The sequence below is a fragment of the Hemitrygon akajei genome, chromosome 10, assembly GCF_048418815.1.
Source record: "Hemitrygon akajei chromosome 10, sHemAka1.3, whole genome shotgun sequence".
NCBI lineage: Eukaryota > Metazoa > Chordata > Chondrichthyes > Myliobatiformes > Dasyatidae > Hemitrygon > Hemitrygon akajei.
The window spans coordinates 18,555,613-18,627,701 of record NC_133133.1 but is presented as its reverse complement, the minus strand read 5'-3'; the positions used below and the strand labels follow the sequence as shown (position 1 = coordinate 18,627,701).

At 41.9% G+C, this 72,089-nt stretch overlaps 2 protein-coding genes across 3 annotated transcripts; both read left to right on the top strand.

Annotated features, from left to right (window-relative positions):
• The first annotated feature begins 9,083 nt into the window (after positions 1-9,083).
• LOC140734188 (ankyrin repeat domain-containing protein 46) lies at positions 9,084-20,143 on the top strand. Of its 2 annotated transcripts, XM_073057837.1 has the most exons (4): positions 9,085-9,453; positions 16,299-16,457; positions 18,710-18,769; positions 19,202-20,143. In XM_073057837.1, the coding sequence occupies exons 1-4, from the start codon at positions 9,143-9,145 to the stop codon at positions 19,416-19,418; spliced, it is 747 nt and encodes a 248-aa protein (XP_072913938.1). In that variant the 5' UTR covers positions 9,085-9,142; the 3' UTR covers positions 19,419-20,143. The 2 variants fall into 2 exon arrangements, with proteins under 2 accessions (XP_072913939.1, XP_072913938.1); XM_073057838.1 differs by lacking the exon at positions 18,710-18,769 and having other exon boundaries at positions 9,084-9,453.
• An 8,911-nt stretch (positions 20,144-29,054) lies between these two features.
• On the top strand, positions 29,055-65,883 carry tmem185 (transmembrane protein 185). Its single transcript, XM_073057834.1, has 7 exons — positions 29,055-29,204; positions 50,543-50,719; positions 53,649-53,856; positions 55,322-55,405; positions 57,048-57,224; positions 58,411-58,534; positions 64,452-65,883. Exons 1-7 carry the CDS (start codon positions 29,167-29,169, stop codon positions 64,694-64,696), a joined length of 1,053 nt encoding a protein of 350 aa, XP_072913935.1. The 5' UTR covers positions 29,055-29,166; the 3' UTR covers positions 64,697-65,883.
• The last annotated feature ends 6,206 nt before the right edge of the window (positions 65,884-72,089 follow it).

The following is a 72,089-nucleotide window of genomic DNA, read 5'->3' as shown; positions in this document are numbered from 1 at the left end:
GCAGAGCGAGGACCTGCCATATCCCAGCTACTGGCAGGACACTGAGGTGTGATCCTGAACAAGCAGACAAGTAGTGGGCGGTTGTGTGAAGTCACCAGCCAACCCAGTTGTCCTCACCCCCCCCCACTCACCCACTACCCCTGCATTCTCCCATCATCCTGGCCACTGACTGGCACCCTCAGGTTTCCTTGACTCTGGAGAGAGCCGCATTTTTAATACTGCATTCAGCTGTAGTTGCCCCATTGTAGGAAGGACGTGGATGTTTCGGAGAGGGCGTAAAAGAGATTTAACAGGATGCTGCCTGGTTTAGATGGCACGTTGGATTAGAGAGAGTGGAAAAAATTAGGTTGGTTTCTCTGGAGCGGAGAAAGCCGAGGGAGATCCGATTGTGATTTAAAAGATTGTGAGAGGCATAGATGGACAGCCAGTATTTTAATCCCCACAGGTGAAATATCTAATATGAGAGGGCATTCATTGAAGGTGAGAGGGGGGTAAGTTCAAAAGAGTTGAGTGAGCAAGATTTTTAACACAGAGAGTGGTGGGCGCATAGAATGTACTGCCAAGGCTGGTCGTGGAGGCAAATACAAAAGACAAGTTCAAAGGGCTCTTAGGTAGGTACATAAACGTGCAGAGAATGGATGGATATGGACGTTATGTAGACAGAAGAAATTAGTTTAGTTAGCCATTTAATTACTACTTTAATTAGTTTGGCATAACATTGTGGGTCAAAGCACAGACATGCAGCTAACTAAGTACACCAATTTATTTGGTCTGAAATTCACTATGTACCTTCATCTCCGAGGATGGTCACCTTGTTGTGGTGGAGAGCCTTGTGAGTTCCTGAGATCTCAAGTACAATGCCGCCTGGACCGTAGCTCCTGGCAGGGTCACCCATGGCGGGAAGGTTCCAGTCAAAGAGAGATTCAGCCAAGACCTCAAAAATGGAGCTGGCAAAGATGAAGACACGTCATAACAGGAGTGAAAGCAGAGGAAGGCTGGAGCAGTGAAGGGTCCCTAGTTGTCTTGCATTCCATGCTCCTGGGCCGTGTGGTGGCTGCCCGTGCATCATCCACCCCACGTTAAACAAAGTCACGCACTGGCATTCTCCATTAAGGGAATAAAGGAGAACATCATTCTCAACTCGAGTGTTTGCATTACATACCAGGATTTTAACATTTTCAACAAAGGAGATCATTTTCAAGAGGTTAAACTTGTATTCCCTCTAACTACATACATAGAAAATGTAATTATAGTTGTTGGGTGAAGGAGTGGAGATTGATCTCTACCAAAGGAGGTGTAAGGTGCTCCTTCTCTCCACTAACCTGCAGGTCACCCATGGGCAAGGTGTATCACCTTCTTTGCCGCTCAGTCAGGGTCACATGAAGCCATGGGAGCAGGTGGTGGATGGTCGTACGAGCAGCCGGTGCAAATCACAAGTCCTGGTTATGCGACCATTGATGCCAGGCAGACAATCTCTGAAGAGTAGGCTGGGGTCACCCGTCTTGTAAAGACCCTGCCCAGAAGAAGTCAATGGCAAACCAATTCTGTGAAAAATTAGCCGAACAATCACAGTCAAAGACCATGATCGCCTACATCATACAACATGGCATATAATGACGACAAGTACCATAGCAATTGAACATTTAGAGATTCAAATCCACTGCAATTTTCTACTCGGAAAAACTAGGATAACTCATATTCTCCCCATATGAAATTAAAGTACATACACCATGCCAGCTTTGAATCATTTTAAACTCTTGTGATTTGATTTGAAATTAATTTTGAATTAACTTACATCAGTTTTGACTTGCAGCAGATGTCTAGCTTATAACACAAGTAGAAAACAACAGGGATGCAACTAATTTCAGATGGTCTAATTGACTTGATGTAACTTAATAATTACATCCTTTGTAACGGGGATTACACGGGAATGATGAGTATTGTACCATGTGCATGTATGTGCACATCAGCTTAGTTGTTACACTCCAGAAAAAAATGATTGCTTCAATTGCGAAAAGCTATTATTCATTAAAATAAACATAACACACTCGAATTAATACTTTAGGTGTCATGTATCCTTATCAGCTAATTGTGTTAACATTATCCTTACCTCTAAGACAGAAGTTTGTATGTTTTAATGCAATTTGAACACTTGTAGTTTTGCAGTTCTGTTCAACATGACTTGCAGGCTGCTGGAAGAATAATATCACTTTGATAATTCATATAGTGCTAACAGAAGTAAAATAACTGGCAAAAATGGTTTTCTATCATTCTGTGCCATTATACATTATAAAATAAATAAAATATAGTAAATTGCAAAAAATCAAAGCTGGAAATATTTTCCTTTGGATAAATAATTTTTTTGTTTGCTAGTTCAACTGATGTTAACAAAATACACCAGAATTTCTGTTGCTATTTCAACTGGTGTGGATAACCACACTCACCACATCTCTGAACTGATTCTACCAAACTACAGACTCACTTTCAATGACTCTTTACAATTTATATGCTCAGTATTATTATCATTTTTTATTTGCATAATTTATCTTCTTTTACTCATTGATTATTTGTCAATCTTTGTTCATGTATAGTTTTTCTTCATTTTCCTGTAAATCAAAGAAAATGAATTTCAAGGCAGTATATGGTAACATATAGTATATATACTTTGATAATAATTTTTTCTTTGATTTTGCTGGGAGCATCAATCGTCAGAAGACAAAACTTGGTGATTATTAGAACATGCAACGCAGCACAGTGTGGCATAGGATGTCTGTGCCAATTACAATGCCAATCTGTATTAATCTCATCTATCTCCACATGGTCTAAGTTTCTTGTTACTTCCCTACCTGTTCAAGTGCCTCTTAAACGCTGCTGTGGTATCTGCTTGTACCACTAGGTTCTGGGCACCCACCACTCACTATAACTTATTTCCTCTCACCGTCAAGCTATGCCCTCTAGTGTTTGACATTTCCACTCTGGAAAAAAATTATCAAACTGCCAAACTGCTTCACTATTCACAACTCTTCCAGTTTCTGTGTCACCTACTAACTTACTATTAGAATTGGGATTGGTTAGCTATTGTCACATGTACTGAGGTACAGTGAGAAGCTTGTCTTGCACACTTCATGTGGATCAAATCTTTACACAGTACACCGAGGTAGTACAAAATAAAGCAATAGCAGAACGCAGAATAAAGTGTAACGGCTACAGAGAAAGTGCAATGCACGTAGAACAAGAGTTCCCAACCTTTCTCATGCCATGAACCAATACCATCGAGCAAGGAGTCTATGGACCACAGGTTGGGAACCTCTGATATAAACAATAAGGTACAAGAACAAAGCCTAGTAGATTGTGAGATATGGGGTTGAGAGGATGAACAGTTTTAAGTTCCTCAGCATAAACATCACGGAGTATCTCTCGTGGTTTGTACATATCGGCTGTGTGGTGAAAAAAGCACAACAGCGCTTGTTTCACCTCAGACGGTTGAAGAAGTTTGGTATGAGTCCCCAGATCCTAAGAACTTTCTACAGGGACACAATTGAGAGCATCCTGACTGGCTGCATCACTGACTGGTATGGGAACTGTACTTCCCTCAATCGCAGGACTCTAAAGCCAAGCACATCTGTAGATGTGAACTTCCCACTATTCAGGACATTTACAAAAACAGGTGTGTAAAAAGGGGCCGAAGGATCATTGGAGACCAAAGTCACCCCAGCCACAAACTGTTCCAGCTGCTACCATCTGGGAAATGGTACCACAGCATAAAAGCCAGGACCAACAGGCTCCAGGACAGCTTCTTCCACCAGACCATCAGACTGATTAATTCATGCTGACACAACGGTATTTCTATGTTATATTGACTGTCCTGTTATACATACTATTTATTATAAATTACTATAAATTGTATATTGTACATTTAGATGGAGACATAACATAAAGGTTTTTACTCCTCGTGTATATGAAGGATGTAAATAATAAAGTCAATTCAATTCAATTCAACAGCAGAGTAGAAACTGTCTTTGGGCCCAGTGGTATGTACATCTAGGCTTTTGTACCTTCTGCCAAATGGGGGAGAGGAGAGAGAGAATATCCAGGGGTCTTTACACTGTCTGCTTTACTGAGGCAGCAAAAAGTATAGTTAGAATCCATGGAGAAGAGGCTTCCATAACGTCTCCATAATGTGCTGAGTTATGCCCACAACTCCCTTGTGGTCACGGACAGAGCAGTTACCATACCAAGCTGTTATGCACCCAGATAGCTGCTTTGATAAAACTTGGTAGGAGTCGACGGGGTCATGCCAAATTTCTTTAGCCTCCTGAAGAAGCAGAGGCATTGGTGAGTTTTCTTGGCCGTGTGTGGTGTCTACGTGGTTGTACAAGGAGAAGTTACTGATAATGTTTACTTCTGGTAACTGGAAACTCTCAACCTCAACACCATTGATGAAGACAGGAACATGTTCAATGTCCCCCCCCCCTTCCTGAAGTCAACAACCAGCTCTTTTGTTTTGCTGACATTGAAGGAATGGTTGTTGCTAAGATCCCATGTTACTAAACTCTCATCTCCTTCCTGATCCACCAAAATTTTGTTAAAGTCTCTCTCTCTCTCTCTCTCTCTCTCTCACACACACACACACACACATGTCTCAATATCAGAAACAACAATTCTGATTCTTGCAGAACACCATTGGTCAAAGTAACACCCTTTCACTACTACTGTCTTCTGGAGCCAAGCCAATTTTGAATCCAGCCTGCCAAGTCTCCATGGATCCCATGTGCCTTATTCTTCTTGATCAGGCTTGTCATGAGCTACCTTGTCAAATGCTTTACCAAAGTCCATGTATACAATATCGACCACCCCACCCTCATCATTCCTCTTTGCCACTTTCTTGAAAAGCTCAGTCTATGGTAAGACATGATCTTACCCACACAAAACCATACTGACTATCCTCATAAGTCCATGTTTTTCCAGATACAAGTAGGTCCTACCCTGCAAAATGTCCAATAACTTATTGGCAATGGAATAGGAGGATGGGAAGGAAAATGTGTTTATGGAATGAATTGCTTAGATCTAGAATGCACAAGCTGCTGGTGAAATGAGATTCAAAAATGAAAAAACACTTAATTAAACAAAAAAAAACAGGGCAACAAGACAAGACTAATTGGATCACTCTGTATGGAGCATCTGGTGTGGAAAATTTAACAGCCCACAAAAAGGGCTGGATACAGCCTAGTTCATCACAGGAAAATCTGTCCCAACAACTGAGTACATCAACAATGAGCAGTGCCACAAGAAACAGTATCCATCATCAAAGACCCCGACCATCCAGGCTATGCTCTCTTCTTGCTGCTATCATTGGAAAGAAGTTACAGGAGCCTTAGGTCCCACACCACCAGGTTTAGGTACAGTTATTACCCTTCAACCATCAGGCTCCTGGATTGGCAAGGATAACCTCACTCACCTCAACACTGAACTGATCCCACAACCTATGGACTCACTTTCAAAGACTCTACAACTCATGTTCTCAATATTATTTATTTGTTTATATTTGCACATTGGTTGCTTATCAGCCTTTGTTTATGAGTGGTTTTTCATTGATTCTTCTGTGTCTCTTAGTCCTACTGTGAAGCCCGCAAGAAACTGAATCTCCTGGTTCTATATGATGACACATAGATACTTCGATAATAAATTTACTTTGATCTTTGAAGACATGGCCTTACCCACACAAAGTAATGCAGATTATCCCTCATGAGTCTATGTTTTTCCAGATGCAAGCAGATCCTAACCCTAAGGACTTTCTCCAATAATTTATTTGCAAAAGAACTAAAGGAAGGGAAGGAAAACACTTTTATCTAGTGAATTGTTTTGATTTACAATGCACAAGAATGATGCTGAAAGTAGATTCAAAAATAACTTGCAAAATAGAAATACACACAATGAAACAAAAATTACAAGGCAATGAGACAAAACCTTTGTCACAAACTAACTGGAGCACTCTGTTAAGGAGAAACTGCAGCAACTATTGGTTGAATGACTTATTTCTGTGTTGTGAGTGCCTTTGCATGGAGATACAAGAAACTGCAGATGCTGGAATCTGGAACAAGAAAAACAAACTGCTGGGGGAGCTCAGGGAATGAGCAATAACTATGGGGAGGGGAGGGAAGGAATTGTGGAAACCCTGAAACCCTGCATCATGACATAATGGAGGGTGGAGGGGGGGGGCAGAGTGAGAAAGAGGCTGGCAGGCAGAAGTTGGAATTATGTGGAGGAAGATGATGGGCAGGTGGAGCTGGTGGCAGAGGAACCATCGCGTCAGGAAACGGGGGCTAGTGGGGAAAGGTAGAGAAAGGTCAAGAAAGAGAAAAGTCAGGTGCAGATGGAGCCAGGTATGGGGAAGGGAAGCTGCAGAAGAGGCAGAGGAGTGAGAAAGGAGCACAAGGAATCTGGGTTACCTGAAGTTGGGCAATTTCAATGTTCATTTCATTAGATTATGGGTTACCCCGGCAGAATCTATTTTTCCAGTTTGCATTTGACCTCATCTTGCCAGGTGAGAAGGGCAAGGAAGAACAGGTTGGTCAGGACTGAGAAGGGGAACTGAAATGGCATGCAGCAGGAAAGTCAGGACAGTCATGTGGATAGAGTGTAAAATGGTAGCCCAGTGCATGCTTGGCCTTGCTGATGCAGAGGAGGCCAATTGAGAGCACCTAGTTCAGAAGGTGAGGTTGGAGGAGGTACGTGCAACTTTTTGTCTGACCTGCATTGGCTGTTTGGGTCTGTAGAAGGTGGCGAGGAAGGAAGTACAGGAAGCATTGCATCTTCTAGGGTTTTAGGAGAGAGTGCCAGGAGATGGGAAGGGGTGGGTGGGTGAAGATGAGTGAACACTTTTGGCTGGGCGGGATACAACCCATTGGTATGAACACTGAAGTTTTCTACTTCAGGCAGCCCACATCTGGGCTGTTTTCTCATCTTCACCCATTTCCCCCATCTCCCTCCTCTATCTTTCTATCACTTTGGCTCCCCTTTCACCTCTTTATACTGTAAAATGCACCTGTTTAAATATCTTAGATTGACTTTAATCCTGGCATGATGCATTTTGGGAAGTCAAATATGGGTAGAAGAATACACAGTAAATTGTAGGGCTCTAAGAAATGTTGGCGAACAAAGAGGTCTTGGGTTTCAAGTCTATAGATCCCCAAAAGTGGAAACAAAGGTATATGTAATGGTGAAGAAATGCTTTCACAGGCCAGGACATAGAATATAATAGTTCATTGCAACTTTACAAAACCGGCTATTCGCTTGGAGTATTGTGTGTAGTTCTGGTTGCTGTATTATAGTAAGGTTGTATTTGCACTGGAGAGAGTGTAGAAGAGATTGAAGATAGTGCCTGGATTGGAGGACTTCAGTTGTGCAGAGAAATTAGATAAGCTGGGGTATCTCTGGAGGAAGGAGGCTGAAGAGTGACCTGATAGTAATGATGGCTTTGTGCCTTTCATAAAACATCAGTTCTGAATGCTATTTACTTACTTTTGTTGATTGCACTATCTTTTTTCTCTCTCTCTCTGTGCATTAGGTGTTTGACAATTCTTTTCAATGGGTTCTTTTGGGGTCTCTTTGTTTTGTGGCTGCCTGTAAGGAAACAAATCTCAAAATTGTATAATGTATACATACTTTGATAATAAATGTACCTTGAACGTTGATAGAAATATATAAAATTGTTAAACATAGATAGGATAGGTAGTCAGATTAATTTTCCCAGGATAGGGCTATCAAAAACAAGAGGTGTAGGGTCCAGGTGTGAAGAAGGATTTTTAGAGGGCAGCTAAAGGTTATACTTCTTATGTGCAGAGATTAGATGATATCAAGATCTTGATGCCAGATCAGGTGGTGGAGTAAGATACAATCAATATTAAGAGATATTTAAACAAGTACTTCAATGGACAAGGCATCAGAGGATAAAGTCCTATATTTATTACAATAAAAAAAACCAATGCTAATACTATTTTGTGTTTTGAGTATACTTTGTGATGCACCATCAATAACTCTCAGAGACGGGAGGCAAACGATAGGCTTTTATTAGCTGCAAACGTGACCACAACATCTTGAAGACTGAGGGAGGAACAGTACCTCCAATCGCCTTTATACAGGGGTCTGTGGGAGGAGCCACAGGAGCAGTCAGCAGAGGGGTATGTCCAGACAGGTATACACGTAGATTACCACACTTTGGATAGGAAAAAAACAAGAAGCAGCAGCCCATTAATTATTATGAAATAATAAATTGCTATAAACACTTAACAGGCCAGGCAGTGTTTGTGTGAGAGAAAAGCACAATTTCAGACAGATGTTTCATTAATTTCCAACAATGGTCTCTGATGCACCATCAATAACTCTGAGACGTGGGTTAAGGTGGGCTTTTATTGGCTGGAAGAAAGCACAGCACAAGCAGCAAGTGACCATCACACGACATCCTGGAGACTGAGGAAGGGTCTCTCTCTCTCTCTCTCTCTCTCTCTCACTCTGTCTCTCTCTGTTTTGTTTTACGGCGGTTGGCACCCAGCTTAATGGTGCATTACCGCCACCTCCTGTTCCGGAGTGTGCGATGGACTCACATTCTAAATCCCTTCACCCAATCGCATACCCTAATTTACACTTTATCCTCCCCATCCCAGTACCCTATTTCTGTTTATCCATCATATCCTATTAAAAAAAAACCCTGTACCCTTAAGAAAGCTAAAAATACCCTGACCTGTGTTCTCTCACCCATGCCCAGCAACCCTTTTAATGTGAATTCCTGCACCCCCAATTCCCTTAGATTAATTCTCATCATCTCTCTCTGTATCCCATACTTCCTGCAACTCTGAGGAAGGGTCTGTGGCCCCAATCGCCTTTATACTGGGGTCTGTGGGAGAGCAGTCAGCGGGGGGCGTCTCCAGACGGGTATATGTAGTTCTCCACAGTCACCTAGTAGGTAGTTCATGAGTTTTGGTTTCTTGCTCTCGCCTTAGTTGGTTGCCACGGGTGATGTACTGAGCGTGCGCATTGTGGGCGGCGTACTGAGCTTGCGCGTTGCGGACGGCGTACTGAGCTTGCGCGTTGCGGGCGGCGTACTGAGCTTGCGCGTTGCGGGTAGCAAGGGAGGGGAGCGACCATGTCGTATGTTTTCATCAACGATTCGAGCCAGACCGGAGTGCCGCTGCTTCAGGCCTGCATCGACGGCGATGTCGCCTACGCCAAGCGACTGCTGGAGAGCGGCTTCGACCCCAACATTCGCGACGCCCGAGGTCGCAGTGGCTTGCATGTGGCCGCCGCCCGGGGCAACGTCGACATCTGCCGCCTGCTGCACAAGTTCGGCGCCGACCTGCTCGCCACCGACTACCAGGGCAATACGGCGCTGCACCTGTGTGGCCACGTCGACTCCATTCAGTTCCTGGTGTCCAACGGCCTCAAGATCGATATCTGGTGGGTGCCTGTGGGCTGAGCTGTGCCCATCGGGCTGGCCCGGCACCTGGGCAGCTCACTGGGAGGCCATTCATCCCCTTCCCACCCTTCTGTGCCTCCGCTGACCACTGTCATAACCCTACCCAACTCCTCTCTTCCCTCTGTTCTGTTACTCTTTGTGGAGGCTTGCTGTACTGAAATTGGCTGCTTGGTTTTTGGACATATAATTATGACTGCATTACTGGTTGCAAAGTGCTTTGGGCCATTCTAAAAGGATGTAAAATGTAACTGATGTTGCATTAGTACAATTGACCTTCAGCCTAAACCAGCTTTTTGCTAATGAGAATTTCACTATGTGCAAAAATTGATATAGAAATGGGGTATGTTTAGCCCCTTATTCATGTTGTCAACTTTTATCACCTGGCCTTTTAGCTCAGTGTAATGCTGCTGTACTGATTCTAGTTCCCTTGATTCTCCTTCACTCCAAATGTCAAAATTCTAAATGCTTCCTGAATACAATTCCTTCAGCTTTCTCTATTGATTTGAAATTAATCACAGAAAATGCTTGAAATATTCTACAAATGCCTGATTTACTGAGAGGAAAAAGAAATAACTTTTCAGGTTGATTGTATTGCTACTGGCCCCATCTTACTTTCCAATAGGAATTTGGCCAATCCAGTGCCTTATGTCCACTTTTTTTGTCCAATATTGCTGAATGCACGTGATAGTTTATATAATAAATAAATTTTAGCCAGAGGGTGGTGAATCTGTAGAATTCGTTGCCACCGGTGGCAATGTAGGCCAGGTCATTGGGTGTATTTAAGGCAGAGGTTGATAGAATCTTGATTGGTCAGGTCATGAAGGGATATGGTGAGAAGGCAGGAGATTGGGGCTGAGAGTGAAATGAAATGGCAGAGCACACTTGATGGGCCCAGTGGCTAAATTCTGCTCCTATATCTTATGGTCTAAATCTCATGTCTTGAATGTATCCTGGAACTTGGCATCTAAGTAGAATGTGCCAGAGGTTTTCAGATTTATCAGTAAAACTATGTGTTAAGTATTAGAAACATAGGAAATAGGTGCAGGAGTAGGCCCTTCGGCCCTTTGAGCCTGCACCGCCATTCAGTATGATCATCTCTCATCTCAGTCCTAAAAGGCTTCCCCTTTATCCTTAAACTGTGACCCCCTTGTTCTTATTGTATAAGATTTCATTCTAATTCAACCTTTTTAAAGTGAACTGTTGCGAATATCCCAGTAGACTGCTGTAAACCAGTGCAACGCACACACAATGCTGGAGAAACTCAGCAGGTCAGACAGCATCCACGGAAATGAAATAAACAGTTGCATTTTGAACCAAGACCCTTCCTCAGAACTGGAAAAGAAGGGGGAAGATGACAGAATAAAAAGGTGGGGGAAGGGAAAGAGGCAAGCTGGAAGTTGATTGGTGAATCCAGGTGGTAGGAGAGATAAAGGTCTGGAGAGGAGGGAATCTGATAGGAGAGGAGTGGACCAGAGGAAAAAGGGAAGGAAGAGGGGACCCAGGGGGAGATGATAGGCAAGTGAGAAGAGGTAAAAGGCCAGAGTGGAGAATAGAAGTAAAAGCTATAAGCCAGTATTTTTACAAGTACAAATTGACAGCAACTGTGAATTTGCCTTTCAGTATAGTGTGTCTTTTTATATACTTGAACTAAAATTTCAACAGGTTATTTTATATTGTTCTAGTTTGTAGTAATGTCTTCCCCACACCGTTTATTTACAAATTTGTCATTCAGAAATGTGTGAAAAGGAGCAGGTTGGTTATTTTTTTCTCAAGGACGGAGATGGTGGTTACTGACCGTCATTAGAGATCTATCAGTGGCGATGTGGACAAGTGGCTAATATCCTCAGTTTTGTAGATTAAGTTGTTGATGTACTGTCAAAATACCATTTGAAATTATTTGACCATAAACTATCCATAACCATAGAGTGCATTATGCTATAATTTTAGTGACTTGCAGTGATGTACATGGCTCTGCATAGCCTCATAAACACAAGAGATCTTGCAGATGCTGGATATCCAGAGCAACACACATAAGATGCTGGAGTAATCCTGCAAGTCAAGCAACATCCAGGGAGAAGAATAAACCATTGATATTTCAAGCTGTGACCCTTCCTGATGAATGGTCTCGGCCTGACTGTTTATTCCTCTTCATAGATGCTACCTGACTTGCTGAGTTCTTCCAGCACTTTTTGTGTGTTGCTATTCATGGCCTCAACTGAAAATGTTGGCCTGGTTAGTATAGCAGAGCTATTAGATTTTTTTAGATGCATACCTTTTAGTGCAGCAGCTTTTGTGGCTGTGCTGGATATTCTGGCCACAGTTCAGGCACCACACCCTTTTTCATTTACCAAGAGGTGAAATGGAAATAGTTAATGTTCTCCTTCCATAAATACTGCCTGACCTGATGAATGTTTTCAGCACATTAATTTTATTTTAAATATAAATGTAAATTAAACACTGGCTTATAGTGCTGATGAAGGTTCTCAACCTAAACGTTGATTCTTCACTTTCCACTGTAGATGCAACCTGACCTGCTGATTTCCTCCAATATCTTGTGTGATACAGATAACATGCTAGGACACCCTGAGCAGTTCACATCAAAATGAATGTTGTAGGATTAAACTTTGTACGGCATTTAACATTTTATTGTGAAGGTTGTAAATCTAGTACTTTCATGTGCAGAGAGTTGTGAGTTCCAAATTCTAGAGTATTAATGACAAGCAATACAGAGTTGGCAGATGTGGAAGTGCATTCTGATTTCAGCCTCTTTTTTTAAAATTTGTGTTTTCCAATAATCAGTGGGAGTCTTTTTTTAACATTTGTACTGGAAAAGCATCAGGCCTGTATGACTCCATGACTGACTTAAAACCAGGTAGAAAAGAACTTGGATGCTGAACTCAAACATTGTTTTTTTTTTCAAGTTTGTTACTTTTTACAGTTTCCAGTAGGCCTGAAAGGGTTAACATATGAGGAACATTTGATGGCTCTGGGCCTGTACTCGCTGGAGTTTGGAAGAATGAGTGGGGAATCTCATTGAAAACTATTGAATATTGAAAGGCCTTGATGGAGTGGACATGGAGAAGATGTTTTCTATAATGAGGAGAGTCTAGGGCCAGAGGGCACAGCCTCAGAATAGAACAGTAAAGAAGCATTTCTTCAGCCAGAGAGTGGTGAATCTGTGGAATATATTGCCAAAGACAGCTGTGGAGGCTACATCTAAAGCAGAGCTTGATATATTCTTGGTTAGTTAGTGTGTCACAGGTTTCAGGGCAGAAGCAAGAGAATGGGGTTGAGAGGGATAATAAATCAGTCATGATGGAATGGTGAAGCAGACTTGATGGACCAAAAGGTCTAATTCTGGTTCAGTGTTTTATGAAAATAAAAAAAAACCCCTGCAGATTCTGGATATCCATTTTAAAAGCAAAATGCTGGAAACACTCGGCAGGCAAGGCAACAACTGCAGAAAGGGAAAGAGTTAATATTTCTGGTCAAAGTCTCTTCACCATCCAGTAGACACTGCAGGATTGGTGTAATGTTTAAGAATTGATACATTATATGGTTGTATTTAAGCACACAAACCCATCAATTGAATTGAAAATAATCTATTAACCTAGGATAAAAATAATCTTGCAGACTGTATCTCCTCTAATTGAACTTGAAGAAGGAACAGATTTTGTCTATAAAATGCATAAACTTCTCTGATATGAAGACTTTCAAGATTCTTTTGACTTATGGTTGCTAATCTCCTTTGTGGAAATTCAGGTGAATTCTTGGCATGAATTAAAGGTCAGTAAATTACTCTTTAATTATTGGTTCTGATCGTTGAATGTATTTTATGAAAACAGACTCGTTGAAACTAATTTGTGTTTTTTTTTGCTGTTTTTTTTCCTGCAGATTCTTGCATCTGCAGTTTCTTGGGTCCTATTTGTTTTCTCTCATATTTCATGTCCAATAGCCTGAATTCCAATTGCGTGTCTGAATTTACCATGGTATCCCATTCTCTTACTCAATCCCAGTATAATTAATGTGGTTTGATTCACAGAGAAACGAGTGATCTGTGCAGTTAAAATTCTCATACTTTCTGCTACTCTAACTTTGACACTTCAGCTAAAAATGCATACTAGCAAACTGTGCTGCAGCCTCTTACTATTTTGATTTCCTTAGAGAATATAACGTGGCACCTCTGATCTGACAGCACTATATGGTTCTGAATTTTGTTGTTGTTGAACAGTTTTTAATATTAGTGAGAGTGACAGAGACCAAGGATCCAATCTCTCAACATCTGTAAATTGGAAATGCACAGACTAAGTCAGTATTATTCTAGGAATAAGTGTATGTTCATTTTCTAGGTAGGCAAATGGAAGCTGTTTTTTATTCAAATCTTCAGCTTAATATTGAATTGAGGTAAAAATTCAGTGGCAATAAAATAATTCCAAATTGGTTTGTATCATACCATAATTTTTATGAAACATCCTCGGTTAATGGTAAAGGTGCTTGATATAAAAAAATGTTGACAACCCTTGGTATAAGTTAACAACTGTTAGTGCATTTCTTATTCTAATAAGAGAAATTGTGGGGGGGAAAAAACATTTTTAGGAAAAGTAAGGCAATACAATTTGATTTGAATCCCTTTGCCTTAACTATTTCCTGCCTCGCTCTTCTGTTTGTAACACATTAATTCAAACAAGTTAAATTCAAACCTCAGAAACAATATTTCTGCCCCCCCTTGACCAACTATTGTTCTTTACCTTCACACATTGATTCAGTAACTTTTCCCTAATTGCAGTTACTCCTGTTGATAGCTGGGTGCAGTGGAAAAGCTGACATTTTGTGATGTGCAGTGTTTTGATTGGAACAGCTGTCCTTCCGTACTTGGCCTGTGGAACTGCAATGCATTATCATCAGTTTTAGACTGAATTTGGTTCCTAGTTGTTAGTTTCGATTCTTGCATTTATTTAGTGCCTCTTTTGGGTAAGTGCTTGTCATTTTTAAAAATATATCTTTTATTTCTCTTCTGTTACTGGTCTGTGGTTAGAAAAAGACCTGTAGGCCACCCCAAAGTGTTGCACAACCAAATGACATATTTTCAAAATGCGGTTGCCATTTTTGAAAATACAGCAGCCAATTTGTATGAGCAAGCTTTCACAAACACCAAAGAGGTAATGACTGAGTTTGTTTTAGTTGATTGAAGAGAGAAATATTGACCATGTTATCATTGTTCAGAACAGTGCTGTAGGATTTGTGCATCTGGGTGGGTAAACAATTCCTTGTTGCAACATCTTTTAACCTTTTCAGGCACAAGGTTGAAAGAAAAGTGGAGGGTTATGTGAAAGGGAGGGGTTAGATTGATCTTGGAATAAGTTAAAAGGTTGGCACAACATTGTAGGCTGAACATTGCATACTATGCTGTACCTTTCTATGTTGCCTTACCACATCATGAAAGAAGATCTTTGGGACTATTGAGGCTGTGGTGGCTCACAGAACTATCCATCCTCCCACCAATTGTCCCTGCAATCTATTCTACATTCCTGTCAATGCTTTCCTTTCCCAGTTTTACCAGTCACCTATAATGGCGGCCAAACAGCCTGTATGTCCCAAGGGCAAAATCCAGAGGAAGCCCATGTGGTTACAGGGGCAACAAGGAAATTTCAAAAATACAGCACCTGCAGTCAGGATTAAACCTGGGTCGCTGGAGCCATGAAACTATGCCGCAGCACCACTCCCTTGTTACTGCATAGGGAATGTCTGCCTCAGTTTTTGTGTTCCAGTCCTTGGCAAGGAATCTAAATCTACCACTTGATTCAGCATAGGGATTGACAGAGCTGAGGGTAGTCTGCTGAGTGTGTTAGTTTACACGATTCTATCTTTTGTAGATGTGGCTGCAAGTATGCATAATCATTTTTTAAAATAAAGCAATTTTATTTTGATGTGAAAAACACTATAATGATGAGAGCATAGAACAAACAATAAAGAGAGGCCCACATTTCGATTGGTATCTTGTCTTGAATACTGTTCCTGTTCTCAGTGGCACTGTCAGTTCCATAACTGAAGATCAAATTCAAGTTTATTGTAATTTAACTGTACACGTGTATATAGCTAAATGAAACAATATTCCTCTGGGACCAGGGTTCAAAACTGTGTGTGTGTGTGTGTGCGTCACAGAAAATAAAATGTTAACTCAATAACATTAATAGATAATTTCAAAAGATACTTATGGTTATGTTTTAGGATAATATAACCCAAAGTTCTTCATTTCCTCTTAATTATTTTATAATGAAGTAAAGCACATTTTGTAATCATTTGGTGACTTATTTTAAACTTTTTTTTACTGGTATGACTTAGGAATGTGTTTCTTCATAAGAAATATGACTTGATGGTTACCTCCTTTAAAATAATACTCTTAAGTATTTGTCTATACTTGGCTTGTCCATGAGAGGTAAAATTGTATTGTAATCTTTCTTTAATGGATACTCATGGGAAAACTTTAATACCTGCCTTTTGATTTAGGTCTGAAAACTCTATATTTGCTTTTTGTTAAAATTTTATAGCTCTGGCTGAATAGCAGCAACTTCAGATTATTTTTGAACTGAGAGGCTTTGCCTGTGTTTTTGAGGTTGTAATATTCTAATGGAGGTGAACTAAAATTTAATTGGCCCTTTTGTTCATTGTAAGTCTGTTTCGTTGTCTTATTTGATACCCAAGATTAAGCCAATATTTTTTGTGTCTTGTTTAAAAATGTATAAGTAACAAGTGATGGGAGCAGTTACTGGAAACAATCAAGTTTTACATGAATACAAATCATTTTTTTCATTTTGTGGTAACTCAGCAACCATCATGGTGCTACACCACTTGTATTGGCAAAACGTAGAGGAGTAAACAAAGATGCAATCAAGTTACTGGAGTCACTGGAGGAGCAGGAGGTGAAAGGATTCAATCGTGGAACTCACTCTAAACTAGAGATCATGCAGACTGCAGAAAATGAGAGGTAAACATGGAATTGTCAGAAAAACCTGGGTTGCATGGGTAATTTTATGGTGTGTATTAAATATCTTTGCATTAATGTTGAGAATACAAACTTTTGCAGAATTAGCCTTTGCCAATATTGTTTTAAGGACCCTTTTCTGTTCACTGTTTTACTAACTTTAATTAAATGGTGTGCAAATGTTTAGGTTTAAGTTGCAAACACCACCATTGAATTTTAGGTTTTTAGTTCTAGTATAAGCGATTTTTGGCCTTCCTACAAGTTTTGACCAAAGCAGCCTTTTAGTTGGTAGTAGCAAAAGGCATCACGTTCACCCTGCTCCTCCCTTATATTCCAGTCCCTAATTGCTGCTTCTCCATCAAGTAAGGCACCTCCTTGACTCTGGCTCAGCTGAGATCATGAATCTGTTTTGTGGTACATGCATTGGTTATGTCATTTTGTAAAGGTATGCTTCAATACCCTGTTTCTTTTATCCATACTATGATTTGAGAATCAAAGGTTCAAGGTTCAAAGAAAATTTATTATTGAAGTTCAATGTCCATTTATTATCAAACTATGTATACTATATATAACTTGAGATTCATCTCCTTACAAAACAAAGAAACACAGCAGAATCTAGTGAAAAGAAGATTGTCAAACACCCAATATGCAGAAAAAATAACAAATTGTGCAAAAGATAAAAGTAAGGAAATAACATTCAGAACTGAAGTTCCGGAAAGTGATTGCACTGCTGCGAAGTCAGTCATCACTGCATCCGATCCAGGAACCCAGTAGTTGCAGACCACAGCCTCAGTTCAGCACAGGGACTAGTGAACCTTACAGAGCAGCGAGCTGAACCGGCCTATACCTTGCCTCCGGCCCTGACACCATGACCTTTTCGATCAGGCCCGGCACTTAAATTGTCCAAACCAGGTTGTCCCTCACTTTCAAACCTGGGCCCTGGTGTTTCAATATGCTCTCGGGCCTCGGCCCCGCTACCTCAATTCGGCCTGTATCCAACTTGTACAATTCGGCCCAGCATTTAAATTAGTTGAACCTTGGGTCTCTCCTTGCTCTCAGGCCCGGAGCATATGGTACGTATAAGTCCCCATATACTACCCTGAGATTTATTTTCTTGAGGCGTTCACTGTAGAACAAAGAAATACAACAAAATCTACGAAAATCAATGAGCAACAGCCACTGTGCAAAAGACTATGCAAATACAAAACAAATAATAAAAAAAAAACAAAAAATAACATGTACGGTATATCATTTAAAATACAGGAGAGACTGCCCTTTTTCAGTTATCATTTGTAAATTAATCCTCAGTGGCTGGTTTAGTTGATTAAAAGAGTGGTTTGCTCTAAGGCATGCTTTAAAGCCCAAGTGTATTGTTTTGATTAAGCAGAGGTAAAACACATTGTGTAGTGGGTTAAAGGAATGTAAAAGAGAATAAAGAAAGTTCAAGGAGGAATTTTTTGTGTGTGATTTAGGAAGTTGAGAGGATCGATAGAGAAGGAATACTCACTGCTGGTAAGAACAAGGGACTAATCTTTGTATCAGAGCCAGTTCATATGGGAGAAAAGTTCAGCAAAATGTAGTAAATGTGTTTATCTTTTCCAGCCAAGGATGATGAGGGATATGCTACTAGCATATGCAGTTTTGACTTCATCTGATTCTTCCTTTATAGGCAAGGTGACTTCATTAACTAGGTTTCTGAAATCATTCAGGTCCATTTATTTATCATATCTACATCAAAACGTACAGTGAAATGTGAAATGTTAACAATGAAAACAACCTAAGAATGTGCTGGGGATAGCCCTTAAGGGTCACCACACATTCTGGCACTAACATATACATAAAGTTATTTTTATGAATTGAATGAATCATTTAAGGAAATTGAGCTTAATTATGGTTAAGTGAGTGGTTAATTTGAAGGTTCTTTCTCCTGTTGGACTATTAGTTTTTGTGGTAGTTGTATAGAGTAAAATCAATGGCTTAATACTGATAATGTTCTAAGATTATTTCCCTGATCACTGCTCACAAAGAAAGCACACATCCATTAAAATACCCCACTCAGCTTGCCCCCACCTCATTAGATTGCCTTTATATGCCAATGCTTGACATCACAACATCTGGTATGCAGATTCTCTATCCTCCATACTAAGATGACCCTGATCTCAGTTGTACATTGTAGGAATATACTGAGTTAAGGATTGATGCTTCCCCAGCAGTAGGGGGGAGCTGTTCCCTAATTACTCTCTTGCCTCTTCTAGTGAGCAGGAGACTCAGAACATCATCCTCAGAGGTTGGGATACAGAACATCAGCCCCTCAGGTAAAGTTGGTGTGTGGTTTGCCAAAAAAATAATTTGAACGTATGTACAAAATAAAAGCTCTTGCATTACTCAGTTGATTTAAAAATTAATCTCTTGATTTCTATATGTACAAGTGACTCTGCATTTCAGACATTAGGGTAACGGAAATATGCCAGAAATTCACAAATTCAAAATTTGAGAATTAAATTGCCTCGTACAGTATTGTGTGAGGAAGACAAAGGTAGATAAATACCCAAATCATTTTTTACTCATATTTTCTAGTCAATGTGCAGATGATGTGGCTTTGCGTTACGGAAAATCGTGTTACAGATTTTACCCCCTGTAATGCAGAGATCACTTGCATTTGCTTCATGACAGCACAACTGATGGTTTAAATTTTACTTGTAATTAACCATATTTTGATATATTGTATGCAAACTTTATTTTTTAAGTGCAATGGAGAGCCACTCACTGCTGAATCCAAATCTGCAGAATACAGAAGGCGTTCTTTCCAGCTTCCGATCCACCTGGCAGGAGTTTGTGGATGATTTGGGCTTCTGGCGGGTTCTACTACTCATTATTGTCATTGCATTGCTGTCTCTTGGCATTGCCTACTACGTCAGTGGCGTTCTGCCCTTTGTGGAAAACCAGCCTGAACTGGTGCATTAAAACCTAAACAGCATCCAGTGTAATGAATTTTGATATTCGTGCTGTCTGAGGTAGCATGTCAGAATGCTAGCAGACTGGCCAGCATCTGATATTGCCATTCCAGTTACTAAAACATTTTACTACCAAAGTTCGGCACTTATAGTCTTGGGATCATTTATAAATCTAGTTGTTTTCACCTTAACTCCAGCTTTTAAAACAAATACTGTTTTTGAAAATTGAATCACTAATGAAGCTTATAAAGTCTTTATCCGTTAGAGTTGATCTAAAATGCAGACTGAAGGCAGTACTTTGAACTGATTTGCTCAAGTTTCAAAATATGTTTTTTCACCTTTTGAACTTGTTTATATAAAAGAGGTGAAAATTTCCGTTGAAACATTTTTGTTTCCTAGGTTTTCTCAAGGAATTATGGCAAAACGTGTACAGACTGAAGAATTTAGCAATGGTGGCTTCATGCTTAAAGATTAACATAGTTATAGAATCGTAGGCCCAGTAGAATGCTCACTTTAATAATCACTGAGTTATTTTAAAGTATTTAGTCCATAGAATGAAATACCCAATGTAGCAACTTATCTTGTTTTGCCAGAGTAGTCGTCTTCAGTATTAGGTTGACTAAGCCTAAATATAAAGCAAAAATTGTGCACTTTTAACTGTAGTATTGTAAATTTTAATTGTATTAATGAAAATTGTTACTTGATGTACTGCAATAAATTTAAGTACCTGAACAATGTGTTGTAATTTATTTGAAGCTGTAAGTAAACTGTACAGCATCCACATTTGTGAAATAGCAAATTAAAATATTAAATAAATATACATGTTATAAGCTGTATGAGAATTCTATGTTTCAGAAACCTGCTGTGGAGATTTGCTGACTATGATAATTATTACGTGAAGGCAGCCTGCAGGTGTAATATTACTATACTCTATAACCTCTTCACAACTTCTCATGCTTTCTAGGCCTGCTGCAGATAGATACACCAAAACATTTCACAAGCTCTTTGATGACAAAAGCTTGTACTGTAAGTAGTGTAGATGGACTCATTAATTACAAACTGTATTTAGATTGGACAAATAGTGGAATGGATTACAGTGTAAGCAACTATGAGATCATTCAATTTGACCCTTACAAAAAAAAAGATGGAACTACTCTCTGTACTTCCTAAATGAGAAAAAACTAGGACCTGTGGAGACCTATTGAAACTTGAGAATTCATGTATTATTAAAATATCATGGAATGATATAGAAAGTAATATAGCATTGACATGTCTGCTGTAGATATTTCAGATCTCAGAAGCACATAAAGAACTGGGATCACTGCTGCCTGGTGTACTGAAGGCATTGTTCCTATTTGAGCAGCCTTGATTCATGCCTTGATCACATCCCAGCAACACTTCCCTTCTTACAGCGTTTTGCCATGGAGCTGCAACATCTCACCACTTCTGTTCCCATTACGTAACTCTTTAACCCTTTCGGTTAAAGCCAAAGTTCTAATTCAACATACAGCATTCTGTGCTCTTGATTGAAATCTATGGCAGGTTCAGTGACTGAAAGGAATTAAAATTTACAATTTATGCCCTACATTGACTGCATTAGTGCTGCTTCATGTACCCATGCTGAGCTTGTCAATTTCATTAACTTTGCCTCCAGCTTTCACCCTGCCCTTAAGTTCACTTGGTCCATTTCTAACACCTTCCTCCCCTTTCAAGACCTCTGGTGACAAACTGTCTAATGAACCTACTGACTCCTGTGAAAATGCCATTCCCTTTTCTCAGTTCCTTCATCTCTGCTGCATCTATTCCAAAGATTAGGCTTTCCTTTCCAGAATGTCAGCAAAGTCCTTCAAAGAACAGGACTTCCCTCCCTTCACCATTGATGCTGCCCTCATCCGCATCTTCTCCATTTCTTGGACATCGCTTCATCTTCCTGCTGCCTTACCAGGGATAGAGATCCTCACGTCCTCACCACCATCCCATGAGTTTCTGCATCCAGCACATCATCCACTACAGCCTCCTTCATCTTCAATGGGATCCTACCACAAAACACATTTTTACCCACTCCCACTTTCTGCAGGGATCCATCATTCCTTTGTTTTTTCGTCCCTCCCCACCCATTTCCCTCTTTGAATTTATCCCTACAAGCAGAAAAAGTGCTGTATCTGTCCACTCACCTACATCCATGGTCCCTAACTGTCCTTCCAGGTGAGGCAACACTTGGAAATCTGTTGGAATTATCTACTGTATCTGGATGTGACCTTTACATTGGTGAGACCCAATATAGATGGGGGATTGCTTTGTTGAACACCTTTGCTCTATCCATAAAAAGGATTGACTTCCTGCCAACCATTTTAATTTCAATCCATGTTCCCATTCCAACATGGTTCTTGGTTTCTCTACTGCCACAACGTGGCCAATCTGAAGTTGGAGGAGCAACACCTCATATTCCGTCTCAACATGATGGCATGAACATTGATTTCTCTAATGTAATTTTCCCTGCCCCCTTTCCTCTTCAGTTCCCCAGTCTGCCCCACCTCTTGCCTCTTCTCACCTGCCTAACACATCCCTGGTGCTCCTCCTCCTCCCCTTTCTCCCATAGTCCACTCTTGTCTCCTATCAGATTCCTTCTCCTGTCCTTTACCTTTTCCACCTATGATCTCCCAGCTTCTCACTTCACCCACCTATCGCTAAGAGCTTGTACTCCTTCCCCTCTCCCACCACCTTATTCTGGCTTTTTCCAAACATTTCCTTTCCAGTCCCAATGAAGGGTCTCAGTCTAAAATGTTGACTGTTTATTCACCTCCATATATGATGCCTGGCCTGTTGAGTTCCTCCAGCTTTGTGTGTGTGTTGTTCTGAAGTTACAGCATCTGTTGAATCTCTTGTGTTTATTCAAAGTCAAAGTAAGAATTTATTATCAGAGTACATACATGTCACCACATACAACCCTGAGATTGTTTTTCTGCGGGCACACTTGGTAAATCTACAGAACGGTAAATGTAAACAGGAACAAACTATAAATGCAGATATAAATAGCAATAAATAATGATCATAAGAGTCCTTAAGTTAGTGTAGTTACCCTTTTTGTTCAGGAGCCTGATGATTGAAGGGTAGAACCTGTTCTTGAACTTGGTGGTGTGAGTTCTGAGGCACCTGGTCCTTCTACCTGATGGCAGGAGTGAGAAAAGTGTATGGCCTTGGTGTTGGGGATCTTTGATGATGGATGCTGCTTTCCTACTGCAACGTTTCATGTAGATGTGCTCAGTGGTTGGAAGGTTTTTATCCGTGATATACTGGGCCAAATCCACTGACTTTTGTCGGATTTTGCACATTGGTGCTCCCTTCCCAGGCCTAAATGCAGCCAGTCAGTACACTTACCTCCACACATCTACAGAGGTCTGCCAAGGGAACTCAGAACAATGTTTTTTAACTTGTTTTCACTGCATAGTTATAAGGCCACAAGTCACTGAATCAGAATTAGGCCACTCAGCCCATTGAGTCTGCTCTGCAAAGCTAATTGAGTAAGTCAATATTTGATCAGTACTTCAATTTCGATCCAAACCAGATGGTATTTGAACTTCATTTTGGCAATGGCCCTTGTGCTGACTTAAAGCAAGTAAAAGCAATAATGTAGTCTCTTCATTATTTTCATTGAACTATGCACTTCAGTAGCTTAAATGTCTTGGCTTCTGCCTAAAGTATCTCTAGCAGAACAATTTGGACAGATTCTGTACTGTATGGAGAAATCGTAAGGCCATTGTAATTAATAAAGCTTTAATCATTAAGAAAAAATGTATGGCTATTTTCTCTAAATACCTGACTCATTAGTTCTAGCACTACCGTCAGTTATTGCTAAGGATGTCAGCCTTCTGCCTCATCTTCAATTTTCCAAGTTCAAAGTACATTTATTATCAAAGTATGCATGCTAAATACAACCTTGAGATTCCTCTTCTTACAGGCAGCCACAAACAAAGAAACCAAATAGAACCCATTAAAAAAATAACTTCAGACACCCACGTGCAGAATAAAAAGCACCCCTATCGGTCAGTAGAACGGAATTTCTGAGATGCTCTTGCTCGTGAACGTGCGACGCGAGCAACGAGGACCACTGCCATCATGACATCCACTGGGACTTGCGTGCGAGTTTAATGCCAGTGAGGCAGAGTTGCGCAGGTCATCAGCCTCCTTCTCTCGTCCTAGTCTATTTGAATGGATCCAGTGGCAAGAGGAGAGTCAAGGCGACTGGAGATAGGTCAGGGTGACCAGGGCGATCTACGTATTTTGCCGTGCTCTTTGCGCTCCGCGACGCGTGCTGGGAAACGCCGTCCTGTCTCTTGAACCAACTGGTGGTTTCCTCCGCGCAGTCCGCGGAATCCGGTCTTCGCATGCTTTGAGTAGACAAGCCCGAAGTCACCGAGGGTTTAAAAAACCCCGATGGCTACTTTCACCTGGTCTGGCCGGTCTGTCGAAGCTTTGGCTGCTGTCGCCAGCAAACCGCTTACTTAGAGCCACAGGTGAGAGTTGACTGCCCGATGAGGACCTGCGTCGGAAGGTACGACAGGTCTTCACACCAGATGTGCTACCCCTCCCTGACACCCCGCAACCCTTGCTAGTAAATAGTAAATTTAGCACAGTCATCCATAGTTCAATTTGTAATTAGATGCTGTCCTTTTGTCGTCAGAGAATTTGCTGACTAGTCCATAAACTTGCAGGGATGCATGAGATAAGAAAGGCAATACTGTATACACATTTGTTTTCCCCTGTTGCTGTTCTCAATTTTTTATTTTGTTCTTTTTTATGTCTTCAGCTCTTCGCAATCTATCCCTTGCTCTTACTTTCTTAAGTGAAGTAACTATTCAAAGGTGTAAGTAATGGATTCAGTTGAAAATACTGATCTTTGTTAACTGCAATGAGGAAGTGAGAACTGACTTTGGACTTTGCAAAGATATGGATGGAATTGAGAAGGGACTTGTAAATCAAATAAGAGAATATTTGATAAGCACACAGGCAGGGCCAGAATAGAAATGAAACTAAATTTGTGGGAAGCAGTGAATCCTCAGGGGAACTGAAAACAACCAGATGACAAAGAGCTGTTTGTTAAAATCTTGCCACTTCCAACTCTTGACAGAAAAGATAACTCCATAGACTTCCATGTACACAGTATATAACAATAAATTTAAAGTTATATGGTGAACAATCAACCAACCCAGCAAAAAAAATCAAAAGCAACATGTTTATATTAAAGTTCAAAGTAAACTTTATCAAAGTATATAAAGTATATACATGGAGGGCTGAAGGGCCTGCACTGTGCTGTAATGTTCTATGGATCTCAACCTCGGGGTCTGTGCAGCTTTGCTGTGGAAAAGGTTCGTCAATCTCGCTTGTGATGGACTTGGATATATCTATTACTTTTTGTAGGATTTTCCGTTTGAGGGCGTTGGTGTTTCCGTACCAGGCCATGTTGCAACTAGTCAATATACTCTCCACCACACATCTATAGAGGTTTGTCAAAGATTTAGATAGCATGCTGAATCTTTGCAGACTTCCAAGGAAGTAGAGGTGCTGCCATGCTTTCCTTGTGAGTTGGATCCAGGACAGATCCTCTGAAACAATAACATTGAGGAATTTGAAGTTGTTGACCCTCTCCACCTCTGATTCCCCAAAGAGAACTCTGGTTTCCTCCTTTTGACATGAATAATCAGATCCTTGGTCTTGCTGACATTGTGTGAGAGGTTGTTGTTTTGACACCACTCAGCCAGATTTTCATTTTCCCTCTAAATGCTGATTTGATTTGCCCAATGACAGCAAACTTGAACATGGCATTGCAGCTGTGCTTAGCCTCACAGTCTAAAGTGAGTAGAGCAGGGCAGCTAAGCACGCAGCCCTGTGGTGCACCTGTGCTGATGGAGATCGCAGAGAAGACGTTGTTCTCAACTGACTGGGGTCTGCAAGTTAGCAAATCGAGGATCCAAATGCACAAGGAGGTATTGAGGCCAAGGTCCTGAAGCTTATTGATTAGTTTTGAAGGGTAATGGTATTGAGTGCCAAGCTGTAGTTGATAAAGAGTGTCCTGACATATGTATCTTTGCTCTCCAGATGTTCCAGGGTTATTCATACCTTTCAACAACTGAAAATATCCCAAGGTTTTGTGCAGTCAATGAGTTATCTATCTTTGAAGCATAGTTATTGCATTAATGTATAAAACTGACTTCCAAATCTGGGCACAAGTACTAATGGGCAATGGGATAATTTGTTCTAGTTATTTTGTCTGAGATAAGCATTGAGAAGGACAACTGGGAAACATTGTCTTTTTGAGAGATCCTTTCTATGAGTAAGTTAAAGCCTCCCATCATTGCTGTGTTATTCCTGTTACATGCAAATTAATTTTCCTGATTTATGCCACACCCTGCTCAGCTTTCCCAGCATTTTTCAGTGTTATTTCAGATAACTTCAAGAATAGAGGAGATCAGGTGACACATTGGAGGGATTGAAGGTGGCATGCCAGTAGAAGTGAGCCAGGCTTACATTTTAGTTAACGGATATATAAAGTATTGTGCAGTTAACCATAGATTTTCTGCAAAAAGAAAGCATTCTCCTTAGGAACCTTACACTTCTCACTAAGACAGCATCACAGCATCTGCTTCCTTAGGAGTCTGTGGAGATTCGGCATGACATCTAAAACTTTGACACACTTCTATAGATGTGTTGACTGGCTGTATCGCCAAAGCCATTAAATGGAAAATCCTACAAACAGTAGTGGATTTACCCTGTACATCACAGGTAAAACCCTCCCAATCATTGAGCACATCTACATGAAATGCTGTTGTAGGAAAGCAGCATCCATCATCAGAGATCCCCACCACCCAGGCCATGCTTTTTTTCTCACTGCTGCCATCAGGCTGCCAAAAGGTACAAATGCCCCGCATTGAACATGTGTGTGTACAGTATTCTCTGTTATTATGCCCAGGAGTGGAAATGGCTACAGAAAAGTGATGGATATAGGCAAAACTCTCTCCACCATTGGGTACAAATTACATGGAGCACTGTCACTAGAAAGCAGCACCCATCATCAAAAACATCCACTATCCAGGCCATGCCAGCTTCTCACTACTGGATTAGGCAGGAAGCCTAAGGTCACACATCACCAGTTTCAGCAACAGTTATTACCCCACAGCCAAAATAAAATTACGAAACTGAAACCATATCCAAAATATATGTTTAATTATTGGATTATCTAATTTTTTCTTTCAACCCTCTCTCATGGATCAAGACTTTCTGATTTGGAAAACAAAGGGTATAATATGTTTTTGTGATTTATTTTTGGATAACTGTTTCATGTCTTTTGAACAATTGTTTAATAAATATAATTTGTCCAGATCCCATTTTCTTAGATACTTATAGATCAGAGATTTTTTAAATATGATGATACCTACATTTCCGATTTCATATCCAACTGATATCATGGAAAATTTTTTAGGCTTAAACCCCTATCAAAATGGTTTAATTGCAATCGTCTATGATATGATTATGAATATACAGCCAGATATATCTGATAAAATTAAAAATGAATGGGAGAAAGAACTTCAACTTTCTTTAGCTTTAGAGAAATGGGAAAATATTTTTCAATTAGTTAATTTTCCTTCTATGTGTGCTAGACATACGTTGATTCACATTAAAGTGGTACATAGGGCTCATATGTCCAAAGATAAATTAGCTCGTTTTTACTCACATGTAAATCCAATTTGTGATAGATGTCACTCTGAGGTAGCCTCTCTGATTCATATGTTTTGGTCTTGCCCTCTTTTGGAAAAATGTTGGAAAGATATTTTTGATACATTCTCTACAGTTTTGCACATTGATTTACAACAATTTTAAATTACTGTTACTGCAATTTTTGGCTTACCAATGATTGATCTGCCCTCTTCAGCTTGGTGGATGATTGCATTTGCTACTTTAATGGCTAGAAGATCTATTTTATTGAATTGGAAAGAGATAAATCCTCCAACTACATCTCAATGATTTCCTCAAACCATATCCCGTTTAAATTTAGAAAAAATTAGAAGTGGTACCTTTGATTCCTCGGTTAAATTTGAAGAAACTTGGAGGCCTTTTATTCAATACTTTCACAGAATGTAATTTGACCTTTTCCCATTCTTTTATATTATTCATTAATTTGAGTAGAGGAGCGGAGTTGATGACATTAATAATTTATTTTTGATGTAATAGAATAGCCCAGCTTGATTTTTTTTTTAGTTTAAGTTTAGTTGTGTTTAGTTTAGTTTATTTTGTTTTTGATTTTTCAATTTGGGTTTTTTTTCCCATCTTTTTATTTTTACCTGTTTATATCTAGGGTTTGGGAGGTCTATTATATGGTGTTACCTATAGTTTTTACTCTTGTGTTAACTGCCAACAATGTAATCTCACTCCCTTTGTACTATTATGACTGTTATCTGTTTTTGAAAAATTCAATAAAAAGATTGAAAAAGTAAGTTATTACCCCACAGCCATCAGGCTTCTGAACCAGCTTGGGTAATGTCACTCACCTCATCTCTGAACTGATTCCACAACCTACAGGAATTCTGTTAACCTACCAAAATCCAATTTTTTGGGATGTTGTTGGAAGCCCACACACTCACGTGGAGAGCATGCCAACTCCTCACAGTACCCCAAGGTCAAGTACCCAGTCTCTGTCACTATGCTCTACTAGCTATGCCACTGAGCTTTTTAACACAAGAATGGGATATGGAGGAATGAGAGAGTTGTGCATCTTTGTAACTCTTTAGCTAGAGAGCTGCAGATGCTGTGTACTGAGGACCGGAGAGGATTTAGGCATTGAGGATTGGGGCCACAGGGTAGAAAAGTGGAAGTCAATCATCAGAATTTACTGAAAACACCAAGGACTGCAATGTTGGAAACCGGAGCAACACAAAGAAAGTTGGGAGAAACTCAGTGGGTCAGGTAGCATCTATGGAAGGAAATGGACAGTTGACCCTTCAGCTGGACTAATGAAGTATCCAGATGAAGGGATTGGACTTGAATTTCACTCCATAGATGCTGCCTGACCTGCTGAGTTCCTCCAGCTTTTTGAGTAATGAGTTAGAACTCGTGTCTGGGATCAGAAAGCACAGCCTCAGAATGGAAGTACACCCCTTCAAAACAGGAGGAATTTCTTTAGCTAGAGGGCGATGAATCTGTGGAATTCATTGCCACAGATGGCTGTGGAGGCCAAATCAAAGGGTACATTGAAAGTAGAGCTTGATAGACTTTTTGATTAATAAGGGCAACGAAGATTATGGAGAGAAGGTAGAAGAACGGGGTCGAGAGCAGGAACAAATAAATAAATCATTCATGATTAAATAGTGGAGCAGACTCGATGGCGCGAATGGCCTAATTCTAATTTATTGAACAGCAGACAAGAGGAAATCTGCAGATGCCAAAAATCCAAACCACACACACAAAATGCAGGAGGAACTGAGCAGGTCAGGTAGCATCTATTGAACAGCAGAGCAGGCGAGGGCCGCTTATATATTTTAAAGGTCGGAAATGAGCCCTTCCAGAGCTTGACCAGGACATTGTTTAGCGCTTTCTTCCTGCATCCATTGGCACCAGGTCGTGAGGATGGAGATGGGGAAGTTTGATTGGCATCTCCCGCACCAGGGGGTGAGGCTGTGGGTAACCCCGCCTACCCAAAGCCGCAGCCGGGGAAGGAGAGGAGGAAGAGCCGGTAGTGGGTCGATTCTTTTGGTTCTCACGCAGCAATGAACCTTCGTGGACTTTTCCAGGACTTTAATCCTAGGTAACGTCCAGTTTCTTCTGAGATACGGGGATTGTCTTCGAGGCGAGGGAGGGAGGGAGGAAGCACCGAGGCCGGTGCTGGCTGGGGAAGGGGAAGGCCTCAACTATGCGACTAAAGCCTCGGAGCCAATTAATGCGGCAGCCCGGGCTGCGCTGCCAGACTTTGTCAGCTCCTTTCCTGCCTGATGCTTGCGGGTTTTCTTGCACTTCATTGGATTAATGCAATCTGGAAAGGAATGATTGACTGCAAATGTTCAGCCATCCAACAGAAAACAGAAGTAAAATGAGAAATACATTGCAGGATTGTACATTTTGCATTTCAGCCAATTCCTGCAACAGAAATTCTGTGCGATCCAGAACTGCAGTCACGCGATTTGTAACGCAGATGAAGTTTTACCTGTCTTTTTAAATGTCGCATTGAGTTTATTAGGATATAATTGGCAAATTTAAGCTTCCAGATTTACGTTTTCCAGTCTACGGTACCCTAGTTAAAGAGGGTATGATTTCCTGATTGCGACCAGGGTAACTTGAATGCAGAGTCAAAGTAAATTTATAATCAAATTGCGTATATGTCAATATTCATTTTCCTGCAGGCATTCACAGTAGAAGAAAGAAATACAATAGAATCAAAACTGCCCACAAACAAGGCCACAGAGATATGGTATATAATTCATATGGCCCATGTAGTATATGTTCTATATTATTTGGTCAATATAATTCATAGACCTAGTTGAAATCTAACCAGAGTAGCTGGGAATTTTAATTTGATTATCTAAATAAATCTGCAACAAATGATTGAAAAACTACCAGATTGTCTTCTGAGAAGCCGTTTGGTTCAATAATGTCCTAGGTTTGGGGTTGGTGGGGGGGAAGGGGGGGGGAACCTAACCTTGTTATATCAGTCGGCAGTCGTGTATTGATGTGGGTTCAGTTTTAACTGCTCTCTCAATAGCCAAGCCAAAATGAGATGAGTGTGGCTGGGTTTTCAATGGTGGGCACGGACACAGTGGGCATTAGAGCCAGTTTCTGTGCTCTGTGACTTCCCAGAGACTGCACTGACTAATAATGAGCTCGTGGGGCTTATACCAATGATCTGTTAACTGAGGGCAGAGTACTACCCATTGAGCCAAGGGTCTTTACAAACTGGTAATAAATGATGCATGTGAATTAATCTTTTAAAATTATACCAGAGTGCTGGCTCTTGCGTTTTTATTCTCTGCCAGTAGACTAGAATGGACATTAAATCTGGGGGCATATACCTAATATTTTTCCCTGTTTTTAATTCAGGATTTTGCTTTTATTTGTGTATGCTATTTATGTGTTTAGCTAATTTCTTTATTCATTAATAAGTGAATCTGTATTGCCCATTCATAATTGCTGAGGAGGTGCTAGTGAGTGGTAGTGTAATGGTTAGCACGTCGCTATTACAGCTCAGGACACTGGAATTTGGCGTTCAGTCCTGGCGCCCTCTGTAAGGAGTTTGTATGTTCGCCCCAGGACGGCATTGGGTTTCCTCTGGGTGCACCGATTTCCTCCCATACTCCAAAGGCATACCAGTTGGTCATTGTAAACTGTCTTGTGGTTAGGGTACTGTTAATCAGTGGGTTGCTGAGCAGTGTGGCTCATTGGGCCGGAAGGGCCTGTTCCATGTTGTATCTCAGTAAATAAACTGTTGCTGAAGCTGCTGTCACATGGTAATTGCGCAGGGGATCAGGGAATTCCAAGATTTGGTGACAGTGGAGGGGCTGTGAAATATTTTGAAATCAGAGTGTATGTTTATTTGGATGAGAACCTGTCGGTGATGGCGTTACATTGTGGCGGCTGCCCTAGCTCTGAGATTCAGCAATGCAGTCGGAATAGCCTGCATAAGGAACTGCAATGTATTTTACAAAGTGGATGTGGAGAGGATATTTGCTATAGTGGGGGGGGGGGGGGAGTTTAAGACCAGAGGGCACAGCCTCAGAATAGAGGGATTAGAGGGATGTCCCTTTAGAAAAGAGATGAGGAATTTCTTTAGACAGAGGGTGGTGAATCTGTGGAATTCATTGCCACAGATGGCTGCGGAGGCCAAGACATTGGGTATATTTAAATTGGAGGTTGATAGATTCTTAATTAATGAGGATGTCAAAGATTATGGGGAGAAGGCAGGAGAATGGGGTTTAGAGGGATAGTCAACCATGATGGAATGGCAGAACAGACTTGATGCAGGAATGGTTTAATTCTGCTCCTGTGTTTTATGATCTTATATGGCACATTTGCAGCCACTGCACCAGTGGTGGAGGAGCTTAGTATTTAGAATGGTGGCTGAGGTGAGTAACACACATACAAAATGGTGGAGGTACTCAGTAATTCAGGCAGTATCTTTTGGTAAGATGGCGGCGTGCATGATTGCAGTGGCCTCTCCAGCTCCTACCAAAGGTGTAATTGTTTATCCTTTACATCTTTTTTTACAATCATTAGACACTGCTGCATATTATGAACGTCAAGTACTGGAGGTCTACCCTATCAGCAAATTGCTTGATAGTGGAGGAGCTGGGCTTGGCGTGGACCGTGTTGCAGCCTGCTGCAGGAAGGCATTGGAGGTCGTGCGCAGTTTAACAAATGGCGCAAATGACTGTCTTGGCTATTTGCGATTGCAAGCTTGGACATTGGTAATGCAGCATATTGCAAGTCCAGGTCACTAGTTCATTGGTAAGACGGATGGTGAGGGAGCTCTGTGGCCTTGGCTGTAGCACAAACCAGACCTTCGTGCTGGGGGGGTCACGTTTTGGAGCCGCCTGGGGAGGAGATGCCGGAGGTCAATGTAGCGCGTATCCATACTGGGTTGGGGCTGGCCTTTCCCAATCGTACTGCCCTCTAGTGTTCGCTTGGTGGAAGACAAGCCGGATTGTGTTCTGTGGCTGCGCTAGCATGTGATTATCAGACTGTCGCTGACAACACCCCATGCACCTTCAACCTACAGGACTTGACACTCGGACTTGGGCTATATTATTATCTTATTGTGACTCAGTGTTTACTGCTGTCATAATTATATGTGCTATATGTGCCTTGTGCTGTGTATGACTGTTGGTACTGTGTTTTGCATTTTGGCCCCAAAGAAACGCTTTTTTCATTTGGCTGTATTCATGGGTGTTCATATATAGTTAAATAACATTTAAACTTGAACTTGGTCTACGGAAAGGAATAAATGGTCAACACTTAACCAGTTAAGGAAGTCCTGATAAAGGGTCTCAGCCTGAAATGCTGTTTGTTCCTCTCCATAGACGCTCCCCTGACCTGTGCATTAGAACCATAGAACATTACAGCACAGAAACAGGCCCTTTGGCCCTTCTTGGCTATGCCGAACCATTTTTCTGCCTAGTCCCACTGACCTGCACCTGGCCCATATCCCTCCATACACCTCTCATCCATGTACCTGTTCAAGTTTTTCTTAAATGTTAAAAGTGAACCCGGATTTACCACTTCATCTGGCAGCTCATTCCACACCCACCACTCTCTGCGTGAAGAAGCCCCCCCCCCCCCAATGTTCCCTTTAAACTTTTCCCCCTTCACCCTTAACCCATGTCCTCTGGTTTTTTTCTCCCCGAGCCTCAGTGGAAAAAGCCTGCTTGCATTCACTCTATCTGCACCCGTCATAATTTTATATACCTCTATCAAATCTCCCCTCATTCTTCTACGCTCCAGGGAATAAAGTCCTAATCTATTCAACCTTTCTCTGTAACTCAGTTTCTCAAGTCCCGGCAACATCCTTGTAAACCTTCTCTGCACTCTTTCAACCGTATTAATATCCTTCCTGTAATTCAGTGAATTAATTAGTTAGTTAATTAATTAATTCTTCCAACATGACGTGTGTTTGTCTCTAGATTTCCAGCATCTGTAGAACCTCTTTTGTTTGTGATGGTTTTGAGCTCGAGTGTTATTGCAGTGGCACATCTAGCAAGGCAGCACGGTAGCATACTGCTATTACAGAGCCAGTAAGCAGGGTTCAACTCTGCCACTGTCTGTGAAGAGTTTGTGTGTTCTCCCTAAGACTAAGTGGGTTTCCTGCAGATGCTTTGGTTTCCTCCCACTTTCCAAAGATGGACAGGTTAGTAGGTGAATTGGTCACATAAGTATAATTGCCAGCACACACTCGTTGGCCCGGGATGGTCTGTGCCATGCTTTATGTCTAAAGATCAAAAACATGGACAGCAAATCGTGCATGTGATGTAAATCTTGTAGATGGTGAAGAGGCTTTGAGAGTCAGAAGATAGGCCATTCACATCAGGATGCCTAGCCTCTGTCCAGTTTGTGTAGCCATGTTATTTATGTGGTTGATCTAGTTAAGTTTCTGATTGTTGGTGACTCCCAGGATATTGATGGTAATGCCATTGACTGTCAGTGGGAAGGGGAAATGCTGCTGAGTGGGATGTGTGATGTCAATGTGACTTCTCAGCCTATGAATGTTTTCCAGGTCTTGCCATGTGCGGACATAATTTTCAAGATTGTTCAATGTCATTTCCAGTACATAAATGTAATGACCTGGGAAAGGTTTCCCTGCTGATGTAATGGTTTCTCTGCTGATGTAATGGTTTCTCTGTAGCGCAGTGTTTGAGTTATGACTAGAGATAACGGGGGCTTTGGAATGTGTGCTGGCCAATGAGGGGAGATTTTTTTTTTCTTTTGGGCCCGAGAGAAGGTTTTGCGATGTTTTGTTTGGCAGAAGATGAAGAGAGAAGATACTAGAACGGGAAAGTTGTAGACTGCAGGAGGGAGTGGACTTGGAATGGGGTTGGGAGTCAATGCCCGGGGAGAAAGTCGATAGAGAATGAACAGACGGGAAAACCTTGAGCTCCAACGTTGTGCATTAGATTGTTTCATGAGAATGGGCTCTTTCTCTTTTTTTTGTTTTCTTTACTAACCCTATAATCAAATTAAGAATTATAAAACTCAGTCATTTTATTGCATGTTGTGTACTGTTTGTTATTTTGTGGTACTGATTTGTAACGGGAACACATCACGCAGCGTCCACCCAAACAAGAATTCTTAAGTTTGGCGGGGCGGAGGCTGTCTTCCCCTAGATTAAGCTGCTAACCGAACCTGAGGGTTACAATTGTGGGGGCTCGTCCGGGATTGATTTTGTTGGATGCTGTGTGACTGCTGTGTTGGAATGCTCCTCTTGCAGGATGTGGGAGGTCAGGGAGACCTCTGGTGTCCCTGAAAACAACACCTGCAAGGTGTATCCAGCTGCAGTTCCTAACAAACAACGTTAGGGAACTGGAGCAGGAACTGGATGACCTCCGGATCATTCAGGAGAATGAGGAGTTTATAGATAGTAGCCACAGGGAGGCAGTTACACCAAAGGAGCAGCGCACAGGTAATTGGGTTACCATCAGGTGAGGGAAGGGGAAAGGGCAGGCAGAGCAGGTCTCCCCTATGGCCATTCCACTCAATAAGTATACTGATTTGGATACTGTTGGGGCGGGGATGGCTTACCTGGGACAAGCTGTGGAAGCTGGATCTCTGGCACTGAGTCTGGTTCTGCAGTGCAGAAGGAAGGGAGGAAGAAGAGGAGAGCGGTAGTGATAGGGGACTCGATAGTTAGCGGTACAGACAGGAGGTTCTGTGGTCACGACAGAGACTCCCGGATGGTTTGTTGCCTCCTGGGTGCCATGGTCAGGGATGTCTCTGATCGCGTGCACAGCATTCTGAAGTGGGAGGGTGAGCACCCAGATGTCATGGTACACGTTGGTACCAATGACGTAGGAAGAAAGAGTGAGGAGGTCCTTAAGAGTGAGTATAGAGAGCTTGGTAGGAAGTTTGAAAAGCAGGACCTTGAGGGTGGTAATCTCAGGATTGCTTCCTGTGCCACGTGCCAGTGAGGGTAAGAATAGGATGCTCTGGAGGATGAACACGTGGCTTAGGAACTGGTGTAGGGGGCAGGGTTTCAGATTTCAGGATCATTGGGACCTCTTCAGGGGCAGGTGGAACCTGTACAAGAGAGACAGGTTACACCTGAACAACAGCGGGACCAATATCCTTGCAGGGAGGTTTGTTAGTGCTATTGGGGGGGGGGGGGGGGTTTTAAACTAGATTTGCAGAGGGATGGGAACCAGAGTGCCAGAGTAGATAGTAGAGCGGGGTTGAAAATAAATGATGTTAAAGGTTCATGCAAAGTCACAAATAGAAAGGTTGTGTGTGGTGGTAATAATCTTCTGAGGTGTGGAGGTGTGTCTTATTTCAATGCGAGGAGTATTGTGGGGAAAGCTGACGAGCTGAGGGCGTGGATTGACATGTGGAATTATGACATTGTAGCCATTAGTGAAACTTGGCTACAGGAGGGGCAGGACTGGCAGCTTAATGTTCCAGGGTTTCGAAGTTTCAGACGTGATAGAGGCAGAGGGATGGTGGGGGTGTGGCATTGCTAGTCAAGGAAAATATTACAGCAGTGCTCAGGCAGGACAGATTAGAGGGCTTGTCTACTGAGGCCATGTGGGTGGAGCTGAGAAACAGGAAAGGTATGACCACATTAATGGGGTTGTATTATAGACCACCCAATAGTCAGCGAGAATTGGAGAAGCAAATCTACAGAGAGATAGCACACAACTGCAGGAAACATAAAGTTGTGATAGTAGGGGATTTTAATTTTCCACATATTGATTGGGACTCCCATACTGTTAAAGGTCTAGACGGGTTAGAGTTTGTAAAATGTGTTCAGGAAAGTTTTCTAAATCAATATATAGAGGTACCGACTAGAGAGGATGCAATATTAGATCTCCTTTTAGGAAACGAGTTAGGACAGGTGATGGAAGTGTGTGTAGGGGAACACTTTGGTTCCAGTGATCATAACGTCATTAGTTTCAACGTGATCATGGATAAAGATAGATCTGGTCCTCGGGTTGAGATTCTAAACTGGAAAAAGGCCAATTTTGAAGAAATGAGGAAGGATCTAAAAAGCGTGGATTGGGACAGGTTGTTCTCTGTCAAAGAAGAAGAGAGAGATGTATGACATGTATAGGAAACAGGGAGCAAATAAGGTACTTGAGGAGAATAAAAAGTGCAAAAAAAACATAAGAAAGAAATCAGGAGAGCTAAAAGAAGACATGAGGTAGCTTTGGCAGTCAAGGTGAAGGATAATCCAAAGAGCTTCTACAGGTATATTAAGAGCAAAATGATAGTAAGGGATAAAGTTGGTCCTCTTGAAGATCAGAGTGGTCGGCTCTGTATGGAACCAAAAGAAATGGGGGAGATCTTAAATGGGTTTTTTGCATCTGTATTTACTAAGGAAACTGGCATGGAGTCAATGGAAATAAGGCAAACAGGTAGTGAGGTCATGGAACTTATACAGATTGAAGAGGAGGAGGTGCTTGATATCTTGAGGCAAATCAGAGTAGATAAATCCCCAGGACCTGACAGGGTATTCCCTCGGACCTTGAAGGAGACTAGTGTTGAAATTGCAGGCGCCTGGCAGATGTATCTACGGGTGAGGTGCCGGAGGATTGGAGGATAGCTCATGTTGCTCCGTTGTTTAAAAAAGGCTCTAAAAGTAATCCGGGAAGTTATAGGCCGGTAAGTTTGACGTCGGTAGTTGGTAAATTATTGGATGGAGTACTAAGAGATAGGATCTACAAGTATTTAGACAGACAGGGACTTATTAGGGAGAGTCAACACGGCTTTGTGCGTGGTAGGTCATGTTTAACAAATCTATTAGAGTTTTTCGAGGAGGTTACAAGGAAAGTGGATGAAGGGAAGGCAGTGGATGTTGTCTACATGGACTTCAGTAAGGCCTTTGACAAGGTCCCGCATGGGAGGTTAGTTAGGAAGATTCAGTTGCTAGGTATACATGGTGAGGTAGTAAATTGGATTAGACATTGGCTCAATGGGAGAAGTCAAAGAGTGGTAGTGGAGGATTGCTTCTCTGAGTGGAGGCCTGTGACTAGTGGTGTGCCACAGGGATCAATGCTGAATCCATTGTTATTTGTCATCTATATCAATGATCTGGATGATAATGTGATAAATTGGATCAGCAAATTTGCTGATGATACAAAGATTGGAGGTGTAGTGGACAGTGAGGAAGGTTTTCAAAGCTTGCAGAGGGATCTGGACCAGCTGGAAAAATGGGCTGAAAAATGGCAGATGGAGTTTAATACAGACAAGTGTGAGGTATTGCACTTTGGAAGGAAAAACCAAGGTAGAACATACAAGATAAATGGTAGGGCACTGAGGAGTGCAGTAGAACAAAGGGATCTAGGAATACAGATACACAATTCCCTAAAAGTGGTGTCACAGGTAGATAGGGAAAAGTTTAAAAGGAACATTGCGGTGGGGGGGGGGGCTTCTTCACACAGAGAGTGGTAGGAGTGTGGAATGAGCTGCCAGATGTGGTGGTAAATGCGGGCTCACTTTTAACATTTAAGAAAAAACTTGGACAGGTACACGGATGAGAGGTGTATGGAGGGATATGGGCCAGGTGCAGGTCAGTGGGACTAGGCAGAAAAATGGTTCGGCATAGCCAAGAAGGGCCAAAAGGCCTGTATCTGTGCTGTAATGTCCAATGGTTCTATGGTACCCTGAGCACTGTACTAGTGGGGTAGATATTCGTACTCCAGATGAATTGTTAATTCACCTGTTAAGTACTGTTAAAGTTGTGATTGTGGGTGGGGATTTGATAAAATGGCGGATGCAGTTCACGTTTTAATGCAGACCAGCACTGACTCACCGGGGCAGGCCAAATCACAAGTCGAGTTTCCCATAGCTGGGGGCGGAGATTTCAAAGGCAGGGTTCTACTGTTTCTGAGGAGTGAGTGGTCGGATTTGGAATGTCTAATTAGTCCTATTCTCCCAGGGAACAGTGAGAATTCTGAGGTAGTATCCGCCCTTACCTCTCTGGCGAATAAATGGAAACATGCCCAGGTCCATAATCCCAGCAATGGTAGGCTCTGCTTATTCTCTGGAATAACACCCACTCCTAAAGGGGAAGAGGAGCATGAGACTTGGACGGAGCAGACCTCTCGGTTGTTAGATGAGTGGAAGTGCTCTGATGACGTAAAGCGACAGAGATTGGCAGAGGGTTTGAGTGGGCAGGCCACTGACATTGTGAGAGCTGTCAGGTTATGATATCCTGTAGCTGCAGCTGTCCATTACACGAAAGCACTGGAAAATGCCTTTGGCACGACAGGAAGCCCAATGGAGCTCATGGCAGAGTTTCGGAACATGCGTCAGGAGAAGGCTAGGGAGAGCTTTCTGGGAACATTGTCCGTGCACCCGGTGTTTTGAGCTGCTTTTGAGAAAGTGTGTTGGCTGCATTGGGCCCGATACCGCCTTTAGACGAGTGACTGTGTGGTTCACCCATTCGAAGTCAATAGTGTTACGGCCCTGAGAAGTAGTGAGAGTGATGGGGACCCCCAAATTTCCTGGTATGCCTGAGGGCGAGGCCGTCTTAGTGGACGCTCCGGAAGACCATGAGGGGGAGCTGGGATTTCCTGCCGGGGTACTGGTGAGACCCGAACTACAGACCTCGGTTGTACAGGCCAGCAAGATGGCAGTGATTATCAGGAACACTACAAAGAGGGAGGTCACCTTCAAGCAGGGTATGCCCCTGGCACATTTGTTCCCGGTGACGGTAATGTCTAGTGCCCCCGTGAGGCACGTTGGGGATGAACTATTGGAAAAGCGGGGGAAAGTCGACCGCTAAGTCATTCAACTTTGGGGACTCCCCAGTTCCTGCAGGTTGGTAGAGAAGATGTTGAAGCTGGAAGGCGTCATTTCCGCTGACGAGTTTGATGTGGGTTGTTCCAAGAGCACGCGTCACATTATCTGGGTGACCGAAGACACCCTGTTCAGAGAGAGGTTGCGGCGACTGGCTCCTGCAGAGCTGGAGGACGTTCAGCAGCATTTGTGTATGTTGAAGGAAGCTGGGATCATCACAGAGTCCCGAAGCCCCTATGCGTCCCCAGTAGTAGTGGCCAGAAAAAAGAATGGGAAGGTACGGATATGTGTGGACTATAGGACTCTGAACAGGCATACCATCCCTGACCAGTATACAGTCCTGAGGATTGAAGACGCACTGGCCTGTCTGAATGGTACGAAGTGGTTCAGTGTGCTGGACTTGAGGAGTGGATATTACCAGATCCCCATGAGGGAGGCTGAGAAAGAGAAGACGGCATTTTTATGTCCCCTGGGATTCTTCCAGTTCGAAAGGATGCCCCAGGGCATATTGGGAACCTTCCAGTAGATCATGGACAAGACACTGGGGGATATGAACTTGCTTGAGGTATTGGTATATCTGGATGACCTCATAGTGTTTGGGTCCACCTTGGAAGAACATGAAGTGAGGGTACTGAAGATGTTGGGCTGCCTGAAATATGAAGGGTTAAAACTTTCCCTGGACAAGTGCCAGTTCTGCAAAATGTCTGTTAGCTAGGTTGGGCACATAGTCTCATGGGATGGAGTAGCTACAGATCTGGCTAAGATAGAGGCGGTGACCACCTGGCTAAGGCTCTAGACTGTGAGCACTCTGCGCTCGCTCCTTGGGTTCTGTGGTTACTGTCAGGTTCGTGAAGGGCTACGTGAAAGTGAGTCACTGTTGAATCAGCTTCTATGTGGTTACCCTCCCTTGGGGAAGAAAGGGAGGGGGTAAAAGGACAGGAGGGTAGAAGTATCTTAGCCCATTGGCGCCCTTTGGACTGAGGTGGGATGTGAAATGTGAAGAGGCCTTTCAGTCACTGAAGGGGCTGCTGACCCAGGTGCCGGTGCTGGCTTTTGCAGACCCCAGCTTGCCGTATGTAGTGCATACCGATGCCAGCCGACGGGCTTGGGGGCGTCCTGTATTGGGATCAGGGCACCAGATTAAGACCCGTTGTGTTTGTCAGCCGGAGTCTATTGCCCTCTGAGGAAAACTATCTCATGCACAAATTAGAGTTTCTGGCATTGAAATGGGCTGTGGTGGATAAGCTGAGTGGCAACCTCTATGGGGCCAAGTTTGAGGTGAGGACAGACAACAATCCCCATACTTATATCCTGGCCTTGACGAAATTGGGTGCCAAGGCCATCAGTGGCTGGCAGTGTTGTCTGCCTATGATTTCAGCCTGAAGTACTGGCCAGGAAGCAGGAACATTGATGCAGCTGCTTTGATCCAACGTGCGCATGAGGGGCTGGACAAGGATGAAGAGTGGGAGAGCGTTCCTGCCCGGGGTGGGGCGGTGAAGTTTGCCATCACAGTGAAGGCAGAAAGAAAGCAGGGGCAGAATTGAGCAGTGGATCAATTGGGAGCTTCTGATGACATCATCCCATAACTTTACTGTAACCTGACCTGTCTAAAGACAAATCAGTTGCTGGAATTGAGTTCTGGGGAAGAGGCAGCTGCTCAGCAAGATGACCCAGGCATTGGTACCATTTGGTCCGTGGTCGAAAAGGGAGACAAGGCCCAGGTGGGGAAGACGAAACACGTCGCGGTGCCCCCATTACTGAGAGAATGACCCCGGTTGGAGTTGTGGATCCAGATCTTTTACCGGGTCATGTCACCCCCAGACCGACCTTGGTATTTCCAGATGGTTCTGCCAGAGAAGTATTGGAGGACTGTGTTGAAGTCACTTCATGTTGATTCTGGACATTTAGGGGTTGAAGAGACCTATGGATTGCTCAGAGACCGGTTTTACTGGCCCCAAATGAAGTCGGAGGTCAAAGAATACTGTAAGTTGTGCATTTGATGCATATGGCAGAAACTGCCTACGCAGGCAGCTCCCTTGTCCCACTTGCAGAGTACGGGGCCTCTGGACCTGGTGTGTATGGATTTCCTGTCAATAGAACCCGATGCCAGCAATACGGCGAATGTCTTAGTCATCATGGACCACTACACCAGATATGCTCAGGCTTTTCCTACCAAGGACCGGAGGGCGTCCACAGTAGCCAAAGTGTTATGGGAGAAGTATTTCATTTATTATGGCCTCCCCGGGTGGATACATAATGATCAGGGACGGGATTTCGAGACAGAGCAGACTCATCTGCGAGTTAATGGGCATGCTTGGAGTTGAGAGCACTCCCTATCATCCGCAGGGTGATCCCCAGCCTGAGAGGTTTAATCGGACCTTGCTAGACACGCTTAGGACCTTGGAGATCAGTTCAGAAGAGCAGGTGGAATCAAAATATTGGACATCTGGTCCACAGTTACAACTGTACATGAAATGAAGTTACCGGGTACTCACCATACTACCCGATGTTTGGGTGCGAGGCGAGGTTGCCTATTGATCTTTATTTTGGGACTGATGAGGGTGACTTATCACTGAAGACTTATCTGAAGTATGTGTCTGATTTGAGAAGAGAGCTGAAAAGGGCTTATGAATTAGCTGGGGTTGCAGCTGCTTAACAGAGTCAAGGAAATAATAACAGGTATGATGAGAAGGTGAGGTTCTCCCAACACCTGCCAGGAGACCGAGTCCTTGTAAGGAATTTGGGGCTACTTTGGAAACATAAATTAGCTGACCGCTGGGCGACTACGCCCTATGTGGTGGAGAGTTGGATGTCAAACCTACCAGTTTTCCGGGTGAAACCAGAGGATGAGAACGGGCCTGTCAATATTCTCCATCGGAACCACCTGTTGCTCCTGGGACAAGAGGGGCAGGTAGACCCAGAGCCTGACTTGGAGTCTACACCTAGTAAGAGGACTCTGTGGAAATGCGGGGCAACTGCAGGGCCAACAGCAGGGGTGGTTAAGCCGGCCTCCACCCCTGAGAGGAATACTGATTCAGAGGAGGAGGATCTGGATGTGTGGTATATGCTGCCTTTTGCTAACTCCCCATTGATTCCCAGCCCTTCTCCCGCTGAGTCAGGGGAAATCGGGATGGGGGGGCTATCTGTGGACAACCTGGGTTGCAGAGGGACCCTGCAAGGGATGAAGCGGGGCTTAGCCAAGAGACAGAGGGGTCCGAGTTGCAGGTGGGCACGAGTGATAGGTTGGGGGAAGCCTCGCCAGTTAGACCAGAAGTATCCTCAGTAGTGTCGGAGCCTGAAGAGTTAGGTGAGGGGGAATGGAGGCCTCAGAGAATTAGGAGACCACTGGATAGGCTGGTCTACGTAACACTGGAGAAACAGAGTGTGGCTGCACCCCAAAACGGTAGTTGTCCACCTGGGTTGGGCTATGTGTTTTCAGGAAGGGTTGGCAAATTATCTCAAAGTCATGAGGACATGACTAAATTTGGTGGGGGAAGAGTGTAACAGCCTGGGAAAGGTTTCCTTGCTGATGTAATGGTTTCTTTGTAGTGTGGTGTTGGGTTAGAGATACCGGGGCTTTGGAATGTGTGCTGGCCAATGAGGGGAGATGTTTTATTTTCTTGTGGACCCGAGAGTAGGTTTCACAGTCTTTTGTTCTGCGGAAGATGGAGAGAGAAGATGCCAGAACGGGGAAGTCGTAGACTGCAGGACAGAGTGGACTTGGAATGGGGTTGGGAGTTGACACCCGAGGAGAAAATCGATGGAGAACGAAAGGATGGGAAAACTGTGAGCTCCAACGTTGTGCATTAGATTGTTTCATGAGAACGCGCCCTTTCTCTTTTTTGTTTTCTTTACTAACCCTATAGTTATTTTAAGAATTATAAAGCTTAGTTGTTTAATTTCATATTGTGTACTGTTTGTTATTTCGTGGTACTGATTTGTAATGGGAACACATCACGCAGCGTCCACCCAAACAAGATTTCTCAAGTTTGACTGGGCTAGAGGCTGTTCCCTTAGATTAAACTGCTAGCCGAATCTAGGGTTACACAAATATAAAGCAGAACAAAATCATTGTTGATCTAGATCTGATGCTATTCAGTCATCGATGGATATCTGCATATTTAACCCTTGATGGAAGGCAAGCCTTGATGAAGGTGGTTAAGCCTTTTGAGGGACTCTGCACCAATGTCTTGGAGCATTTTGTGTGCACCCTATGGCCCCAACAGTGAAGTGTTTTCCATTTGATTCTCATTCACCAGTTACATCATCATCATCATCACCACCACCATCGTTTTGTGCCGTGTCATATGACGTAGGCGATCGCAGTCTCATGACCATGATTGTTCTTGGCAAATTTTTCTACAGAAGTGGTTTGTCATTGCTTTCTGTTGAGTGTCTTTACAAGATGGGTGACCTCAGCCATTATCAATACTCTTCAGAGATTGCAGTGGTCACATAACCAGGATATGTGATATACATCAGTTGCTCATACAACCATCCACCATCTGCTCCCATCCCTTCACGTAACCTTGATTTTGAGGGGAGGGGGTGCTAAGCAGGTGCTACACTTTGCCCAAGGGTGACCTACAGGCTAGTGGAGGAAAGGAGTACCTTACACCTCCTTTGGTAGAGATGTATCTCCACGCCGACACCCAACCAGTTACACCAGGATTCTTTATGCCACAGTAAGTCAACTGTTTCCTTAGTGTCAAGGGTAGTGACTTGAAGCTTGCATCTGGATAGTGGCTCTTTGTCTAGAATGAGATGTTGAGCCCATTAGTCAATGGTCAATTCTATCACTGAACAGGTGGTTGATTTAAAAAAAATTGTTGATGAAACCTTCCACTACTATTATTTGAGAGCATATTGATTGGATAGTAATTAGCTGAATTGTACTTGTCTTTTTTTTGAGCGATTTCCACTTTATTTGCATTGATGGAGGAAGAAGCCCATCTCAATAGATCCCTCAGAGAGAATAGGGTGGTTAAGAAGGTGTATGGTGTATTATCCTTCACTAGTCAGGGTATTCAGTTCAACAGTCACAAGGAATGGTAGTTGAGGTTGATACAATAAGAATATTTATTATAAGAGACTTAGGCAAAGGGATGTAAGAAAAGTGGTAGCTTATAAGCTGTATAGGTTAGAACAGTGGTCCCCAACCTCCGGGCCGCAAAACATGTGCTACTGGGCCGCAAGGAAATGATCTGAGTCAGCTGCACCTTTCCTCATTCCCTGTCACGCCCACTGTTGAACTTGAATGCACGCGAGATCATCAGTCGCCTAAACGCAGTGATACCCTAGTACCAGGGATCACTGGTTGGCCTCTGGTAACTGGTCGCCTTGCACGGCTGGTGAGAAGTGCCGTTGCTACTGGTCTGGATCACGGACAGATGGACGCTGCCTCTAAACCTGTTTAGCACACCGAGTGTTCATGGGGAACCCGGTGCTAAAATATTCGCAGATGACCTAATTTGGGCTCAGGGTTTCGTAAGTAGCAGAGCAGCTACCTTGCTGTGATCTACTGAAAGTCATCCCTCGAACAAAACTTCTGTCGGCCAATGGATTCTACCTACCTATGGATGTGGGGGGGCGGGCACGCGCTCTGTCACACTCCTCGCTCGGTCGGTTGCTCTCTCCGGACTGCGATTGCCGCGGCCCCCGCATGGGGACCTCCGGCCCTTACCTTGTCTTCTCACCCCATCCACGACCAGCCGCACCTGGCCAAGGCTATTATATGTTCATACGAGGAAAGTATGCGCTGTGTGTTTAATGTTAAATTTGTTAGATAGACCCTTTTAGAAATGAAATTGAGTGTATTAGCCACATATAAGTGACATATAGTTGACTTACCACCTATATTCCGGTTGTGATTAACACCCCCGTTGGCCGGTCTGCAAGAATATTGTCAATATTAAACTGGTCTGTGGTGCAAAAAAGGTTGGTGACCCCTGGGTTAGAGTGATAATGGAGTACTTATATTTCAATTGGTACAACATTGTAGGCCAAACGGCTGTATAGCTGTACTGTGTTCTGTGGCGGTATTGTAAATACTGTATATTGGAACATCTCAGCATTATCATTTTTCAAATCTTGATTCAATTGGCATATGCTGCTAATGTGTTGCTTAAAGTTCTAATCCCACATTACAGGAAACATGTAATATCACTGGACAAGTTTCAGAGAAAGATTGAAGAGTTTTTAGAACAGAGAAGGCTTTTATTGTAGTGTATGAAATTGTGATGTCTCCATAGGGTGAACATGAAAGAGCCATTTGCCTTGGCAGACAAGTCAATAACTAGCAAACATAGGTTTAAAATAATAAGATTCAAGGCTGTTTAGTCATTCTTTAGTACACTAGTGTAAAGGGGAACAAAATGATGGTTACTCTGTATCTGATGCAGCATATAAAAATAACTATAAAAGCACAATCAATAGGAATATAAAAGCAATTCTCTAAAACACAGTGTACAAGTAGCACACACAAAATGCTGGAGGAACTCAGGCCAGAGAGCATCTATGGAAAAGAGTAAACAGCTGACGCTTTGGGCTGAGATCCTTTATCAGGACCAAATAACTGTTTGAGTGTGGCTGTATGTATATTAGATTAGCTTATATACATAGACTGATTTGTATACATAAAGTGGTACTAGGTGCAGAAGTATCTAAGTATAGATGACTCTTGACCGGAGATGATATAGCAACAAAGTAACTCTTGGAAAGAGGACATTTTGTATGGAAACACCAACGCACCTGAATGGAAAATCCTACAAAGATTAGCGGATAACAGCACAGTCAATCACGGGTAATGCCCTCCCACCATTATGCACACCTACATAAAGTGTTGTCACAGGAAAGCAGTATCCTTCATCAGGGACCACCATCACCTAGGTCATGCTCTCTTCTCAACATGTACAAACAACTGGAGGAACTCAGCAGGTCGGGCAGCATCCGTGGAAATTAGCAGTCAACGTCAGTCCTGACGAAGGGTCTCGGCCCGAAATGTTGACTGCTCGTTTCCAGGGATGCTGCCCGACCTGCTGAGTTCCTCCAGTATGTTTGTACGTATTGATTTGGCCACAGCATCTGCAGTGTACTTTGTGTTCATGCTCTCTTCTCACTACTACCATCAGGAAGAAGGTCCAGGAGCCTCAGGACTCATACCACCAGGTTCAGGAACGGTTATTATTCCTCAGCCATCAGACTCTTGAATCAGACGGGATAACTTTACTCACCCTATCTTTGAAATGTTCCCACAACCAATGGGCTCCCGTTCAAGAACTGTTCATCGCATTTTCTCGATATTTATTGCTTATTTATTTATTATTATTAATTTCTTTTTGTGTTCGCACAGTCTGTTGTCTTTTGCACACTGGTTGAACGTAAGTTGGTGTGGTCTTTCATTGATTCTGTTATGGTTATTGGATTTATTGAATATGCTCACGAGAAAATGAATCTCAGGGTTGTATTTGGTGACATATATATGTGCTTTGATAATAAATTTACTTTGAATGTTCAAATCCAAGTTGCAATAGAGCGTATAAAAGTAGTAGGACAGTGACTCTCCATGTAGGTATGTGGTGTGGAGTGAGTGCATGGGGGATGAAGGATGCTGAGAGGCTGTGGAGAGAGTGGCTGATCTGGGTGTAGTAGTGGTGAAATGGATTAATGTATAGTGGTGTTGATCATCTTGATGGCTTAGGGGAAGTAACTTTATCAGTCTAATGGTCCCGGTGTGGGTGCTGTGTAGCCTCTTCCCTGATGGGAGTGGGAATCTGCAGTTCATAATGTTACGAACCCCGTAACTGGGTGTCTTACCAGCAAAGATAGGAGTATCCGTTGAAGTCTGATGATACTATTTTTAACAGTATTTATTAGTAAAAATACACAAAAATAATATCAATGCAAATATACAGATAATATACGTCATCAATACTAAACCTAAAAGTGCGGGTATAATAATACTCAATAAGAAATAAGCTCTATCGTTGTCTAGGGGATAATGACTTGTCCGATGGAAATATAAAGTTCAGTTCATTTCATACAGGCTGCAGTAGTTGTTCACTGTGTTGCAATTGTTGGAGAGAGAGAGAGAGAGAGAGAGTAACTTGCCGACTTTCCTTTTACGATCTTGATCCGTCTCCGTCCTTTAGCTAGACAGTTCCATGGAGGACTTGTCACCCAGGCAAGGGTGGACACACACACAAGCCCCCACCGGTTTTGTAACGTCTCTCCTGGTGCGTCTGGGGGGTGTTCCCCAGACCCTACTTTTATCCCCACTCACGGGGTCTCAGATGTCAATCAGGTTGGGATGATGCAATCCCTCAACCGGACCACTCTGGTTGCCCCCTGAGGGGTTTCAATGAATAGTACAGTACTCAATATACAATTCCTTCTCCAAGAGACAATAGCAGTAATCTCTCTTTGTCAATAGGAGACATTCCAACCTGTGCTGTGCCTCTCTCTCATAAATTTGTATGAGCTGTTTATCTCTCTCATTTCCTTTGATAACAGCATCGGAATAGTAGCGATTTGCAATTCTCCAAAGGGGGGTGGGGGGCATTGGCGATTCTGTACCCTTCTGCCCATCAGAGTTGCTCCTCATTCATAACAATAAGCATAGTGGGTGGGATCCTTCATGACATTGCGGACTGATAAGGAGAAAGACTAAAGGCTGATTTATACTTCTGCGTAGTAGCCTATGCCGTAGCCTTCGTAAGTGGCCTGCGCCGTTGTGAGCATTTATACCTGTGCGTTGGTGTGTCTGCATTGCTCTGTAATTCACTGCCAAAACGCTAGTTGGCAGTGGGGTTTTTATGCCCCTGTGTAGAGCTTCTTTGTGCATTTCAAACAATGGCGACTGAGCGCATCATGTTGGAGTTGGAGCTAATAAATGTTGAACAAGGGTTACTTTTATTGAAATTACTGCAACGCAGAAAAGAGAAGACGTCGGAGGAGATGGTGTGTACAGCCATTGAATGGATTGAGGCAGAGTGAGGGTGAGTTTTCTGTGCTTGTCTGGCCATTGAGAAACATGGACGAGGAGATGCATTTCGAATATTTTCGGATGTCGGCAGGTAGATTTGACAATTTGGTTCATCGTCTCCAACCATTTATTTCACATCTGTGTATGCACAGTATGCCTATAGACAGGAGGAAATGTGATGCTACTAAGTGGACCAATCACAGTTGCTGCTGTCTGCGTTACCGCGATGCGCGGTTACATTTTTGTAGAGGTGCGCGTAGGGTAGGGTGTAGGGTACAGCGTAGGTTAAGTGTCTACACCAGGGGTGGGCAAACTTTTTGACTTGTGGGCCACAAAGGGTTCTAAAATTTGACAGGGGGGCCGGACCAGGAGCAGATGGACGGAGTGTTTTGGTAATACACCTCATAAGAGAAAATAAAGTATCATGGGATATGTAGAAAACATGTGCTTTAATTTCAATTGAAAATGAACAAATGCATTACAACAAAATATGTCTTTGAAGTCCCATGGTATTTAGCTATTTATTGAAATGACTTTTAAAACACTGAAAATTAAATGAATAAAATACAGCTTTTTTAATAGTAACAGTTATTATTTTAAAGCACTGAAAATTCTGTTATCCTTCAAGATATTATTATCATCACTCTCCTCCTGACTGTCTTTATTTCAAAAACGGTAGGAGATGCAGGTCTACTTGTCCTGCTCCTTCTTATTCAATTGTCCCATGCCAAAACTCAACAACGACCAGCACAAGGACAGAACAGTGACAGCGCGCCAGTATGCGGAGCGCGTTATTTGATCTGGAGCGCATTTTTTATTTTGAGAACGTACGTGAGTGGTCAAAGAGTAAAGCGCAAATGTGGAATAATACGCTTAACCTCAACAAAGGTCAATGTATATAGAGTGCGTCATCTATTGGGAAAACGACAGAATTGCGGGGAAAAAACGTTAACAAGGTTTATTAATATAATTTCATCAAGTTCTGCGGGCCGGATTAAAAAGCTTAACGGGCCGCATATGGCCCCCGGACCGTAGTTTGCCCATGCCTGGTCTACACCATACCTACAGCGTTCATTTGACACAGAAGTATAAATCAGCCTTTAAAGGGCAACTTCGCTTCATCTTAAGAGTGTTTGGGTTCTCATGGTCATTGTCTTAGTTACAAGGAAATAGAGCATGGAAACAAGCCCTTCAGCAAATTGAGTCTGCACCCACCATCAAACACCCATTTATACTGATTAATTCCACTCTCCACATTATCTGGAACACTGCTTGACGCACAAAATCTTTTCATTTTAGACTGGAAAAGTATGTGATGTGCTGGCACCCAGGTTACTCAGGAGAACTCTTGGCTAGCATGGACACGATAGGCCAAACATTCTCCTTCAGTGCCTTAAGACTGTGATTTTTTTTTTACACACAAATAGGGTAATTCTGTTGATGGTGCATCGTAGGTTCTTGTAACCCTCAATGAAATGTCATGGAACCTTAAGTGGTGAGATTTGTTTATGTACATACAAATAGACACAGGCATATCCTTTGTTTAATTGTTAAGACATTGTTTTATTTCATATTTATCTGTGAAAAGTAGTAGGCAGATGAGGTGGTTTACAAATGCAGGTGATTTCTGGCCCAAGTGTCCTGGATGTGAGATTAAACAATACTGGGCACACTATCATGGCGTCTATCCAAAAATCAGAGGATTTGTCCAAGTGCCATTACAAAGAAGACACAACAGCACCTCTACATTCTTAGAAGTTTACACTAATTTGGCTCATCATCTAAAACTTTGACCAACTTCTATAGATGCACAGTGGGGGGTGTCCCAACTGGTTGCATCACAGCCTGGTATGGAAACACCAATACCCAAGAATGGAAAAACCTACAAAAAGTGGTGGATACAGTCAGTCCGGAACAGGAATAGCCCCTCCCCACCATCGAGGGCATCTATAAGGTGTGCAGCCATAAGAAAGTAGCATCCATCATCAAGGACCCTGAGGCCATGCTCTGTTCTCGCAACTACCACCAGGTAGGTACAGGACCCTTTGATCCCACACCACCAGGTTTAGGAACAGTTATTACCCTACAACCATCAAGCTCTTGAACCAGTGTGGATAACTTCACTCACCCAACACTGAACTGGTTCCCCAACCTATGGACTCACTTTCAAGGACTCTACAACTCATGTTCTCAGCATTATTTATTTACTATTTCTTACTGATTTTTGTATTTGCACAGATTCGTTGTCATTTGCACACTGGTTGATTGTCTTTGTGGTTTTTCATTGAGGGGAAAAGAGGGATGGGGACTCACAGTCTCACACCTGAAGGAACTCCTAGCTATAGAGGCTGCCTGACCTGCTGAGTTCCTCTAGTGTTTGTGTGTATTGCTTTAGATTTCTTGCATCTGCAGAATCCCTTGTGTGTACAATTGTTGAATCCAGCATGTATTGAGTAGAAATTCATTTCCCCGGGTGATTATTGTAACTTTTCTATGTTGTTCATGGCCTCCAAAGTTCATTTGGATTAATTTTCTTTAATTTCTGCTGTTGTACGTTTATTATTCTGCCTAACAAGTTATTGCCTCTTGACAGGAGAAGATTCCATGGGCTGAATGTCTAATTTTGCTCCTATGTCACATTGACTGAGATCTGTTGTGTTCTGTTGCAGCAAATTTCTGATCTATGCCTGCCTGCTACTGTTCTCCATCCTACTGTCGCTGCGCCTGGATGGGGTCATCCTGTGGAGCTTTTGGGCAGTCTTCACTCCTGTCTGGCTATGGAAACTCATGGTGATCATAGGAGCCTCGGTGGGAACCGGGGTGTGGGCACGTAATCCGCAATACAGGTGAGAGATTACTGCTGCAAGATTGAAAATATTGCTCAGTGTTTAACAAAGTAGGTTGAAGGTGTATATTAGAAAAATGCTTAAGTGAGAACATCCGTAGCTTTACTTTTTCCTTCTGTTGTTATTAACTAACATCGCATAGAAAGAGGCCTGCTATCATCCAAAAGCTCTTTTCTCGAAAGTGTTATAGGGCTATTAAACCAATAACTACACATCATTTTAAATGTTTCTTCCCCTGGGAGGCTAATCTGATCAACCATTCTAGTTAGCCCCCTCCCTCACCCTATCTATAACCCTCTGCACAATAGGCACTTTACACTACCTTTTATAATATTGTTTACATTTTAAATGCATGTTTGCGTTTATACCCATTTAATTCCAAATCCATGCTTTAGCCTGTAACTTTTATTAGTTCCCTGTGGGACCTTATTCCTAAGCGGCTGATCTATTCTGCAGAGAAGTTGGGCTTTCAGCCCACCTTATCAAAATAGGGATTCCCAACCTGGGGTCCACAGACCTTTTGCTTAATTGTATTGGTCCATGGCATAAAGAAGGTTGGGAACCCAGATCTGCAGTAATCCTGTTTACCTGTATGAGGGTCAGGTCCTTCGATTTCCTGTACAAGTGTCTATCTAAATATTTCTTAGATGTAGTAATTGTATCTGATTCCACCACCACCTCTGGTTCAAGATTGTTTATTGTCATTCTTTAGTACACAAGTGTAAAGGAGAACAAAATGGTTGTTACTCCTGTTCCGATGCAGCATGAAAATCACAATAAATATAAATATAAAATATAAAAGCAATTCTGTAAAACACAATGTACAAGTAACTGTAAATTGGCAGTGTGCGGGGGGGGGAGGGTTGGTGAAGTGTGCTAAGGGGCTGTAGAGAGGAGTGGCTGATGTATATGTAGTAGTGTGGTGGGTTAACGGGTGGAGGTGTTGATCAGCCTGACAGTTTGGGGGAAGTAACTGTGTTTGATTTTGGTGGTCCGGGCATGCATACTCTGTAGCCTCCTCCTGATCAGAGTAGGACAAACAGTCCAAGAGCAGGGTCAGTGAGATCCTTCATGGCCTTTTTCCAGCATGTTTCTGTGTATATACCCTTGATGGTGGATAGGCTGGTGCCAGCGATGTGTTGGTTAACTGGCCTTTGTGGACCCCTTCTGTCCACTACAGTGCTGCTTCCGTGCCCAGTGCATTCCAGAAATCAGCCACTCTGGGTGTGAGGGAGAGGGAAAATTACCCCTTACATCTCCTTTAGAACTCCAAACCCATGTTCTCTTGTTTTGGATGGTTGAGAAAAGACAGGAAAAAATAAGAGAAGAGATTACAGTTTGATTCAATACTAGAGAGAGCATGTCCTGGAACAAACAAGGACAATATCCATGTTGTAGACGTGATTACACCATTGGGCCATATTATGTACTGCCAACTTGTGGGAAGGAGCAAATTTACAGGAAACTATAAAGATGGGCCAGCCAGAGAAAACTGATATTATGCGACTAACAAACTATAAATTAGTTTACTAATAACAAAGAGGATAAGAATGGGAGAATCATTTGATATGGATTCAGAGAACTTACTTCATTAGTATGTACATCTCTGGTCCAAAAGAATATGTAAGTAAACTAGAGATTGAGGTTCTGGAGTGCAGTGAAAGTACGAATTGAGGTGAGAGGGAAGTTATTTGGAAATGACATAATTTTTCTATAGCTGATGTGTGTAGACATACATCTCTACCAAAGAAGGTGTAAGGCACTCCTTCCCTCTGCTAGCCTGCAAGTCACCCTTGGGCAAAGTGTAGCATCTGTTTAGCCTCTCAATCAGAGTCACATGAAGCCATGGGAGGAGCTGGTACATATCTGAAGTTTGTGGTTATGTGATCACTGATGCCAGACAATCTCTGAAGGGTATTGATGATGACAGGGGTCACCCTTCTGGTAAAGACACTGCCCAGAAGGCAATGGCAAACCACTTCTGTAGAAAAATTTGTCAAGAACAATCATGGTCATGGAGACCATGGTCCTCCATGTCATACAACACAGCAGATAATAACCGAATGTGTGGGTGAGGTATGTAGCATGTATCAATATACAGTTCACTCTGCAATACAATAAATACTTTTATATTCAGTTAGCATCTTAATTTAAAATGTACTTAAGCAAAGGAAAATAAGCAGATGTTTTAAAAGATGTTTATGGTTGGTTTTGTGCTGTGCCTTGGTACATTTTACTACATTAAAAGAAGCATTATATTATTGTTGTAAACCAGCGAATCATATGACATAGATAGAATAATCTGCGCTGGCTCTTTTAAAAGGCTGTTTCAGTTAATTACATTAGGAGGGCTTAGGTTGATCATAAAGTAGATTAACCTCAACTCTGAATTGATTCCACAACCAACGCACACAAAATGTTAGAGGATCTCAGAAGGCCAGGCGCATCTATGGAAAAGAGTATAATCGACATTTTGGGCTGAGACCCTTCATTAGGACCGAGTCGACTGCACTCTTTTCCATGTCGTGCTGCCTGGCCTGCTGAGTTCCTCCAGATTTGGATTTCCAGCATCTGCAGAATTTCTCTTGTTTCTGATTCTAGAACCTATGCTTTCACTTTCAGGGGCTCTACAACTCATTTTCAGTATTACTTTATTATAGTTACACAGTTTGTCTTTTGCACACTGTTGTTAGTGTTTGTGTGCATTTTTTCATTGATTCTATGACATATACTTCATAATAAATGAACTTTGAAAAGATCAGCACAACATTGTGGGCTAATGTTCTACATGTGTCCTACCGCTAAAGTAACAAATCATATTTTTCTCTATTGTTCATTTGTTTACACTAATAAGTATGATGAAATTTTCCGACGACCCACTCGTGTGAAAAACGAAATGCTCCCTAATTAACATTGTATTTTTCTGCAGAGCTGAAGGAGAAACTTGTGTGGAATTTAAAGCAATGCTGATAGCAGTTGGAATCCATCTGTTGCTGTTGATGTTTGAAGTTCTGGTGTGTGACCGGATTGAGCGAGGAAGCCATTACTGGCTGCTTGTCTTCATGCCACTGTTCTTCGTGTCTCCAGTGTCAGTGGCTGCCTGTGTCTGGGGTTTTCGACATGATCGATCTTTGGAGGTAGGTTATATTGCCATGGGAGTCTTGGCCAAGCTAATTCCGAATTGGTCTGTTAGCATTTATCAGGGTTCTGTTCATCATGCCTTGTTGTTTTGGTGTGGTACAATGCCAAATACGGTAAATGGTTACTCTTGAATCATTAGGAGAATTTTACAGTTGGGCACCAAGCAAAAGTTTATTTTATTTAAAGATACAGCACAATAACTGGCCCATCCAGCCCAGTGAGCCTGTGGCACCCAATTGCACCCACGTTACAAATTAACCTCCTAACCCGTGCATCTTTGGAATGTGTGAGGCACCCAAAGCACTTGGAGGAAACCCACATGGTCATGGGAAGAACATACAAACGCCTTAGACAGCGCTGAAAACTGAATCCTGATTGCTGGTGCTGTAATAGCATTGCGATAAACACGATGCTACTGTGCCGCCTCATTGTCATTAATACGTGCATTAGTGTGCCATATCCTGCACTGCAAAATGTTAGAATAAGAAACATTCTGAATTTCTTTCAACCTATTAGTCATCTAACATTAATTATCAATGGAATTGTATAAGCACAGAAACGAACCCCTTCAGCCCCCTCTGCGTATTTAATCTAATCCTATTTACCTAACTCTGTATTCCTTTGTGCCTTCCCATTCCAATTATCTTTTAAATGTTGTCATTGTATCTGCCTCCATCACCACCCCTCCTCTCTCCTCCCTTCTCATCTTAAAGCTATGCCCTCTAGTTGTAGACTGTGTTGCTCTGGGAAAAATATTCTGACTTAACTACGCCTCTTAGAATTTTGTAAATCTCCATAAGATCACCCTTTAGCTTCCCGAGTTTCAGAAGAATAACTCCAGCCTACTGGATTTATCTATAAAACTACAGCCTTCCATTCTGGAGGTTTTGATGAATGTCTTCTAGACTTCCTGTATTGCTACCACATCATTCCTCCATGAACTCTACATAATGGCCCCAAAAGCACTTTAACCAGTGTTTTATACAGCTGTAACATGGCATCCCATCTCTTATACCAAATGCCTTGGCCATCAAGCCAAGCATTTCAGAAGCCCTTTTCACTACCTTTCTCCATCTGTGTCCTCACCTCTAGTGAGCTACGGACTTGCACTCCTTTGTGTTTTTATACATCAGTACTCTTGACATTCCTCTGTATGTCCAACTGGAATTGGAATTTCCAAAGTGAATGTCTTGCATTTGCCTGGATTCAATTGAAATTTGCATAGATAGGTTTCATAGCGCTGAAGGGGGGTCTAACAGTCCTATCAAAAATTAAACAATATAGCTGCTGTTATGAATTAAATCATTAACTTTTAAAGCTTTGTCCTCTTGGGTTAATGCAAATCACATGTCTTCATATATTCACCCTTTTGAGCATGCTAAAGTTTTTATGAATAAATCTGAAAACACATTCTTACTAGTTTTGTCACTTTTTCCCCTTTCTTTTATTTGTGCTGATCAGTTGGAAATCCTGTGTTCTGTGAACATTCTTCAGTTCATATTCATCGCACTGAGGCTGGATGAAATCATAAAGTGGCCTTGGCTGGTAAGTTGCTCTTTATTTGTGGCTGGTCTTTATTTGCTTTGTGATTCTTGTGGTGAGAAAATCTGAGACAAGGGGTGAGAATTAAATAGGGTTTTTAAAAAAGTTGACAAAAAATGGTGGATACAGCCTAGTCTGTCACAGGGAAAGCCCTCCCCATTACATTTATAAGGAATGCTGCCACCAGAAAGCAGCATTCACCCCCTTCATCTAGTCCTCTTCTCGTTTTTACCATCAGGAAGAGGTACAGGAGCCTTGGATTGCCCACCATCAGGTTCAGGAACAGTTATTATTACTCCTCAATCATTAGGCTCCTGAACAAACGTAGATAACTTCACTCACTTCAGTACTGAACTGACTATAAACTCAATTTCAAGTACTCTACAACTCGTGTTGTCGGTATTATTTATTTACATAATTTATTATTTGCACAATTTGTCTCTTATTTTTTGCACATCGGTTGTTTGTCGTTCTTTGTTTATGTATAGCTTTTAAAAATAAATTCTGTTGTATTTCTTTATTTTGTAAATGCCAGCATGGAAATGAATGTCAGTGTTGTATATGGTGACATATTTGTACTATGATAATAAATTTAATTAGAACTTGCTGAACATTTAATTTTTCAAAAGGATTGTAGAAATTTAGAATTTTATTCCCCGACAAGGGGTAGTGGATGTGGCGATAAAGAACTTCAAGACCGAGACTGATAAGTTGGGTTTGTTTGGTAATGGTAGTTAAACTGGGTCAGTGAAGTTAAGGTACAGGTCAGCTGTGATTCATGGAGAAGAACTGGGACTGAATGGGATACTTTAGTTAGTTATATTTTCTGCTTTTAATAATATTGTCTAATTCAAACTTCTTCTCCCTGGTACTTGTGTACTGTATTGGAAAGTTACTGATTGGCCTGTTGTTAGAAATGCACTTCCAGGGGCTGTTGGCTGTCCTCAGACTAAAGCACATGCTGTTTATTGGAACTGGGTGCTTTTCAACAAACAGGTTTTCCTTCAGAAAACAGCTCATAGCTCAGTCACGAAGCTAATATCTCATTGTTTGCTAGGAGGAGAGGAAGGGGGTACAGGAGTCTTAGATCCCACACCATCAGATTCAGGAACAGTTATTACCCCTCAACCATCAGGCTTCTGAATCGGCGTGTGTAACTTTACTCGCTTCAACTCTGCACTGATTCCACAGCCTATGGACTCGCTTTCAAGGATTCTGCAACTTGAGTTTCAATTTTATTTATTTATTTTTGTGTTTGCAGTGTTTGTTGTCTTTTGTACATTGGTTGCTTTTTCCATCTTTGTGTGTAGTTTTTCATTGATTCTATTGTGAATGCTTGCAAGAAAACTCCCAGGGTTGTATATGGTGATGTACTTTGAGAATAAATTTACTTTGAACTTTAAATGTTTTTTTTCAACAGCAAGTGTAACTACTTGTGAGGAAGAGATTCCAGGCAGCCTACAGGCTCTGCAAAACAACATGACCTGTTTCTCCTATTGGATGCATAAAGGCTATTATTGTAACCTTTGGATAAAGTGTTCAGCAGACTGACAATCCAGCTGGCCTGGACTAAGCAAAATATGCAGAGAAGCATTTTGTAGCTGGTAAAACTTCTTTAACCAATCTTTCTGCTGGTTCTTTGTAGGTGGTATGTGTTCCTTTGTGGATTCTGATGTCATTTCTCTGCCTGGTGGTGCTCTACTACATTGTGTGGTCAGTACTTTTCTTGCGGTCTATGGACGTGATAGCTGAACAAAGGCGGACCCATGTTACAATGGCTGTCAGCTGGATGACCATTGTTGTTCCTCTCCTGACCTTTGAGGTACGTAACGATCCTTTGATAATGGAGTCAGTGGGTCCTCCAGATGCTAAATCATCATTGCAGTTTAAAATGTTCAACCAGCTTATTTTCATTGCCGAGCATGTGTTAAATGCTTAGTGGCTGATTTCTTTATTTAAGAATACCAGAATTAAGTGTTTCTTTGCCTCTTTGCTTAATTAATCCAGCATTATAACATTTGGCATGTACGGTACTGTACAAAAGTCTTGGTCACATAGCTAGATGCCTAAGACTTTTGCACAGTCCTGTAGAAATTTTATGTATTGTACGATTTTGCTAAAAAAAAAGAATACTGACATATGTGAGTGATGATAAACCTGATTCTGATATGGGTCACTATTGAGGACTGACTTTGCCTGGTGTCTCAAGGCTAGGTGTGGCTGCACCCATGCCCCTGTGACACTCCCCGTCTGCCACCTGTCCCACACCCCTCCAGCTGGCATTCCACCCTTGCCATTCCCAACATCGTTTGCTTCTGCCGGATGTACACACTCGCTCTCCTCTCTAATGGTGGCGCATACAATTCTGTGCAGAAGTCTTAGGCACCTTTATTTGTGCCTGAGACTTTTGCACAGTACTGTATATACACTTACAAGTAATGATGGCAGTATTAGTCTGGAAGCCATAGACACAAAACACGAGGCCTTAAAAGATTCAAGATTGTTTAATACAATTTCCAACGCAAGTGTAAGGGAGAGCGAAATAATTGTTGCTCTGGATCTTATGCGCGCAAAAGAAACTCAAGAAGATATTCTCAATAAATATAAATACATAAGATAGTTTTAATACATAGATTAATTGTATATCCATAAAGTGATGTTAGGCACAAGTGTTTGTACATAACTCTGACAGGAAGTGATAAAGTGGAGGGGTGGATTAGTGGGTGGAGGTGTTCATCAGCCTTACTGCTTGTGTGTTTGATAAAGTAATTCAGAAAACTAGCCTAAAGTGATATCCATGACTCATTCCTCACATCGCTATGCCATTGTCTGTAAAAGTACAAAGCTCTCCTTCCTGAATTCTGAGAAACTTATAAGAAATGGAAGCATCATTTACAAGCATGGGGAAAACAGTATGAGCCTCTCCTTATCAAACTGCTGAGATATAGGACTTTCCATTGCTGGCAAGATGTCATAGGGAGACTCAAGGTTTTTCTTTCTTTTTCCAGATTCTTTTGGTTCACAAGCTGGATGGTCATAATAATTTCTCCTATATTCCAATTTTCATCCCTCTTTGGCTTTCTCTCATGACATTAATGGCAACAACCTTCGGACAGAAAGGGGGTAATCACTGTAAGTATCTATGTTGTTTTATGGTATCGTCTGTGTTAAATCTTGTTCTGAGCTAGTGATGTTCATTAGAACATAGGAAGTGGAAGCAGGAGTTGGTCATCTGGCCCGTCAAGCCTGCTCCATCATTCAATAAGGTCATGGCTGATCTGGCCGTGGACTCAGCTCTACCTGCCTGCGTTTTTCCCACAATCCTTAATTCCCCTAAAAAAATCTATTTAACTGTGTCTTAAATATTTTAATGAGCTGGAGAGCTCTCTGAGAAAAGCAGTTTCTCTTTATCTCTGTTCTAAATCTATTTCCTTGAGGCTGTATTCCCTAGTTTTTGTCTCCCCTACCAGTGGAAACAACTTTCCTGCCTCTATCTTATCTATCCCTTTTATAATTTTATATATTTCTATAAGATTCTCTTTCATTCTTCTGAATTCCAGACGATTTAGTCTCTCTTTGTAGGCTAACCCTTGTCATCTCTGGAAACAACCTGGTGAACCTCCTCTGCACTGCCTGCAAAACCAGTATATCTTTCCTTAAGTAAGGAAACCAGAACTGTACAAAGTACGCCAGGTATGCCCTCACCAGTACCCTATACAGTTGCAGCATAACCTCCCTGTTCTCAAATTAAATCCTTCCAGCAATAAAGGCCAATGTTCCATTGCTGTCATGATGACCTTTTGCAATTCATGCACAAGCACTCCAGAGTTCATCTGCACAACAATGTGCTGTAATCTTTCACCATTTAAATAATAATTTGGTTTGTAAAGTTATACGCTTCAATTGTTTGCGTGAGTTGTGTTTTTTTCTTTCTCGTGCACATCAGGTGTTGGTCTTTTTTTTTCTTTAATCAAATTCTTTTGGGGTTATCTTTGAGCAAACAAATCTTAAGATTGTATAATTTATACATTGTTTGATAATAAATGTAGTTTCAGTAATCTGATCTATTTTTTTCTCAAGTGCATTTACAGTGTTGTGCTCCATCTGCCAGTCCCTCAACCTGTACATATCTCTCTGCACTCCCTCTGCATGCTATGCACGGTTTGCTTTTCCACTCAAATTAGTATTATCAACAAACCTGGATATGCTACACTCGATCCCCTCTTCCAAATTGTTCATCTTTATTGTGAACAGTTGCAGATCCAGCATTGACCCCTAAATGTTAACCTGCAGGTTGAGTCGGTTGTGAAGAAGACGAATGCAATGTTGGCATTCATTTCTAGAGGTATAGAATATAAGAGCAGGGATGTGATGTTGAGATGTTATAAGGCACTCGTGAGACCACACTTGGAGTATTGTGTGCAGTTTTGGGCTTCTTATTTTAGAAAGGATATACTGACATTGGAGAGGGTTCAGAGAAGATTCACGGGAATGATTCCAGGAATGAAAGGGTTACCATATAAGGGATGTCTGGCAGCTTTTGGGCTGTATTCCCTGGAGTTCAGGAGAATGAGGGGGGACTTCATAGAAACATTCCAGATGTTTAAAAGCCTGAACAGATTAGATATGGCAAAGTTATTTCCCATGGTAGGGATTCTAGGACAAGAGGGCACGACTTCGGGATTGAAGGATGTCCTTTTAGAACTGAGATGCGGAAAAATTACTGTAGTCAGAGGGTGGTAAATCTGTGGAATTTGTTGCCAAGAGCATTTGTGGAGACCAAGTTATTGGTGCATTTAAGGCAGAGATAGATAGGTTCTTGATTAGCCAGGGAATCAAAGGGTATGGGGTGAAAGCAGGGGAGTGGGGATGACAGGATGAAGTGGATCAACCCATGATTGAATGGTGGAGCAGACTCGATGGGCCGAATGGCCTACTTCTGCTCCTAAGTCTTATGGTCTATTACTGCTCATAATATTTTCTCTACAGTAAATAAAATGTGTATGTGCACAGTGTAACTTAGTTTGTGGACAAATTGTTATAATTCAGTTTGAAAGAATTGGATTCAATTTTTGTTGGGATATTGATCCTTTCTCTCCTCCTATCCATATACTTATCTCCTACTGATTTAGGCTTGCACAAGGTTATCTTTTCAAGGCTCTGCCTAATTCTGCTTTGAGTTTATTGGAGGTAAATGTGATTCAGTCCACCACCTAGCTGCTGAACAATGCACACAAAATGTTGGAGGCTTAGCAAGTTGGGTAGCACCTGTGGAGGGGAAGAAAGGGTCCATGTACGGGCAAAGACCCTTCATTGGGACTAGAAAGGCAGAATAAGAAGATAGGGGGAGGGGAAGGAGTACAGGCTGGCAGGTGAAGGAGAAGGTGGGTGGGGAAGGGTGGATGAAGTACAAAGCTGGGAGATGATAGGTGGAAGTGGTAAAGGGGTGAAGAAGAAGGAATCTTACAGGAAAGGACCATGGACCAAGGGAAGGAGAATGGGTACCAGAGGGAGGTGATAGGTGAGGAGAAGAGAAAGGGCAAGAAGGGAATCACAATTTGGAATAGAAAAAGAGAGAAGGGGAAGGGGGAGAAATGACTGGAAGTTAGAGAAGTCGATGTCCATGCCATCATTTGGGAGGCTACCCTAATTACCTATCCAAATTTCTCATGTATGTTGAAATATGATGTGTCACTGCTCCATCCTGACTTTGGCTTCATCATGGCAGTTGAGGAAGCCACAGACTGACAAGTTGGAATGGGAGTAGGAAGTAGAATTTTAAAAATGAAGCCATTGGGAAATCCTGCCTTTTGTGGTGGACAGAATGATGTAGTCCCCCAATTTATGTCAGGTCTCACCAATGTAGAGAAGGCTGTACTAGGACCACCTGATACAGTAGGCGACCCTGACAAAATCACAGGTGAAGTGTCACCTCACCTGGAAGGACCGTTTGGTGGTGAGGGAGGAGGTGTAGCACTTGTCCTGCTTGACCAAGTTGCTTTTCGTTAATGGTTAGACTGAAAGAAACATCATCATCTGGAAATGACCTTTAAGGAGGCAGAATGAGAATAAGGCAGTAACTTTACTCAGAGTTGAAACAAAGGAATCTTAAAGCATCAGTTTGAGCTTTAGTTTTGTATCGAACCAATAGTGTAATTAAAATTGGTTTTCAGAAGGCTGATTAGGTTGAAATTTAAAGAATTTTGGAAGAGGTTTTCTTAAAGAAACTTCTAATTGCATTCTTCCTAACCAGTTTAATCTTATAAAAAGAGTTGTTTGGGGTATTAAAAACAAGATGCTGAAGAATTAGTTTGAGGAAATGTCATAGAAATGAAGTATTACTACATCCTGCCTGATCTACCATTATTTTCTGTTACAGCATAGAAACAGGCTCTTTGACCCATGTAGTCTGTCAAACTGTTAATCTGTCTATATCCTATTGACCTGTACCCAGACCACAGCCTTCCATACCCCTCCTATCAAGTACCTATCCAAATCTCACAAATGTTTAAATCGATCCCACACCCACCACTTACACTGGCAGCTTGTTCCACACTCTCACCATCCTGAGTGAAGAAGTTCCCCTTAATCCCTGACCTCTAGTACTAGTCCCACCCAACCTCAGTGGAAAAAGCCTGCTTATAGTTACCCTATCTAAGCCCCTCATAATTTTGTATACCTGTATCAAATTTACCCCTAATTCTCCTAATCTATAGGGAATAAGGTCCTAGCCTATTCAACTTTTTCCTGTAGCTCAAATCCTCAAATCTCAGCAACATCGTCGTAAATTTTCTCTGCACTCTTTCAACTTTATTGATATGTTTCCTGTAGTAAGTGACCAGAACACAAAGCTTCAAATTAGGCATCACCAACGTCTTCTAACATCCTGTACTCAGAAGTTTGATTTATTAAGGCAATGACCCTATCTACTTGTGATACTTCTTCCAAGCAATTTTAGATCTGCTTTTCCATACCTCTCTGTTCTACTGCACTCCTCAGTGCCCTACACCTAAGCGTGTTAATCCAACCTTGTTTTGTCCTCCCAAGGTGCAACATCTCACACTTGTCTGCTTTAAGCTACATCTGCCATTTATCACCCCCCATTTTTCCCACTGGCCCAGATTCCACTGCAAGCTTTGATAGCCTTCCTCTTTGTCCATTATGTTTCCAATCTTGGTGTCATCTGCAAATTTGATGATCCAGTTTACCACATTATCATCTAGATCATTGATACAGATGACAGACAACCACAGACCCAGCACCAGTCCCTGGGGCACTCTCACAGGCCTCCAGTTGGATAGGCATCTATTTATTACCACACTCTGCCTTCTCCTGCGAAGCCAATGTCTATCAATTTCTACTTCAAAGTCAAGTTTCTAACTCATCCTAAATGCCAAGTGAATGAACCTCCTTGACCATGGGGGATCTTGTCAAGGGCTTTGCTAACGTTATTTCAAATTCATTAGCCATTTCCTTTTCAGAGAAAGGAAGATGTAAGAGTGGTGTATTTTCAGTTAAGATTGTTTTGCTTATCCTTGTAGTTGTACTTCAGGTTTAGATTCATTTATTTATCACACATACATTGGAACATACAGTGAAATGCAGCATGCCCACAATGTTCAGCACAACACAAGCAATGAAACAACAGCTTTATTACTGTTTTCAGGGTTGATATTGTAACCAAAAAAGCTGTTTCTAAGATTCTGGTAGTTATTCGGGACAGTACCAGTGTTCCAGGATCAGTACGTATGAATTGAACTCAACTCTCCATTAATAGTTTCCTGCTTTGAGATTACCATAAGGCGTAGCAGAATTGTGCCGTTTGACCCTTTAAGTCTGCTCCGTCATTCCATCATGGCTGATTTATTATCCCTCTCAACCCCATTCTCCCACATTCTCCCTATAATCTTTCATACCCTCACTAATAAAGAACCTATCAAACTTTGTTTAAATACCCCCAATGACTAGGCCTCTACAGTCATCTGTGGCAATAAATTCCACTGATTCACCACCCTCTGGCTAAAGAAATTCCTCCACATCTTTATTCTGAGGCTCGTTACCTGGGTGAGCTGAACAGCTGTATCACAAGGGAAATAGTTCACTTGCACAAGTAAAAAGTTCACATAAAATGCTGGAGGAACTCAGCAGGTCAGACAGCATCTATGTGTGTTTTGGGCCAAGATCCTTCATCAGGACCAAAACATTGGTCTCAGTCCGAAATGTCAATTGTTTATTCCTTTCCATAGATGCTGCCTGAGTTTCTCCAGTATTTTGTGTGCTGCTCTGGATTTCCAGGATCTGTATAATCTCCTAAGTTTACAAGTTAGAAGTGACTCCTTTCCTCTGAAGAATACTTGGGATCAGGGCACCTCACTGACTTACTGCCATGATCTATTCTGATGCTGGCACTTGGGTAACAAAAGGGCTCAAAACCTCAATTTTTTTTTTAATTGAATGTCTATCCACTCCCACTGTTGCAGATTGATGCTAATGTCTTGTGAACATTTAAAGATTCAGATCTATTTATCTCATGTACATTGAAACACGGAGAAATGCATCATTTACATTAACAACCAGCATATGCAAGTATGTGCTGGAGGTGGCCTCCAAGCGTTGCCACACATTCTGGCACCACCATAGCATGCACGGTGTTCCTCAGAACAGCACAAACATCAACAACGCAAGACAACAGCAAAACAAGCCACACAGACAGACACACACACCCCCCAACTCCAGCCTCCAACCCTCAACCCCAGGGCAGACCAACTCTGGGCCTTCAGTCCTTACCTCCGGATTCCCAATCTCGCAGGCATCAAGACTTCAACTTCACACTCATCCCAGGAATTGCTGATCACGAGTTTGACTTTTGGGTCCCAACTTCATATTTTTAAACTCTAAGCTCATGCTAAAGAGAGACAATCAGATGTATATTAATGCATTGGACTTCACCCTCTCAGGGGCTGGTTGGTTTTCCAGATGTATTGAAAGGCTTTTTGAGGTAGAAAGGATATATTTCTTCTAACGATTGCTGTTCACGTCATTTTTGTAGGGTGGTTTGGAATCCGCAAAGACTTCTGTCAGTTTCTTCTGGAAATCTTTCCTTTCTTGAGGGAATATGGAAATATTTCATATGAACTTCAGTATGACGACAGTGAAGAATCTGAAGAAATACCTATACCAGAACCTGCTAAGATACCCCCCATGTTTTATAAAAAGACTGGTGCTGTGATTACCCAGAGTCCTGGGAAGTATTTTGTCCCCCCTCAAAAGCTGAACATCGATATGCCTGATTAAGAAATATACGAGAGGATATTGGACTTGAATGAGATAGTGCTGGATATGGTACGCCAATGCTAGGTGTTGTACAGATGGGTCTCTCTTTGGCATACAACACTGTGCTGCCAAATATGTAAAAAAATATAATCCATGAAGTCATATTCTATTTGCTATAGAACACCTTTCTATTTAAAACTGAATAGAACACCTGTGCACAGTGTCATTAGCAGCAGTAATTTCAGATTCTGCTATTGTATTCCCACAGTGACAGCGTATCTGCTGTTCAAACAGTGTCGAATCCAGATTTTACTAAGTTTAACCTGATAATTCCAAGCTTTCTTGCGTTTAAAAATTTGAATTACAGATCACATTGCAAAATGTTTAACTGGTAAAGGAAATTTTAATGAGCTGATAGTTAGAGCTGAGATGGTTTGAATTTACCAGGATTAGGGTTATTTAATTATTGCAGGAAAGTGGATAAAATATCACCATAAATGGGAAAACGTGTTGGGTTATGTCAATATTTTATTGCTGTAGTGATTGACAGCAACTGAATCGAATGAATGGAAATAAATCATCCACCTTTCCATCAGGGCACAAATGTTTATAGAAATAGACTACTGAAGGTAGCCCTCTGTTTCGTGCTTGCCTTCGGTAAATCCATGTAGCCACATAACACTGCACACAGTGCTTTAATAGAAGTTCTGTACACAATTAAGCAAACCTGGAGAATAGTGATTCAATGTCAATGCAGAGGCGTGATTCTCTGCATCTTGCTGTGTTCAAACACACGTTTGGGTCTATTTATCACAACCTGACAACTCTTAAAACATTAAGTGAGTCTCTACTTGAAAGAAAACAGTTCAGACATTGTGCATCTGGATCCATTTTGTTAAAGAGAGACTTTGATTTTGCTTGGATGTCGGCGTGTTTGCAGCTACTTATACATGTAATAGCCTCCTTGAATAGAAAATTAACAAAACTCTGCTTGGAAAGCAGTGAGACGGGTTCTTACTTATCCTCAGAGAAGTATGTAGCTGTTCTTTGTGCCCGATGCATTGCGTTGTGCTCGGTCTTATTGCTAACAAAAACATGGAGTGCAATAATAATGAGTGTGTTTTAAAAAGAACTTTTTTTATGCATGGACAGAAATTTCAACAATTTGTTTTTGTTGTGTGAATTATTAAAATGCATTTTGTAATATAGTTGGCTGTTTAGCCAGTTTTTATCCAGTGAAAAACTGGCTATGCTTTTTGAGTAACTTAAATATCTGTTAAATTAACACCTACTCTTATTAAGATAATGTCCTTAGTTAAGTGCTGGATGCAATGGAAAACATTGTAATATATCAATACCTACAATGCTCCCCTAATTCTGCTGGTACCTAGTCAGTGAATGGGAATCATTTTATCTGCTTGTCTACATTTGCAAGCAGAATATAATAGGCCAATGGATGTTATGAAATATCAGTGGAGATGAGGTTTGAGATTGTTGCTCTTGATTTGAATATGTAAGAATGTTTTTAGTTTGAGCAACATAATTTTGCAGTATTATCGATGCCTCAGATATTTAATCCCTTTACCAATGCGTCAAAGGTGAATGATCAGTTTAAAACATTGTACTTCTAATCTTGATTGTGTAAAATCTGTTTGCTATGTTTGCTTTTATTTTGTGCCACACAACCAACACTCATTGAAATGTCTCTACTGGTTAATTAATTGAATTACTAATACTTAGGTTTTAATTAATTACCGCAACCTTAAGTGACTCAGCCTAAAATGAAAGATAGCATTACAAAATACTTGTCTTAAAAATGTTCTGATTCTCTGTAAAATTGTAATTAAATTATATATAATTTACTTAAGTCCCTTTAAAAGGGTAAACTCTGAAGCATTAACATTGAAGTTGCAATCTCTAAAGCTAGAGACCCACTGTCTTGGTGTTTTTATAGCTGTGTGATGGATTTAAGGAAAACTGTAATTTGTATCAAGAGAATCTGGCTGAATATTGAAATGTTTATAACTATAACAGGCTGACTGAATCTTCCACCTGTAAGACAAACTATGAGATCTGTTAATTGAATTTATGAAATTATTTGGCATTTAGTGATCAGGGGAAATGTAATATGATTGTGTTACTATTGTGTAATAGAGGGAAATATCTTCTGGTTTCAGAGTTTGTTTTGGACCATATTTGGTAGTCCTTTTGGTATGTTTTCCCCAACGATGGTTCAGTGCTAAAAGCTATTTTAATTTCTCTCTTCATGTTTTCTCTGCTGGTGCATTAATACACAGGTGTGTGCTGTCACTGTTAATAACACCGCAGAGAAACATTGAAGAGGCCACATCTAGCTTCCACCACCTGCGCCGTAACAAGATAGTTCAGATTGTCCAATTGTAGAATGGTCCTGTCTTCAGTAGGTCGGTTTGACCTGAACAACACAATCAGAGGGTTCTGACGTGGCACATAAACTCCACCAGCCTTTGTGTATTTCGGCAGTAATTGTCAACCAGTTCTGAAAGGTTCAAATTGTTATTTGCCATTCTGTGAAGGTGCAACAAAAGTCTTGTGCTAGAATAGCAATGGTGACATTAATTTTTCTCTCATTTTGGTCTCTATCCTAATTTTCTAATTTTGCAGGCAGTGTTTCAGGTTGGGAAATTTCTGCTATTACATAGTGAGAAATCATCACTTCTGTAAAATCTATCTTTACACATTAAATTATTGCTTTGGCCTATTTGACAAGCTACTTCTAGATTAACTGTTTTGGTGAACCATAAAATTGAAGTGTGCAAAGATTCTATACGACTGATGATTTACTTAATAAATTCTGATACTATGTTAATTTTATGAATATTATATAATTTCTACCACACCTTAAACTGGTGAAATGGGGGGGGGGGTGCGGTATTATGCTACACAGAGTGGCTACATAAACGGGTATGAGGTAATAGGTATTTCAAACCCAAAGATTTCTCAGCTCTTAGCAGTGCAGATGTTGTATTGATCAGAGAGAGAGAGAGAGAGAGAGAGAGAGAGTGCGCAAGGTGGGAACTCAGCTGGACTGAGAGAAAGAAGTGCAATTGTTATTTTAGAAAACTCTTGCTGGACCAAACCAACATTTATGTTGTTCATTGTGAAATGTGTCTGTAATATCTGAAATGTGTATTAATGTGTAATGAGTACATGCTGCTTTTTATTCAGTAAATTTAATAAACAAATGTTTCTGAATTTTATTTCTCTACTTAAATCTTGATCCATACACTGACCTTTAGTGTACATTAGGTGGAAGGTGCCATCAGAACTTGTGATGGCTATTGACCCTTCTTTATCTTTCCTGGAGAAGAGGGATGCTTATGTGAGAATGCTGTTCTTGGACTACAGTTCAGCATTGAACACCATAATTCCATCCAAGCTCGACAGGACCCCGCCTTGTGGAGTTGAATCCTGGACTTCTTATCAGATTGCCGGCAGGTGGCAAGAGTGGGCTCTCTCACCTCTACCCCTCTGACTCTCAACACAGGAGCCTCTCAGGGCTGTGTCCTAAGTCCCCTCCTTTACTCCCTGTATACCCATGACTGTGTTGTCACCCACAGCTCTAATCTGCTAATTAAATTTGCTGACAACACTACATTGATTGGCCTAATCTTAAACAATAATGAGGTGGCCTACAGGGAAGAAGTCATCTCTCTGGCACAGTGGTGTCAAGAAAACAATCTCTCCCTCAATGTCACAAAAACAAAGGTGCTGGTTGTGGATTACAGGAGGAATGGAGATGGGCTAACCCTTATTGACATCAATGGATCTGGGGTTGAGAGGGTAAACAGCTTCAAGTTCCTTAGCATCCACATCACCGAGGACCTCTTGTGGTCTGTGCACAACAGCACCTCTCACCTCACGGTTGAGGAAGTTTGGTACGGGCCCCCAAATCCTAAGAACTTTCTACAGGGGCACAACTGAGAGCATCCTGACTGGCTGCATCACTGTCTGGTATGTGACCTGTACCTCCCTCAATCGCAGGACTCTGCAGAGAGTAGTGTGTACAGCACAGTGGATCTGTAGTTGTGAACTTCCTATGATTCAGGACATTTAGCAAGACGTGTGAAAAAAGGGCCTGAAGGATCATTGGGGACCCAAGTCACCCCAACCATGATCTATTCCAGCTGTTACCATCTGGGAAACGGTACCGCAGCATAAAAGCCAACAGGCTCCAGGACAGTTTCTTCCACCAGGCCGTCAGACTGATTTGAATGTATTTCTGTTACATTGACTTCTATTTATTATAAATTACTATGATTGCACATTTAGATGGAGACGTAAAAGATTTTTACTGGTATATGTGAAGGATGTAAGAAATAAGCCAATTCAATTCTATTCTCATTAGACCTCTCTGTACCCCAATGCAGTGACAGGATGTTTACGAAAGGTGGAAATGGGTTTAGGCAGCTATTTGACCTTACCTTAAAGAGGAGTGAACAGGTGAAGAGCATTAAATGAAAGGCACTGAGTATAAGCATGTGATTCTGCAGATACTGGAAATCCAGAGTAACACACACAAAATACTGGAGGAGCTCAGCAGGACAAGCATCATTTATGGAGGGGAATAAACAATCAATGTTTTGCACTGAGACCCTTAATCAGAACTGGAAAGAAAGGGAGCAGAAGTCAGAATAAGAAAGTTGGGGGACGGGTGAAGTACAAACTGGCAGTCGAGGGGAGGGAATAAAGAAAGAAGTGGGGCAGGGGTAAAGGACTGAAGAATTAAATGTGAGAAAGTCTGACAGACTCTGGAGATCCAAAGCAACACACACAAAATTCCAGAGGAACTCAGCAGGTCAGGCAGCATCGATGGAAATGAATAAACAGTTGGTGCCTTGGGGCTGAGACCCTTCTTCAGGACTGAGGAGGAAGGGGGAAGATGCCAGAACAAGAAGGTGGGGGAGGGGGAAGGAGGCTAGCTGGAAGGTGACAGGTGAAGCCAGGTGGGTGTGAAAGGTCCAGGGCTGGAGAAGATGGAATCTGATGGAGAACAATGGACCATAAACGAAGGACTATGAAAAATGATGGAAGTACTCATCAGGTCAGGCAGCATCTGTGGAAAGAGAATCATCATTAACATTCCAGGATAATAGACTTTAATAAGAATTAAAACATTAACTCTATCTCTTTCCACAGCTGATGGTCCTACTTACAGCATTTTCTGCTTTTATTTGAAACTTTCAATGCCCACAATATTTTTCTCCAGTTTTGTCATAAGGTTTTGCCTAGCAGTGGTAAAACCAAAGACCTTAACCCGTTGGGAAAGTGCTTACTACAATGAAATGGAGGAGGATTTGGTAAAAGTGAATTGGAAATACAAGTCAAGGGAAACAAAGCCAAATTACAGCAGCAAAAGACACTCACCATCTTACCTCAATCTCCATTTACAGAGAGATACATTCTCTTCTGTCTCTTTCACCAGTCAACTTCCTAGCTCTTTGCTTCATCATGGCCCCTCCAAGTTTCACCTGTTGTCTGGCGTTTCAACCCCCCCCCCCCACCACCACCTTTCAAATCTGCTCAGCTGTTTCTTCTCCAGTCCTGCTGAAGGTTTTCAGCCTGCAACGTTGACTACTTTTTTTTTCCATAGATGCTGCCTGGCCTGCTGAGTTCCTCCAGCATTTTGTGTGTGTTGCTTGGATTTCTAGCATCTGCAGACGTTTTCTTGTTTTAGATTCTCACTGGTGGCCAGTGCTTTTCTCAATGAGCCTTAAGATAGTATCAATAGTCAGAAAACCTTCCATGGCCACAATGTGAATGCTCCTGTTTTCTTGCTTCATTAACTTTAATTTGTGTCAGTTTAGCCTCCACTCTGCTGAGTGAATTGAGTGTTGATCAGCAACAGCTCTATGCCTAGCACCATTTCATCATTTAAGTTCCTGGGCATCATTATTTTGCAGGACCTCGTGTGGGAGAACCACATCTCCTTCATTAACCAGAGAATGCACTTCTTGCCGCAGTTGTTGAAATGCTATCTTCCCCAGAACATACTGGTTCAATTTGACACTGCCATCTTACAGAGGATTCTCACATCAATCAATACTGTCTGGTTTAGTGCAGCGTCAAAATACAAAAACTACAGCAAACTGTTGGGTCAGCAGAAAAGGCTGCAGTTTACCATCACTGCAGGTCTTGAACGTGTCTAGGACAAAGAATCAGGCAGCAAAAATCATTGCAGACACTACCCACCCGACAATCTGCCTTTTCCAAAAGATCCCTTCTTGAAAGCTCTATAGGGCTATTAAAACAAGCTTCACGCCATTTAAAAAAGTTTCTTCTCCCAGGCAGTTAATCTGATGGACCTTTCTAGTTCACACCCCTCGATCCATTACCCCCACTGTACTGTACAAACAACTTTTTATAATGCAGTTTAAATTGTAAATACATGGTAGTGTTTATTTATGCACATTTTATTCTGTATCCATACTTCAACCTCTATTTTTTTATAATTCTTTATTTCTTCATAATTGTTGAATGTAGGAATTTAAGGTGGGGGGTTAAGTGGGAGGCAGGGTTTGAGGGTCGGCACAACATTGTGGGCCGAAGGGCCTGTAATGTGCTGTACTGTTCTATGTTCTATGAATGTGGTATGTTGTGGCAACACACCACAGTAAATTCCTAATATATGTAAATGTATATGGTGAATAAAATTGATTCTTGATCCATTTCAGAGGAAAGCACACAGCTGAGGGTTCATTCACTGTTCAGTGACCTCTCCTCAAAAGTACACATTTGGCAAAACTGCATAAGGCTTCTTGCCTTCGTTAGTCAAGGGACTGAGTTCAAAAGTCAGGAAGTTGTGTTGCAGCTTTAACTGCATCTGGAGTGTTGTACACAGTTCTGGTTGCCCTATTATAGGGAGGATGCTGAGGTTTTGGAGAGGGTGCAGAAGAGGATTACCAGGATGTTAGCTGGATTAGAGGCTAGCTGCTATTATGAGAGGTTGCAGTGGTGGAGGTGAGGGGAGATCTGTTAGAGGTTTATAAGATTGAGAGGCATAGATGGAGCTGACAGACAGCATCTTTCCAGGGTTGAAATGTCTAATACCAGAGGGCATATATTTAAGGTGAGAGGAGTAATTTCAAAGGAGATGTGAGGGGCAAGTGTTTTTTTTCCACAGAATGGTGGATGCCAGGAATGTGCTGCCCGGGGTAGTAGTAGATTATTTTATGAGACATTTAGACTGACACATGAACGTGAGGGATATAGAAGGATAAGGACATTGTGTAGGCAGAAGGGATTAGTTTAGTTGGCCTTTAGATGACTAATTAATTGGGTTAGTACAACCTTGTGGGCCAAAAGGCCTTTTTCTGTGCTGTACTGTTCCAAAGGCAAGAGGAAATGAAATAGTACAGTGTTAGTGAATGAGTGG

What these genes read in the sequence shown, in the direction of transcription:
- LOC140734188 (XM_073057837.1), top strand. Translation starts at nt 9,143, where the DNA reads ATGTCGTATGTTTTCATCAACGATTCGAGCCAGACCGGAGTGCCGCTG. An exon ending in GGCCTCAAGATCGATATCTG is followed by an intron (nt 9,454 to 16,298) that starts GTGGGTGCCTGT and finishes GTGGTAACTCAG; the next exon opens with CAACCATCATGGTGCTACAC. An exon ending in CAGACTGCAGAAAATGAGAG is followed by an intron (nt 16,458 to 18,709) that starts GTAAACATGGAA and finishes TGCCTCTTCTAG; the next exon opens with TGAGCAGGAGACTCAGAACA.
- tmem185 (XM_073057834.1), top strand. Translation starts at nt 29,167, where the DNA reads ATGAACCTTCGTGGACTTTTCCAGGACTTTAATCCTAG. An exon ending in TTCCAGGACTTTAATCCTAG is followed by an intron (nt 29,205 to 50,542) that starts GTAACGTCCAGT and finishes GTTCTGTTGCAG; the next exon opens with CAAATTTCTGATCTATGCCT. An exon ending in ACAGAAAGGGGGTAATCACT is followed by an intron (nt 58,535 to 64,451) that starts GTAAGTATCTAT and finishes TCATTTTTGTAG; the next exon opens with GGTGGTTTGGAATCCGCAAA.